The sequence below is a fragment of the Vigna unguiculata genome, chromosome 6 (genome assembly GCF_037176805.1).
Source record: "Vigna unguiculata cultivar grain cowpea cultivar isolate G323 ecotype 2 chromosome 6, ASM3717680v1, whole genome shotgun sequence".
NCBI classification, from domain to species: domain Eukaryota; kingdom Viridiplantae; phylum Streptophyta; class Magnoliopsida; order Fabales; family Fabaceae; genus Vigna; species Vigna unguiculata.
The window spans coordinates 3623523-3695611 of record NC_140797.1 but is presented as its reverse complement, the minus strand read 5'-3'; the positions used below and the strand labels follow the sequence as shown (position 1 = coordinate 3695611).

Below are 72089 nucleotides of genomic sequence, written 5' to 3'. Positions count from 1 at the left end.
ATAAGCTAGAGGTGATGTTTCTAAAGCTGCAACTCAAGAAACTATAGCAAGGAACATTTTTAAGCCAATCAAAATATTGTTTTAATCTGCTAAAAAAGTTTGAAATGGAGAATTGCAAAGATGTTGCCACTCCAATTGCTACAAAATCTATCGTGGATTCAGATTAGGCTAGGCAGCATGTTACCTCAACCAAATATAGAGGCATGATTGGGTCTTTGCTCTACCTAATAGCAAGTAGGCCAAACATTCAATTTAGTGTATGCTTATGTGCAAGATTTCAATCCAATCCAAATGAGTCACATTGTAAAGTTGCAAAGAGGATTCTCAAGTATCAAAAAGGGACAATCAATGTTGGATTATGGTATTCAGGTGATTTGGACTTTCAAATTTTGATTATGTGGAATGCAAATTGGATAGGAAAAGCACAAGTGGAACATGTCACCTACTTGGCTCAAGCTTGATATCATGTAATAGCAATAAGCAAGCTTGCATGGAACTCTCCATAACTGAGGCAGAATATATAGCAACTGGTCATGGTTGTGCTCAAATCATGGGCTAAATCATCAACTCTTAGATTATAGAGTGAAGTTGGTAAAGGTACTTTTGGATTGTGATAAAACTAGTGCAATTAATCTAACTAAGAATACAATACAACACTCTAAAACCAAACATATTGAGATAAGGGATCATGTACAAAAAGCTGATTGTGAAATTAATTTTGTTAAAACAGAAAATCAATTAGCTAATTTGTTCAAAAAACCATTAGCTCATGATACATTTAACAAACCAAGAACTGAACTAGTCATATTGGATATGAAAAATGTGATCTGATGTGTTTTTAGCATGTTAATCTTATAAATTCATGTATTGATTTCATTTAAATAAGCCAATGTTTGCATAAAATGTGAACTATCACAATTAGTCTGTTGATTTTAGAATTCTATGCATTGATTTCACTTTAACAATCATTGTATGCAGAAAACATATTCTAACACATCTTTTAATCTATTGATTTTGCAAATCTATGTGTTGATTTCACTTAAATATCATATGGATACAAGAAGTTCAATCTTACAAATCTTTTAATTTGTTAAATTTACAATTTTATGTGTTCATTTCTCTTAAATAGCATCTAGATACAAGAAGCTCAATCCTACGAATTTTTATTTTGTTGATTTTTCGAATCTATATGTTGATTTCTCTTAACCAAATTTTGTGTGCAAAAAAGTATTATCTGATGAATTTTTAGTCTGTTAATTTTTCAAATCTATGTGTTGATTTCACTTAAATAGCAAATATTTGAATAAAATAGATTCAAAAGTCAACTGGATCAAAGAAATTGTCACATCATCAGGTATAGCCTACTCTTAACAACTATTGCATCAACTATTTGCAACTTTTCTTAATGCATTGACCACAAAGCATATGTGTTACGTGATTCCAATGTGCATGCACCTCACATGATCTAAATTGATTGTTCCACTCCTGAAAACTCATTGCAAACATAATACTTTAATCTGATTTAGATAATCTAGTGCATTTACTATGCTTTGATAACATAAACATAATTCAAATCAATAAATCTTCACATTTCAACTGACTAATTAGGCATTCAATGCATTCATCTATAAATACTACATTTGTAAACATGAATCTACATCCATATTTCTTAGATACAACCACACCTATAGTCATCATGCCTCGTCGCCAATAGTGCCATGTCTAATCTAAATAAGAACAATCCACTCCTCCACTCCTAATTCTCTAAATCACGAACACCAAGGAAGGATTGAGCCTTGGTATGAAGGGAATGAGGCAACATACATGTGTTCCTCAAGAGATGACCAGGAAGCTGATCAACATTCCTAAAGTGCTATGCTACAATACTCATGGCCCAAAATCGAGGGGTTTGGGGCTTTCTACCAATAACTCAAACACTAAAAGCTAAACACGTTTCTTCAACTTTCAAGAAAGATATATCCTGACCTTGTGAAGGTATTCTTCACAAATCTTTAGTTCAAAAGTAGTGTTTGTTGTCATGTGTGAAGGATGCTCAAATGTAGATTTCTAAGAAGGCTCGGAAGGATGTGTTTGGTCTTAGGCAAAAAGGGGTCCAAGTGTAGAAAGGTGAAACTGGTCTTGTGGAACATTTCAACAAGGTGCAAATTTGCAGGCAATGTTTGAGGAATCTTGAAGGTGAGATCAAGACTTTCATGTTGGTGGTCGTAAGGTGGATGAGAGGCTACTTGCTATGATTATCACCAAAATTATAGTACCCTGTGGTAGCAATCACTCTACCTTAAATGAGGGTGATTTGATTATCATTTATTACATCCAAAAGAATGTTCAAGTGGACTGGATTTATGTGATTCGTGATCACATGATGAAGGCAAAGAGACGAACTTCAGGAGTCTATAGCGATTATGAATCAAGCTTCTTATCTCAATCTGCACAAATGGGCTTTACTAAGGTTGGAAATTTTTACACTGCATGAGGCATTGGTCGAGCTGCAACTGGTGGTTCTAATGCCCATGAAGCACCCAAGTGGGGCAAATCAAGAGGATGAAGAAGAACCCACTATTGACCAATGGAAATTTTCCACCATAAGCCTCTAGAAGATAGAGGCCCTATATATTCCCAGATTGAGAGGATGGTTCTTCATCAACTACATGAACTCAATGTGTCTAAAGATGTATACCATACCATTTGCAATGAGAGGTTCCATGACTTGGAAGATCAAATCCATGGCATTCATGATCTACTGACCTCGTTCCAAAATAGTAACAATCACCAGGATGATTGATTGGGTTGGCTTTTAGGGTCATGCATTGCATTTGTGGTGTTGTATGGCTAGTTTATGAGTTTTGTTGGAATTTTAGTCAATTGATTTTAAATTTTAGCATACTGATTGTATCAGGTTTATCTGTTTTCAGTTTTTGTCCCTTGTATCGTATGCTTTCAATTAATGAAATTATTTCCTTTTATTCTTGTTCTTTATTACTATAATTCTATTTGATGAATTCAAAGGGGGAGAAATATTGAAGGATTTGAATTAAGAACTTAGGGAATTGAATTACAAAATTGAAAAGTCAAATTATATTGGGTGGAAAATTAATGAACCAGTTTTTGTATGACTTTATGCTAGTGATAGGGGGAGCATGTGCATTTATGTGTGTTTGTTATCTTATGTGTACTGCTTTGGAAAAATTTTCATATTCATAAGCTTAACAATAAATGGAAGATGTTGCTTCAATGGAGATTCAATGAAGATTAGCTTCATCAAATCAGCAAGAGATTGTTAGCACAAATGATTTTAGGCTTGAAGAATGTGTCCCCTCTTAAAGGTTGACTTGAGGTCATTAAAAATATTCAATTGGAGGCCCATTTTTAGCACAAATGATTTGATGCTTGAAGATTTGATGAAGATATATGAAAACATTACATTGAGATGTGATGAAGCTATGATAAATTGATGAAGATGTGAAGACTTGGAGCTTTGCGTGTTGATCAAGCTTGGAAGGAGTGTTGAATCTAAGTTTCACATGAAGATCACAAAGCTTGAAGATTGGTGATCTTAGTGAAGACAATTTGGCATTGTATAGATGTTTATGGTCTAGTTGGTGTCTTTTAACCTGTTAAATAGGTTTTTAACTGGTTAAATGGTTTGTTTCTATAGTTCTATAAGTTACATATTCAATTAGTTGAATTAACTTTCAATCAGCTGATTTTTCTTAAGTTAAGTGAAATCAACAAATTGAATGGAAAAATGAAACTACTGAATATGCTAACAGATAGGCTATAAGTTCTAGTTTTTTAGAGAGAGTTGTAACACTTGTTATTTTTAGCGTGAAATCATTATAAACTTTGGAAAAATTCTCTCTATGAATCATACAAAAGTGCAACAATTCGTAAAGGATTTTTCATCTTCTTGGAGCATTTTTTTCCTTGGCTGAGGAACTTGGAGAAAGAAGTTTGGTTGGCTAGGGATAGTCTTCATTCAGTTTTGATCTTTCTCAACTTCTTGGGTGTTGCCTAGTGGTTTTCCAGGTTTGTTATGCTTGTTGAGACTCTTATGGGATTTAAGAGTCTATATTTGTATTTTTGAATATTTTGAAAGTGTAATCTTGAGGATTGTGTAAAACTTTTAATATAAGGCAAGTCAAGCTCAGGTTGCCTTGACAAACTGGATGTAGATCAATTTTGAGTGAACTAGTATAAAAATTTTGTGTGCTTGTGTTTGTGTCTCTCTCTCCTTTCTTGGTTATTATATAAAGTTTCAACAAAATTTGATTTCTATAATCTTTTAATAATTCTTGAGTGATTTAACGTAATTTGAGATTGTGTTTCTGAAAGCGAAATCAAGCTCCCCCTTCTTGGCAAATTTCCCATGACTTACACCCATTATTCTTCTCTTGGACTATAGAAGTCCACCAATACATTGCATACCTTTGAAAATAAAGGGTTCCTAGAGGTAGTTTCCTTTTTTTCACCAACTTGGTAGTAACTGTAAGTATTGAAATGGTTGAAATGTCAAGAAGGGGGTTGAATTGGCTAGTTAAAAAATATGTTGACTTTTAAAAGCCTAAAATAGTTTTCAATTGAATCAAATCAACCACGAACTATGGATGCAAAAGCTCCTAGACTGGACACGTTCAATCGATCAAAAATAGAGATAGCTAATTAATTTCACTAAACAAATACAATATTGATAAAATCAACAGATTACATCACAAAAACAGTTGATTGAAAAACTGGGAAAATTGCAAAAATGAGAATTTTTTATTTAAGTTAGGAACAACATGAAAGATCAAACAAGATTGATTCCTATGAGTTATACAAACATGAACAAAGCTTCAGATCATGCTAGAACACACAATAATATCAAAAAGATGGTTCAATTAAAATTTCTTTAAACTTTAAAGTGTAATACAAAGTGAGAAGGGTTAGAGAGAAGAGCAATACACAAGATTTTTATACTAGTTCACTCAAACCTGAGCTACATCCAGGTAGTCAAGGCAACCCGAGCTTGACTTTGCACTATTTCAAAAGATTTACAAAGTTTACAACATTACACTTTAAAAATATGCAAGAACACCACATAATAACTTTTGAATCACACAATAATCACACCACCACAGAAAGACACCTCTTGCACACCTGGAAAACCACCAAGCACAACCTAAAAGCTTGAGAAAGACCAAACCTCAGTGATGGCACAACCTTGCCAACCAAAACTACTTTCTTCAAGCATAAACACCAAGCCAAAGCTCTAAGAATGATCCAAGATCAATCTTCAACAGCTACACATTTGTATGATCATGAAAGAGAGAGAGTTTCATAGATTCCAAACAGTTTTCGCACTAAAAAATGCTTTTCTTAGCTCTCTTTAGAAAAATACAGCCTTTATAGTCAAACTGTTACGAAATTCAACCGATTGATTTTCAAATTAATCGGTTGATTTCACTTAACTTAAGTGAAATCAGTTGATTACAAAATAAATCAACTAATTGAATATGTATCAGTTATGACTACTGTAGCAAACCTTTTAATCTATTGAAAACTCATTCAACATATTAAAAGACACCACTTAACCTGTTGAAAATTTTCAATATATTAAAAGACACAACTAAGATCCTATACATCTAATTAGTGCAAAATGGTCTACAACATGAATACAATTCCTCAAGCTTGTTTTCCACATGAATAATCCAGATATACAACACGCACACAAGGCTTGATCAACTCATGAAACATCAAATCTCCACATCTTTATCAATGTAAGCATGGTTCCAACATGTTCCAAGGCAATGGCTTCATGTGTCTTCATCAAATCTTCAAGCATCAAATCATCCAGTCTATTTGTGCTAACAACAAGCAAAGAGTTTCTCCACCTTCATCTCTTAATCCAAATAAGCTTTAACATCCTCCTTGCCTTGAAAGTAAGGCAAAACAAGTAACCTTTAACTTCTTTTAGGAGTAAGATCTCTTCTTTGTCTCTTAAAGTGGGAATTTTGTTGATAATAGTCTCCTAATCTTAGCCTTTCCTCTTCCTCATAGATTGAAGCACCACTTATAGACCCCTTGCTAGAATTACTCCTACTTTTGAGCTTATTTTGGACTTTTTATTCTCTTTTCTTCAAAGCTTTGATTTTTATTCCTCCAAGAGAGAAATTTCACTTCCTTTTTCTAGTTGTTCTTTCACTTTGTAAGTTGCCTCTTATAGTCTCCATAATTCAAGTGATTTTAGTTGTTGAGAATCATGTTTTAAACTCAGTTCAATCCTCATAAACACTTGTACTATGTAGGAAGGGTTGCCTAGACATGATTACTATTTTTGGATTTTTTATTTAGAAAACCAAATTCTAACTAAGAAATTCTAAAGAAGAAGTAGATAGCAAACTTCTTGAATTCTCTTCTAGGAAAGAGAGGTGAATCACTTGGATTGCTTATATACCAAATATTTCCTAGCCAAAGGAATTCAAAGAATTTTGCACAAAACTTCTAAAGTAGAACTAAACACACACTAAACAATTAACAAAAGCAAAAAATTGAATCTAGACTATAAGGCCTAATTGTCGAGGCTTGATGTTGCAAAACACATTCACCATCTAAAAGCGTTTTACTATTTGTTTTAAAATTTTAATTAAGAGATTAGAGAGCACTTAAGGCTCTCCCAAGACACTTAATTAGTCCAAGATACAAAAACAAGAACTTGAACAAATACAATGCAAAGAAATACAATCAAATATGGTACAAAATTAAATGTTCTTCAAGTGTTTTACTCCACTATTTTATTTTGCTCACTCAAGTGTTTGTTTTGCTTTCCCTTTGTAAACTTTACTTGTAGCTTGGAGTTCCACTTTGGCTTCCACCCACTAAAATGATACTGTGAAAGTTTGGTCCACTTGCAAAGAGAGCTTTCAACCAAAATATAATATCACAACCAAAAGAAGCCAAGCAAGAAAAAATAAGAAAATCTTAAGTGAAAATTTCTAAACTCAAGAGTGAATAATGTGAAACATAGTCAAAGATTAATCAACAAAAGACAAGCTAGAAATAAGGTCAGAAACAACGTAAGCACACTGATTAAGGTCGTACTCGAATAAATAAACTATTTAAATATGTAGTACTCAAGAGTTATCCCAAGGTCCTATCCAAATAAACAATATTATCATTCAAAGGATCCAAAAATAACACAAGAGGGGGGGAAGGGGTTTGGTAGATTTATAAAAACACCGAAACGTATTTGAAACATATGGTAAATTCAATGAACAATGGTTAAAATGTATTAATTCCTTGATTCTAATGAAAATCCACCAATCACATGTCACGAAATTATTTATTCTATCCACTTTACTCTCATGAAACCTAAAATTAACCAACAAAGTGAAGATTATCAGAAGTTCATTATGCAATTAAGCACATCACACATCATTCAACTTCTCACACACAAATTAAGCAACTATAGTACAACCCACACTCATTAAGCATGAGCAAAGGGCTGTAAAACTACAGAAAATGTGAAACCATGATTAAGCATCAATGAATTTCGTGTTCATTCAAATAAGCATAAATTGAAGAGGATGAAGAGCAAATTGAAACGGAAATGCATTATAAAACAACAACCTCAATGTCTCATTTCATTTTCTTTGAGGAATCAATACAAAAAGTTTAGCAAGCCATGGAAATGAAGTTACAAAGTAGAGGAGAACAAAAATGCATCACCATAGTGAAGATAAGGGAATGAGCAAGTAAACAAAAGTACAAAAATGCAATTCCTACAAGCTCTAATGTGCAGAAAACGTGAAAAATAAAGTATTTCCTTCAACAGGTATTCCAATGGTGCTCCAAAAATGTCAAACAATAACTAAAAATGAATGGCAATGGTTCTAGTCCTAAAACCCTAGGGTCTTAGTTACAAAACTGCCACTCTAGCTGCAGCATTACAAAACTTCCACTCTAGGCTGCAGAATTATAAAATTGCATTTTTGGCCCAAATGTTAACATGGAAATAAGGCTGAAGTGGCACATATGATGTGGAAAATATATGGCACTCCTATCTTGAACTTAAGATTATTGTCCAAGCCCAAAAATGCTTCACAGAAAAACCTGAAAATAATTAAGAAATGAAAATTATACCAAGTAAATACAAATTAATTAAAACTTGAATTATTGGCCCAATGAAGCTTAATATATGAAAATGCACTAATGGTAGACAAATAAGCACTAAACATCCATCAAGATGCGTATCGAAAGGAAAGAAAATAGGGGAAAATAATGACTCATCATACACAAAAGAAATTACCTAAAGAAAGGTGCTAGAATGGATGAAGAAAACAAAAAAAAAATACTAGAAGAAAATTTGATTACTTCTTGTCTTTACGAGCTTATGAGCCCATGGTGCATTAGGCAAATCATTCAGCATCAAAGCTAAGACATATAGTCTCAAAACAACACAAAAATTACGCAAAGTAGTGGTGAAAATTGCACAAAATGAAAATTTCAATCACTAAAACATCTCAAATTGAAATTTGTGAGTAGTGATTCTAGTGCACAATTTTGCCACTTTCTTTTACTCTTTTTGCTTACTTCTTTTTGGGAACTTTTTTCTTTGTTCTTTTTGTGCTCTTCTCTTAATTTTATCTCCTTTTACAGCAACACTTTTTGGCACCAAAACATAATCACTACTACCAATACTTCATCATATAGCATGTAATTGAAACCAATAAGCAAAATAGGATGGAAACTAAAAGGAAGCAAAATTAAGAGTTGAAACTTGAAACAAAAAAAATGGAAGCCTAACTTTAAGGAACTTTCTAAGACCTAATTAACAAGTTTGAACTTAAATGCAAAAAATTAAAAGCACTCAAAGCACATAATAGCCAAAATTAGATGGAGATTTAAGTGATTAAGCAAGGAAAATTCCCACTAGACATTAAGATAACCAAGGTTATCTTGATGTGAAAGTGCATTTCCAAGGCTCCAATGAAAAAGAGAATTTTCATTTATTACAGAAAAATACTGCACCAAAATGCAAAATAATAGGCACACCTAAAGAAGAAAAATCAAATGGCTAAACAAAATAATTTAAGACATAATTGGGTAAAACATTACTCTAGACAAAACATATGGATTAGAAAATCAAAATGAATCAAAATAGATAAAATAATACTCAAAAGAAAATGTAAAAGCCACACAAATTCACCATGGTTGAGTACTTAAGCACAATGGCTAAATAGTTCCAAAGGAGTAACGATAAGAACCATGTAACCAATTAGGTGAATGGAAGAAAAACAAAATTATACAAGCAAGGAAGTAATGGAAACAACACGGAATTAAAAGAATAAGACACTAAGAAGGTGAACTTATCTCTTGAAGCAAAGCTTGATCAACCAAAACTCATGATATCATATGATGAGTCCATCTTCAAGCACAAAATCGAGAGGATGAAAGAAGTAGAAACCATTGATGCTTGGATGCATGGAAGCTATGAAGAATGGATAAGTGTTTGGAGTCATATCAACAAAGTTTCTCTACTATATTCATGAATGGTTTTTACAAGGTCCTAAGCTCCCTATTTATAGGAGAAAATGCGAGCTAGGTGGTCTAGAAAAATGGAGGGAAAAAGGTCTAGAATATGGTAATTGGAGCCAAAAAGAGAGCATGAGGAAGGTGTGATTTTCCAACTAAGCAAGTCATATAGAGCATGAATCTAGGCACTCCAAGGTGTAGGTTGGTGTCCAAGCTTGCGCTCCACAAGGCCTACAAAGGTAGGCCCAACGATCTTTTGGTCCAAAACACCTACAAGGCCCAAAAGCCCTCTAAGGCCCAATATATGGCCCAAAGAAAACCCTAATCTACTGGGCCCATAATACAAAACCAAAAATTAAATCTTAATCTAGTATTTACAAATAAAGACTCCTAGGTTAGGTCATCACATCCTCCTTGGCCCATGTGAACTTCATCTTGGGCCTTGCATGCTTAAAGGAGGCTCGTTCTTCTTGTATCCTTCTAGCCATGGCTCTAACGGTTGGTCCCTTAGTTAGAGGTCTCTCATCACAAAGTCAACTTGTTGACCAACCTTTGCACTTCTTTCAAATTATGAGGGCTATTCATGTTTAGGATAATCGCACACTTGTCAAGGTTTGCCTCAATGCCTCTTGTCATCGACATGAAACCTAAGAATTTTCATGTTCCCATACGAACAATAGTTCGTAATGTCCCAAGACTTCCAAACTCACCGACAAACGTTGAAGAGGGCAATCTTTCTAGACCCATCCGTACGAGTCACAACTCGCACACTAACACCGACAACAATCGCCAATCTGAGTCACAACTCAAGGAATGCTCGTGTTCATCCGCCATCCTGAGCCACAATTCAAGGGATGTCATTCCGAGCTAGAGATGTCAAAATGAGTTTCAACCCGTGAGCCAACCCGGCTCACCACGGGTTCGAGCCGGGTTGGGTTGAGAAAAATTCAACTTTTTCAGAAGTGGGTTGAACTCAACCCGGCTCACTTAACCCACGGGTTAAACGGGTTCGAGCCGGGTTGAAGGTGGGTTGGCCCACTTAACCCACCAACATTTTTTTACAATTTTTTTTTAATTTTTTTTTTTAAATTTTCTTTTAATTTTTTTAAAATTATTTACTACTCCAATTATATTTGTTCACAATTTCATATTTTTAAATGCTAGAATGTTGCTTAATTATATTTGAATTATTTGAATGTTTAATTAATTTGATTGTCAAGTTATATATATGTTGATACTTTAATCTTTAACTATAATCTTTATAGTAAATTACTCAAGTAACTGTCTTATAAACAATTTTTTCTAAATTAACATGAAAAAAATGTATAGTTTTTTTTATTTATATTTTGTTGAATAGCATGACAGAAAATTTGTAATATTAGTCATGCTTTCTTAGACTAATGGATACTTTCTTGGAAATAATTCTTCATATATTGGTGGTGAGCATGATCAAAACATTGGTTCTTTATTTTACTATGATTCTCATCTCATGAGTTACTTAAAAATTTTTTAAAATATTTGAATAACAAAAAAAATAAATAAATATTTTTTTTAGGTGGGTTGGTGAGCCAACCCACTTAACCCACCAACCCGTGGTGGGTTGAGCCGGGTTACAAAATTTCTGGCTCACCAGAAAGTGAGCCGGGTTGGGTTCACTCATTTTGAACCCGGCTCGTGGTGAGCCAACCCGTGTGAGCCTGGTTGGCTCACTTTGACATGTCTATTCCGAGCCATAACCCAAGGAATGCCACGTGTTTATCCCCTATCATGAGCCATAACTCAAGGGATATCATTTTGAGCCACAACTCAAGGAACACTCCAGCAAGCCTTTCTTTAAGGTATCACCCAAATCCTTGTAGACTGCGCACATCCAAGCATACAAAAGCCATGCCTCTGTATTTTTGCCTGGCGGTGCTCTATACCCGCCAGGCGAAATTCCATTCTAGACCGCTTGGCAGCCCCAGGATAAATATATAAATACAGTATATGTATATATTAATATATATATATATATATATATATATATATATGTATGTATATAATATAAAATATGTAACATCCCATTTATTAGTCTAAATCATTAAATAAAATATTTCATAGCTGATAATCACAAAGCCTGGAATACTAAAATGTAAAACCATATTACAATCATCCCAAAAGATATATTGGAATATATACCAAAGGGTAATAATCATAATTAAAACATTCCACGTAATGTGAACAGTGCTAGCATGTACACTTTGTTGTTATCAATTATTTAAACTGTGTCAATGAAAAGGATGGAATTGAACATAATTTAGCAAATTAAGGCGAAGTTGAACATATCAAGGACCAAATTGAATGCGCAAAAAAAAAAGAAACCAAATTGAACAAACTAGACCAAAATAGTATATATATATATATATATATATATATATATATATATATATATATATATATATATATATATATAGTGTCGGATCTTCAGCCAATATTTTGGGGTGCCAAAATTTTGGTCGAATTATCATTTTGGTATATTTTTTTTCCAAAAATGTCAAGTTGATCCTTTAATTTTTTTAATCTCAATTTTTTAAAATTGATATAATTTGATCTTTTTCGTTAAATTTCTTGAAATGGAACAAGGACTTTTCACCAAAATTGACACTAGGATTATGTCAATTACACCAACAAAAAGAATTCACAACTTCAATTTTGATGAAAAATCCTTAATCCAATTAAAAAAAATTTAACAAAAGAAATCAAATTGCATATATATACATATATATATATATATATATATATATAGGATTAAATATGTTTTTGGTTCCTTAACTTTTAGTGAATTTTGAAATTAGTCAATTTTGAAACTTTGGACCAATTTAGTTCTTCATCTTTCGAAATACGTGGATTTAGTCTTTTTAATCAAATTTTTGTTAGGTTTATTTGATGTTTCGTACACATTTCATGATTTTATTTGAGTTGTTTATACTGTTTGACACATTTTTTTCTTTTGTGCTACACCTAGGCGGCTTAACGAAACATACCAACACTTCCCATCCTTTGTCGCTATAGATACATCGACAAAGACTGGGGGCTGGTGTACTACACCTAGGCAGCTTAGCCTGACTATAACCGTAAAATCCACCTACATAACCCCAAGGACGCAAATGATCACCATATATGCTATGCGAATAAAGAGTAACCGACCTAAGCCGCTAACTTAAGGAAATTAAGCGAGAACTTGACGGACTTAGAGCATTACTAGCAAAGCCCCAAGGGCCCACAATAATCGAGCTAAGGGGCCTAGGCTAGGCCCAAACCCACTTGAAGCCCAAATAGAGGCCTAGCCCATGATGTGGCTAGAGATAATTAATAATCTATAAATACACATGGACCCCACCAATTAAAGGTACGCATTCATTAATTCCCTAATCACGAGATTTGACTTTCTGAGAATCCTTATCTAACTTCAGCGTCGGAGTCTCTTCCGTAAGTAACCCCTCTCGAGTCCAAATCGGTCCAAACCGAGACACCAGCATATAGCACATACATACCGGAAGAAAGCTTGCTAGGGAGATTGCGGATTGAGGTAAGGTGATATTCGTGTCTGATATCTCTTGTTTGTTCTTCCGCAGAAACATCTTTAATGTTAAATCAAATACTATTATGAAACGCATTTGAAATGTCAAATAAACTTAACAAAATTTGATTAAAAGGACTACATTTACGCATTTCGAAAGATGAAGGACTAAATTGGTCCAGAATTGTGAAATGGACTAATTCCAAAATTCAATGAAAGTTAAGGGACTAAAAACATATTCAACTCATATATATATATACATATATACATATATATATATAAATATATATGTATATATATATATATATATGTATATATGTACATATATACATATGTATATATACATATGTATATATGTATATATACATATGTATGTATATATATACATATATATATATACATACATATGTATATATACATATATACATATGTATATATACATATGTATATATGTACATATATACATATATATATACATATATACATATGTATATATACATATATATATATTGTTCCTGCAGAGAACAAATAAGATATGTTAGACACAAGTACTACTTTACTCTGATCTGCCATCTCCTCAGTAGGCTTCCTCCCGGCTGATACATGTCGCCTATGGATATCTCAGTGTAATTGGTTTGGACCCGAGGGGGTTACCTGCAGAAGAGACTTCGAAGCTCAAGTCAGCAAAATCTCTTAGAAAGTCAAATCTGGTGATTAGGAGAATAATGAATGTGTACCTTTAATTCGTGGGGTCCATGCATATTTATAGATTATTAATTATGTCGGGCCACGTCATGGGCTGAGCCCTCGTTTGGGTTATAGGTGGGTCTGGGCCCTAGCCTAGGCCCCTTAGTTCGATTATTATGGGCCTGATGAATATTACAGAAATGTTCTGATTTTGCCAAGTCCTTGCTTAGTTTCCTAGAGTTAACGGCCTAGGCCGGTTACTCTTTAGAGGCTTAGGCCAATATTGTTGCTTTAGTGTGTTCGATCGATGTTGTTCCTAAGCGGCTTAGGCCGGATACCTTGATTCACCTTAGCGTGTGTATGGTGATTGTTATTATTTACATCCTTGGTGGTTACGCGGACGGGTTTTATGGTTATTATTCGGCTAGGCCGGCTAGGTGTGGTACACTAGTCTCCCAGCCTTTGCCGATATAGTTATGACGGTAAAGGATGACAACTGGTGTCGTTTTTGGCTAGGCCGGCTATACATACATATGTATGTATACATATATGTATATATATATATATATATATATATATATATATATGGGAAAATATATTTTTAGTCCTTTAACTTGAGAAAATTAAAATTAGTCTATTTTTGAAATATTGATTTAATTTAGTCCCCAAATTTTAGAAATGTGTGAATTTAGTTCTTTTAACCAAATTTTGTTAAGTTTATTTAACGTTTCAAACACGTTTCATGATTCTATGTGTATTTTTTACACCATTTGACGCATTTCTGTTCCAATGTTAGTTGAGAAACATATTTGAAATGTCAAATAAATTTAATAAAATTCGATTAAAAGGACTTAATCCACACATTTCTAAAGTTAGGAAACTAAATTGGATAAAAGTTTCAAAGAATAACCAATTCCAATTTTCACTAAAACTTAGGAGATTAAAAACATATTTAATATATATATATATATATATATATATATATATATATATATATATATAATTTTTATTAATTTATTAAAAATATCTACGAAATCATATTGAAGTGTTTTTTGAAATAATATTTATTTCTTTCTTAGTTAAATATGTTTTTAGTCACGCGAAATTAGAATTTGTTTTTATCTTAAATTTTGATACATTTTTATTTTCAAATATTAAAAATAAATGATTATAATCTTTTTAGCTCAATGACATCAATTTTCTTTTTTATGTGTTGAACGATATTTTTGCTTACATTTTATCCAAAACTTGTTAAATTATGTAAACAACTCATAGGCTAACCTAAGATACGTTGAAAAAATCTCATATAATTTGGATAGATTAACTATATCTATTTAAAATAGATTAACTATATCTGTTTAATTTTAAAATTTAAGAAGAAACCATATTAAAATTTGAGACTAATACAGAATTATAATTTTCTATCCAAGTTAAAATAAAAACTAAAAACACGTTTATTTATTTTATAAAAGTTGTGGTTAAATATCATTCATTCCTGGGAGCCTATTATTTTGTACAATAACATGGAACAAGACAAAAGCACTACTGTGCAGTTTATACCTACTATACCTACTTTTACACATTATCATCTGACTTCAGTCTCTGCATGCCACAAGTTACATAATCAACTATCAACATGATTTTGTTATTGCACACATTAATAAGTCATCCACAATGAACTTGAAACAAGGTTTAAATATACTGTTATCGTTAACACTATTATAAGATATTATATCTTATTTTTCAATTAAATTATAAAATATTTAATCATTATATTTTATAAAAGTCACGTTATCTGCAATAAATGACACATATAATATTGTATAATAAACTAAAGTATAATAATATATATATATATATATATATATATATATATATATATATATATATATAATTTCACATTAGACTATAGTTTAATTATCTATTTAATTTGTTAAAAAATAATATTTTATATGATTTTCATAAAAATTAAGAACCGAATATTTTATAATTTAATTTAAAAGCAGAAAAACAATATTTTATAATATTTTAATAAAAAATATATTTAAGCCACCTAAAAACATACTTCCTTACATATTCCTGTTTTGTTTTATAACTTTTGCATTCCATTTATTCATCTTTAAATTTTAAAAGTAAGAAAATACTGCCATGCACACTTTTCCACATGAAACATGTGAATAAAACTGACTTTGAATGAGTTAGAGGACTTTATAAACAGGTGCGTCGTGTTGATGTCAGAGCAAACAAACCTAACCAAATCTTCTTTGATCTGTAGAACACAGTGCAAAGGTTCTTGCTGTTTCCAATGGATCACTCCTCTATCTTTTTATTGTCTCACCTTCATCTTCAAACCTTGTTGTCATCTTTGATCATTCTTGTAATAATTTTCTGCATAACCTTTCTCAAAGGCCTTGAATCTCACTTGTTGAAGAAACCCAAGAACCAAGAAGTACCCTTACCACCTGGTCCTAAACCATGGCCTATCATCGGTAACCTTCCTGAAATGCTTGCAAATAGGCCTACATTCAGGTGGATAAACAACCTAATGAAGGAAATGAAAACTGAGATTGCTTGCATTCGCCTGGGCAATGTTCATGTTATACTCGTAACTTGTCCGATCATTGCTCGTGAATTCTTGAGGAAACAAGATGCTACTTTTGCTTCTAGACCCACAAGCATCACCACTTCTCTTATAAGTCGTGGATATCTCACCACAACCCTTGTGCCCCTAGGGGAACAATGGAAGAAAATGAGAAGAATTGTTGGCAATGAGCTGTTGTCCACAACCATTCACCATCAACTTCAACACAAGAGGCTTGAAGAAGCCAACAACCTCGTGTTTTACATCTACAGTATGTGCAAAAACAATGTCAACGCTGATGTTGGTCTTGTGAATGTGAGGGATGTCACGCAACACTATTGCTGCAACGTGATCAAGAATTTGAGCTTTGGTATGAGGTATTTTGGGGAGGGTAAGAATGATGGAGGACCTGGTTGTGAGGAAGTGGAACACCTTGAAGCCATTTTTGTATTGCTAAAGTACATTTATGACTTTAGTGTTTCTGATTATGTTCCTTGCCTGAGAGGACTTGACTTGGACGGCCATGACAACAAGGTGAAGAAGGCAATACAAATTGTGAACAAGTATCACGATCCCATCATTGACCAACGTATCAAAGAATGGAATGATGGGTCCAAGATTCATACAGAAGATTTTCTTGATATTCTCATCTCACTCAGAGATGCCAACAATAACCCAGTATTGACTACGCAAGAAATCAAGGCACAAATCAACGTAAGTGACTAATATATATGTTTATCCTTTTTATGTGTATATGTTGATCACTCCATAGATAATAACTGATAAAAAAAAATGAAATTTGTGCTGCAGGAATTGATGATGGCTGCGGTGGATAACCCATCAAATGCAGTGGAGTGGGGTTTGGCAGAGATGATAAACCAGCCTGAGTTGCTTCAACATGCCACAGATGAATTGGACAGGGTAGTTGGAAAGGAGAGATTGGTCCAAGAATCAGACATTCCAAAACTAAACTACATTAAAGCATGTGCAAGAGAAGCTTTTCGCCTTCATCCCGTTGCACCTTTCAATGTTCCTCATGTTTCCGTGAAAGACACCGTAGTGGGAAAGTACGTAATTCCGAATGGGAGCCATGTGCTGTTAAGTAGACAGGAACTTGGACGAAACTCAAAAGTTTGGGGTGACGAAGCTCTCAAGTTTAAGCCAGAACGTCATCTTAAGGGCAATGTGGTCTTGACAGAGTCAGATTTGAATTTCGTATCTTTCAGCACAGGAAGACGTGGTTGTCCAGGAATCGTGCTCGGAACAACAATGACAGTGATGCTGTTTGCTAGGTTGCTTCATTCCTTCACTTGGACTGCACCGCCCAATGCCTCACCCATCAACCTTGCAGAGAGCCACCATGATTTACTCCTGGCTAACCCACTTCTGGCAGTGGCAAAGCCAAGATTAACACCACAACTTTATACTGTGTGAACTATTTGTCCTTGGAGATAATCTCATTTATTATCTTATACACAAAAACTGTTGTTGTGTGGTGCCTTATTTAAATTTGGATTTCTGTTTAATTCAATTTCATTTGAGATTATACTGCAATGAAGTATTAATTTAAAAATTTTCTTTTTATCAGCAATTAATTTTTCATTTCAGTGTTCAAGATATACTAAACATTTTCACATTTGTTCTAAATCTGTTGGCTAGCCTTCAAGGTGGAATGCAAGATCTCCGATAAATTTGAAAAAAAATACTTATTTAAAAAATTAAAATGATAAAATAATTATTTGAAAAATAATTTATTTAGAAAGTAAACTTCGAAAGTATAAAAAAAAATCCGTAGATATATCTGTATATAAAAATAAATAGATAGATATATACTAAACATTCGCTCAAATCCGCATTCATTTAAATTCGCATTCTGCTTAAATTCGCATTTGAAAAAGAAAATTTCGAATCAATAATATTATGATTTTATTTTCAGTAAAAATCACGTAAAGTAATTTTAGTTTATATTTTACTACATTTCGTTATATTATATATATATATATATATATATATATATATATATATATGCGTGTGTGTGTTTATGTGGAAACAAATAAGAGATGTTATAGACACAAATATCACCTTACCTCAATCATCAATCTCTCGAGTTGGCTCCTCCTCGGTTTGCGTATGCCATCTGTCAATGCACACAGTTTAGACCCTTGAGGGATTATCTGCGAAGAGGGCTCCGATGATCAAGTCAACGAAAAGATTCTTAGAAACACAAATCTCTTGATTATGGGATTAATGAAAGTGTACCTTTAATTGCTTGGATCCACTTGTATTTATAGAGTTATTAATTATGTTTGCCCTTCATGTGGGCTGGGCCATTGCTTGGGTCCTAGATGGGCCTGGGCCTAGCCCAAGCCCTTAGTTAATGTTTGTTGGTACCAGGGACCTTGTCTGTAATATTTTAAGTCTAGAGTGGTCAACAGATCTCGTCCTGTTTTCTGAAGTAAGCAACCTAGGCCGCCATGTGCTTTCATTTGTCCAGTTACTGACTTAGTTTCATCTGCTTGGTTATGTGTAGGCGGGCTTGGTCGTGCGGTTTTATTAGTACGCCTAGGTGCAGTACACTAGTTCTCCAGCCTTTAAGTGTGATGAACAATGTTAAGGCTGAAGTTTTAAGATGGTAATAGTAAGTGGAAGGGTGGCAGATGTCAGGGGTCTAATCAAGGGGTTTGCGCTGCCGTTTTGAGTGTTGTGACGTTTCATGTCAATTGTGACGCTTCGTGTGTCTGATACTTTTGGCAGGAGAAGTTGTAGCGATTCAAATTGTGGATTATAAATATAGTTGTTGTTGAGAGTTTGTAGTGATTCAAAGTGTCGTCGACTGTGTTTGTCATGGCCAAGAGGGAGAGGTCGAGGGTTTCTTCTACATGTACATGTGTCATTTTTCGCAGTTGCACGTGAGGCTGCCTTTTGATGATTTCACCATGGGGGTGCTACGTCTGTTAAACGTTGCCCCTACTCAGCTGCATCCAAAGAGTTGGGTGTACTTGCAAGCTTTTCGTGTTCTTTGTCGCTCGTTATATCTGCAACCATCCCCGCTGTCATTTTTGTATTTCTATGATATGAGACTCAAACATCCGACAACATGGTTATCATTGATAAGTCAACCGAGTATAAGTAGGCTGGAAGCGTTCACTCAATCATTTAAACATTTTAAAGATGGGTTCTTCAAGGTAGTAGTGAAGGAGCCAAGGAGATCGTACTTCTATAATGATGACGGGAGCACTAAGTTCCTTTTTAGTTTGACCGACAACCCTTGGCAGTATAAGGACATGAAGATGGAGAGATTGTCATTGGCGGATAAGGAGGTGGTGGAGACACTGATGAAGTTTAATGATAGGCTACCCACTAAGGGCTTAATTAGGGTTTATAATTCGATTCATTTGATTGTTAATATAGAAGGTATCTTTTTGTAATTTTAAGTGTTATGGTGTGTTTAAGTTAACTAATCGGTGTTTGATGTGGTTACTATAGGGAACATGGCACAGGTTGGGAAGAACTTGAACCTTTTTCAAGCTCTGAGGAAGGAGAAAGTAGCGAAGGCCAAGGCTGTTGGGAGCACTAAAGTTCCCAACTTACAAGAGTCCTTAGTTGAGGTGCACGTGCACGGGGGATCAAAAAGAAAGGCGGAGCTGCCCGCCAAACATGGTGGAGGGAAAGATGTTAAGAAGGTGAGGGCCGCCTTGCTGTGGTCGGGATCTTCTAGTGGTGCTAAGAAGCCGGAAGCTAGACTTATAGAGTTGTCGGAGACGCTTGTATGACAAGATATAAACATTAATTTGTCGGAGACTCTGGTTAATTCGATTGATAATATGGAAACAAACGCCATGATCAAGGCTATGCTAGAGTTTAATAGCAAAGCCTTGATCTTGGGACGCAGGGTTGGGAGTTTGTTTCAGAGAGAGTTGAAGGAGGGGAATCGGGCGAAGATAGAGGAGTTGCAAGGTGAAGTAGACAAACATGTCGAGGAGAAAGCGGCATGGGAAAAAGAAAGAGAGGAATGGCTGGAAGAGAAGAAGAGACTGGGTACCTGGAAAGTCTGGTGTCTGGAGTCGGAGAGGAAGTTGAAGGGAAGGGTTGCTGAGTTGGAAGCCGACTATGACGAGTTGAAGGAAAAGCATGAAGGCATAGAGACTGAGCTGGAGGACCTTAAGGGCTGCATAATTCAAGAGCATATTAACGGTTTCCATAAGGGTTTGCGGCAAGCGGCCTTCTTTTGTAAAGACGTTGATGTGTCGGATGCTAGGTTTGATGTGAACAAGGATGTAGTTGACGATCATCTTATAAGTGAGGTGGAGAGCAGCCTAGAGGAGGAGGTGGGGAAGGTGATGGTTGAGGAAGATATCAATGGTGAAGAGGCCGTGGCAGCTGTTGATGAAAAGGCAGACTAGGATTAGGGTTTTATATTTCCTATTCGATTTGAATCCTAAGTCTGTAATAATTTGTACATTGCTTTACTTTGCTACACATACGTTTATATGTCGTACACTGTTACATTTCCTTGTTAATATAGCTAATGTTCGCGATATATTTGTTGTCATCTTGATGTCGATAGTTTATATTGTAGGAGTGCATTTACATGAATGATGATGGTGCGGGTATGATGAAATGTAAATGTTGTGGTATTGTGATTGCTCTATTTGATAAGTGACCATGTGAAAAATAGGGTGGGTTTGCGTATGAATCGCATGAATCGTTTTAATAGTTGTAGTATGCGTTTTAGGCCACTTATTTGTGGTAAGGGTGGGGATAATGTCTATTGTAGGAGGGATCTATGCCTGCTCTTTAACTTAGTGCTTGCTAGTTTAGATAGGATGTCGGCTCTGAAATTTTCACTTCTTGGGATGTGCTGGACGCATACACGGTCAAAAGCATATTGGATGACATTACGGACCAAATGATAGTATTGCAGGAGAATGGCATCTTTGATTTGGAATTCATCGTTGAGATGACCCATAATGAGCTTGGAATCGGTCTTGCATATGAGTGTTTTGACGCTGACTTCGCGTGCGAGAGATAAGCCGACTAGGATGACTTCGTATTCGACTTGATTATTGGAAGTTTTAAAGGCAAAGTGTAGGGATTTTTCAATGAGGATATCGTTGGGGCCTTCTAAGATGATGTCGGCGCCTGCGTCCTTTGGATTCGAGGAACCGTCTACATAAAGTGTCCATTGGTCTTCCTCAAGGGTGTGTTGATGGTCGTTGACAAAGTCGAGCAGGCACTGGGCTTTGATGGGGCTGTGTGGTTCATAACGAATGTTGAATTCAGAGAGTTCCACGGCCCATGACGACATCTGGCCAACAAGGTCATGCTTTTGGAGTATTTTTTGGATGGGGTAGTCGGTCTTAACAATGATGTTATGGTTTTGGAAGTAAGAGTGTAGGCGTCTTGTTGCATGTACTAAGGACAATGCTAGCTTTTCCACCGTTTGGCATCTGGTCTCTGGATCTTGCAAAGTGCGACTAACGAAGTATACGGGATGTTGGACGCTAGTGATTTCTTGGACCAGAACAGCGCTTACAGTGTGATCTATTGCGGTGATGTAGAGGAGGAATGGTTAGTGGATATCCAGCTTGTGGAGGATAGGTGGGGATGTGAGGGTGGTTTTGAGGTTTTGGAAAACTTGTTCGCATTCGTCGTTCCAAGAGAACTTCGCGGATTTTTTGAGTAGTTGGATGATGGGTTGGGTTTGTTCGGCTAGTTTTGGTAGGAATCTCGAGATGGCGGTTAAGCGGCCTATCAGGCGCTAGACTTCTTTGATATTGTTGGGGCTTCACATTTCGATGATAGTAGTGCATTTTTCAGGGTTTGCTTCGATGTCGCGCTGTGTTAGCATGAAGCCTAAGAATTTGCCACGATCGACGCCAAAGACACATTTTTCAGGGTTGAGTTTGAGGTTGTATTGTCGTAGGGCAGAGAATACTGTGGACAGGTCTTGTGCATGCTGTTGGTGGCTTGGTGATTTGACAACCATGTCGTCGACGTACACTTCGACACACTTGCCCATTAGGTGGCTGAATACTTTGTCCATCAATCTTTGGTAAGTTGCTCCTGCGTTTTTTAGGCCGAAAGGCATGACCTTGTAAAAATAATTGGCATCGTCAGTGATGAAAGCGGTCTTGTTCATATTGGTTATGGCCATTGGAATCTGGTTGTACCCGAAGTATGCATCTAAGAAGCTGAGGACTTTGTTGCCGGCAGCACCGTCAACTAGCTAGTTAATGTTGGGTAAGGGATAGGCATCTCTAGGGTAGGCCTTATTGAGGTTCGTATAGTCAACGCATATTCTCGCCATTTTCCATTTGCTTTTTTGACCAGAACTACGTTAGTTAGCTAGGTGGTGTAGTGGGCTTCCTCGATGAAGCCAACATTAAGTAACTTTTCGGCTTCTACTTTTGTTGCCAGTTGGCGTTCTTCTCCAAGCTTACGCTTCTTTTGGGAGACGTATATGGCTTCTTTGTAGATGGAGAGCTTGTGGCATACGATTTGAGGGTCGACACTAAGTAAGTATGCGGCTGACCAGGCGAAGAGCTCGGTGTTGGCGATAAGGGTGGGTGTCAAGATATCACGTTGTTCTTATTGGAGACCGGTACCTAATTTGAGAGTACGACCATTAGGGAGCTCCAAGCTTATAGTGTTGCCAACTGGTTTGATTTGTGCGTTGCGTCCTACTCTGAGGTCTAGGTCATCGCTAGATAAACTATGCTAGATCCGAGTGGGCGTTTAATGTTGTAGGTTTGTAGGATTGGTAATTGAGGGCGTAGGCTAGCCATAGAGCACTCTCATGCGAGTCGTTTGTCTTTGTGAATGGTAAGGATGTCACCTGATGGGGAAGGGAATTTAATGGCTAGGTGGGGTGTGGAGACGACGGTGCCTAAAATGTTGAGGGATGGTCGACCAAGGAGGACATTGTATGAGGTGGGTGTGTCTACGACAAGGAAACAAATGAGGATTGTTTTGGTTTGAGTTCCTTCCCAAAAAACAAGTGTGTAGGTCTATATATCCACGGGTGGAAACCTTCTCTCCGGAGAATCCACAGATAGGTTCATAATAGGGGACCATGGCAATGGGTGAAAGTTGGAGTTTCTGGTAGGTTGTCCAGTAGAGGATGTCAACTGAACTGCCTTGGTCGATAAGCACCTTCTTGACCGCGTAGTTCTCGAGTTCGACCGTGATGACCATGGGATCGTCCTACTGGTGGTCGACGCCGTGGAAATCGTCGTTAGTAAAGGTGATGGGAGGCATACGACATCTATGGTGAGAATGAGTTATGTGATTGATAAATTGGAGATGACAGAGGTGTTTCTTCCTGGCTGATGAGGTGAAGCCGCCACCGGAAAAGCCTCCAGAGATGGTGTTGATTTTGTCGTGTAGTGGAGGATCAGCCGGGTTGATGTCAGTGAGGGCAGTTTATGGTTCTTGGCGAGTTGGTTGATTGGTGCGGTGATCGTGGCGAGTATTGCAATGGGGATGTCGGTTGTTAGATCGTGATGGATGTCGGGGTACGTTTCTGTAGACAAAGTGGCGGAAGTGGCCAGCGCAAACCAATTCTTCGATTTTGTCTTGGAGCGCCTTGCATTCGTCTGTAGTGTGGCTGTTGTTTCTATGATAGCAGCAGTACTTGGTCATGTCTAGATTGGGGGGGTTGGATGTTTTGCGAGGTGGTAGGATGAGATCGACATTGAGGGCTTCGTCGAGAAGCCGAGATCTGGGGACACTTAGCGGCCCATATCTGGTGAAACGTGGTTGTTTAGGCTTTCTGGGCCTAAAGTCAGGTCGTGGTGGTTATTTATCGCGGCTGGTGGTCGAGGGGGTGTAATCATTGTAGAACTTGGTGTGGAGGTTATGCATTTCTTCCATGCGGATGTAATCCGCGACACGGAGCTTGAGTTCGTGCATGGAGGCGAGGGGTGGAGATAGACGTTGTTAGCGAACGATCCTGGTTTAAGGGTGAGAGCCATACACTGCAGAATCATTTCTTGATTGAGGTTAGGTGTGCGGAGGGCAGTTTTGTTGAAGCGGTCAATGAAAGCACGCAACGTCTCGTCTTGTTCTTGTTTGACGTTAAGAAAGGATAGGTTTGTGGTTTGATGTGGGCGGCTTCCAGCGAAGTGGGTGGTAAACATGTGGGAGAGGGTGTCGAAATAGTCGATGGAGTATGAGGGAAGGGTAGTGAACCATTCAAGGGCAGGACCTTTGAGGGTGGTGGGAAAAGCTTTACAGAAGACGACATTGTGGGATTATAGAGGGCGACGTAGGTTATGTATATTTTGAGGTGTTCGTCAGGGTCTGTTTCTCCCGTATAGTGGTCTAGTGTGAAGGGTTCCCACTGGACGGGGAGAGGTGTGTTGGTGATGGTGTCAATGAAAGGATGAAGACATTTGGGTGGTTGGAGTGGTAACGAGTGTGGTGGAATGGGATGGTGGATGAGGGTAGGAAAGGTAGTGGTGAAGTGATGAGGTGGGATATTGGTGGTGGGGAGGGTGGTAGCAAGGGTGGGTGTTGTGGGGTGCTTGGGGATGGTGGGATGAATGTTTGTGTGGTGGGTAGAGATGACGGGTGTTTGTTGAGTGGTGGTGAAGGTGTGTCGGGTGGGGTTGTACTCGCTTTCTTCCTCACTAGGTTGGTAAGCCAGGGACCTGGGGGCTTCTGATGATTCCTTGGCCTTCCCTTTCTGGGTAGGGTCGGCCTCGATCTTTCTTCTCAACCTCGAGTTTTCTTGCCTCAACGCTCGTCAGCATTACGCTTTCTAAGGTCAGCGAGTTCTTGTTGCATCTTGGCTTGGTCTTCAAGGATGGCGGCCAAGTCCGGGGTGATGTTAGCAGGCGCAATAGGGCCCGTCTTAGGTTGCTTCATGACTCCAACTCTACAACGAGTAGAAACCATTCTCGACAGTATGCGGATCGCTTAGTAAGATATTGCTTCGTGCCCCACGGTGGGCGCTAATTGTTCCCGCGGAAACAAATAAGAGATGTTAAGGACACAAATATCACCTTACATCAATCCTTAATCTCTCGAGTTGGCTCCTCCTCAATTTGCGTATGCCATCTGTCGATGTACACAGTTTGGACCCTTGAGGGGTTACTTGTTGAGAGGGCTCGGACGATCAAGTCAGCGAAAAGATTCTCAGAAAGTCAAATCTCTTGATTAAGGGATTAATGAAAGCGTACCTTTAATTGCTGGGGTCCACGCGTATTTATAGAGTTATTAATTATGTTTGCTCTTCTTGTGGGTTGGGCCATTGCTTGGGTCCTAGATGGGCTGGGCCTAGCCCAGACCCTTAGTTAATGTTTGTTGGTAATAGGGACCTTGTTTGTAATATTTTAAGTCTAGAGTGGTCAACAAATGTTGTCCTGTTTTCTAAAGTAAGCGGCCTAGGCCGCTATGTGGTTTCGTTTGTCCGGTTACTAACTTAGTTTCATTTGCTTGGTTATGTGTAGGCAGACTTGGCCGTGCGGTTTTATTAGTCTGCCTAGGTGCAGCACAATATATATACACACTTGTAACATATATCTTATATCTCTCCTATTCTCACTATCCCAATAAATTCTCAACACTCATAATATTTCATAATCTGTAATGATATCAATTGTAACATTCCGTATTGTATTATGACTCTTAAATTTTGATAAGTCTGCATCGCAATTAAGTCTACGTTAAGATCTCAAGATCAAAATGCGGACTTAACCAAATGTTTACTATAAAGCTAAATATTATATTTAATTTAATCACAAAAACCAACACAACACAATATCTATAACAATATATAAAAAAGATATATCATCTTTTTGTGTCCACATTTCATTATTCTAGTTTTACCTTTAATTGTTATTTTAAAAATTAATTATTTTATAAATAGTTTATTTAATCAATATTCTAAAAATATCTTTTATCTTTAATATTTATTTTAAATATTTATTTTATATATTTTATTTTTTTAATTTTATATATAACAACTATTTTAAAAATTAGTTATATATTTTTTATTAATCTTCACTAAAATTTGAAATTTGTATGAAAATTAAAAAAAAAAATGTGAACACACGCTTATATTTTGACTTGTAATTTTTAATTTATTTTTCCTGTACATCTTTTTGTTGTAATTCGATCTGGTTGTAACATCAGAAAAAAAAAGGTATAAAATTCCTCACATAATTTCTACTCTCACAGACTCTTGTCTTCTTTATTGTTTAAGAAGACTATGACTCTGTTTCTGAGACTGAACTGAATATGTCGTTGAAGGCATTAGCAACCTCTCCTCTTTCGGGTATCACTGTTTTGGTCGTTGTCCTCGCTTTCCTTCTCAGGTTTTACACCAAATTCGACACTACTGAGGTTATTTCTGTTAACCTTAAAAGTTTAGGTTCTGGGTTTTTATTTTTGTGTATCGTTTGTTCAATTAGGTCATAGAAGACCCTATCTTTATTTTTTCAATTTTAATTAATTTTTATTCGTGTATGTATGGATGATGAAGTCAACGATTTTGACTCTGCGTTGTTTCGTAGAGATTGTTCAGTGGCGAAGAGCTTGCATTGTTCAATGGATCTGACGAGGGGTTGCCAATCCTCCTGGGAATTCTTGGGTATTCTCTCTCTCAATTCATTGAATGAGATAATTTGAAATTGTGATGTTTCTTAAGAATATTAGGGGCTGATATATTAATACCTTTTATTATTTTTTTTTATAGATCTGTTTTTGATGTAACCAAGGGAAAATCTTATTATGGGTCAGGAGGGGGCTACAATCATTTTGCTGGAAGGTATGTTCTTTGAATCCTTTTCTCGTCCAAAATTTTTGTTGTTGTTGTGTGTGTGAAAGATTTACTTTTCAACACTTACTGACCGCAATTTGTTCCTTCCTTTCTTTTTCTTTCCCTTTTTGGCATGAATTCAGGGATGCTTCTCGTGCATTTGTGTCTGGAAATTTCACAGGTAAATGAGTTGTGTTAGTTGTTCTGATTGATGTTTCTTAATGAAAGGGAATAATCCAGAATTAGGGACTGTCAACCACGACCAGTGAGAACTGTTTTTTCTTTATTGAGGAATGAGAGAATTTGTTAAGATGCTCAATATATATGTTTCATTTGGTTTATATTTTGAAAGCCTTGTCTGATGTTCATGTTAGTATTTTGTTAATGGGAGTCTCATGTTCATGTTAGTTGTTAGTATTTTGTTAATGGTAGGAGTTAAACCCACAACCCCTTTCATCCTCTCTTCTCTTCCAAACCCATCAAACCACCTTATATCTTCCAAATGTCAGTGGGAGGAGTTAAACCCACAACCCCTTTCATCCTCTCATCTCTTCCAAACTCATCAAACCACCTTATATCTTCCAAATGTTAGTGGGGGGAGTTGAACCCACAATCTCTCCCTTCCATCCCTTCCACTTTACCACTAAGCCACCTTATCCCTTCTCATGTTCTTATTGATTTAAATTGCAGTTGAATAGTTTGATATTAGAATAAATATACTATATATTTAATGGATAAAATATATGTGCTTGAAGAATATGGCCATTCTTGAATTTCAGAGTTCTCTTTTGTTTTTTATTTGATTGTGGACTTGCTCCTCTTCACCGTTCTTGAAATCATGCCACATGATCATCCTTTATGTATGTTTGTATCATATTTGTATTGTATTTTGCCAACCTTAGAGGTCATCTATACTATTCACCACAAAATTGATCAAATACTCCTGTTTTTGACAGTAAAGAGAATTTTTATTGATGACAAAGAGCGGTGTTAGATAATTAAGTACATGTAATGCTTTAAAATTTGACAGGAAGAAAAATAGAAGAGAAGATGTTAGCAAAAATAATATTTTTCTATAATTCTGTTTGTAGAAAGAAAAAAAAGAAGAAAGAACACTCTTTAATCATTCTAGCATGCCTCTTAACTCTTTCATATTTAATTTTTCTTTTTCTCATGTAGGAGATGGTCTCACTGACTCACTGCGTGGTCTATCTTGCATTGAGGTTGTAATCAATATGATTTGTTCAGTTCTTAATTTGTTTTCATCAAGATTTCATAAGAAGCTTGGCCTTACAAATTGATTTGCTCTTCTTGTCTGCACCTTGAATTTATAGCTTCTTCTTCTATATTTTGTGAAATTGCATACATTTGATTATCCAATATATTGATGTAACGTTTTTTTTACAAGCGTAAATTAAATTGTTCATGCAGGTGAAGAGTATTGTAGAATGGAGGGATTTCTACCATAAATCTTATAAGTAAGTCATATTTTCTGAAATATGTTATTTTGCTTTAGTTAACTTTTGGATAATGATACTTTAACCTATATTTTTTTTACTCACTTTTAACCCACCACTTCAATCATCATTAGATCATCACATCACTAAAAAGAATCAAAATAAATGATCTAATGATGATTGAAGTAGTAGGTTAAAAGTGGGTAAAAAAAGATAGGTTAAAATATCATTATCCTTAACTTTTAAGTAGATGGTTAAAGTCATGAATAATTTGGAATGCATCCATTATGCACCTATATTTTGTCAAATTGATGTTTTTCATTGGAAAATGATTGACTACTTTAGATCCTAAACTTTTGGTCATACAATGTGTTGGAAGTCCCACATCGACTAGAGATAAGGCAATTTCACAATATATAAGTGGGTGCAAACCTCACCTTACAAGCCGATTTTGTGGGGTTGAGTTAGGCTTAAAGCCCACTTCTAACATGGTATCAGAGCCAAGTTAGAGTTTATCCTAGCGAACTTTCTTGGGCATTCTGTTCCACGTGATATTGGTATAAGTGGTACAAACCTCACCTTACAAGCTGGTTTTGTGGGGTTGAGTTAGGCTTAAAGTCCACTTCTAACACAATGTGTTTTGGACTTAGAGAACATTGACATAACTTTTCATTTCGTGTAGGTTTTAATGACATTCGTAAGAATGATTTTATACAAACCACTAACCGGTAGTGTATGTTCTGAATTTGTTTTTGCATTGTTTTATCGCTATTTCTTTATGTAATTCATTGTTTAGCATCTAGAGTGTTGGGTGTGTTGTAGGTTAGTTTTTGATGATCAGTTATGCTAGCTTGTGGAACTAAAGAAGCAAAATTTTGTGACTTTGTGCTATTTATGCTTTATGTTGGTGCACATGTTGGAACTCAATGAATGAGCATCTTCTTTAGGAAGGATTAAGGGTGTGTTGGAGACAGATACAAAAATTAGATTATTTCAATAGATCAATTGATGTGTAGTTGATTTTTTGTTATAATTAACTAACATAAATTATTATCAGAATAAGCATATTTGGGCGTAAAGCTTGTGGTCTTTTTAGAAGAAGGGTTGTTATGTTTTGAGTTTTCCAAAAGGCACCAAGTTCCACGTTGCGTAGTTTCCTCTCTTTCCAAGAGTTTATATACAAAGACTCTCCATATATCTTTAAAGTGGGTAGCAAGGGTTATGGGCCTTCCATGCATGAAGTTTTAGCCCTTATATGGACTTTTTTATGCACATTTCAGTTCAAACTCTTGTCGATTTTCCCATGTGCGATAAGGATGTCTAGGTCCTTTTCACCATTTGGTTTATTTATTTTATGTCTTTGATTAATATAAATCCTTAAAACCTTATCCAATATAGATTTATGGCTATCCAGATGTTGGGCCCTTGGTTTGTGGGACCCATGCTCTCCATGTGTCATCTCCCGGATGTTAAGATGGTAACATTAGGTCATCGCTTGTTCAATATTAACGTTGTATGCATGTGAACGTTATGTAATGTTCATCCATGCATTGTGCAATCTAGTGCGACGTTTGTGACCGTGTAGGTCAAGATTCCCTTTCCTATAAATACACATCTCTCCTGTCTTCTGAAATCACACTTTCACTCACTATCTTCTCTTTTTTTTCTTGTCCCTGTTTGAGTCCCCACTGATACAAGGGTTAGGGATTGAGGGTTCTTTTCGGTAACACTTGTTATTCTTATTTGGGTCTAGCCTACTTCTATTAAATTATTAACAACTTCTTGATAAATTTGTTTGACTGTCCAAAGATTCCTCTAAATCTGTGGGATTACATATCAGGTCACTTGTCTGTCACATACTAGTTTCTTGAAGTATCCTTTGTGCTAATTTGTGTGTTCAGTTAACAGTATGCACTGAGAATGCTGCAATTTTCAGTGGAACTATTTGTTTGGGTGAAAAACAAGATACAAGAGTTAGGGATTGAGGGTCTGTTAACAGTATAACAATTCTTATGATTCTGTGTAAAGGAATTGCCAAAAGGGTGGAAAACACTTTGTAGAAATACGTAATTTATTCAGACCTTTGGTGCCTTTCGTTAGAACTTGTTGTGTATATAGAGATACTATAACTGTCTCTAATATAATTATCGTAATGCATCCCATACCATCTTTGCCCTAACCTGTGGCCGCAGTCACCACCACCTCTGGTATCCCATTAATCTCCCTAGGCTGAGCCTGGTGTATATGCTACTGCCTCTTTTAATGCTGACAAAGTCGGATGGCTCTAACTTTGACTCTTGTGGCTGAGGTTGACCATTTGAAGTGGATTAAGATTTATGCTCTGCTTTGTTAGTTTGTTGTGTTATCAAATCCACTCTTAATCCTTACCCTATACTTGTTTGGTAGGGAAGAATGATATAGAGAGAAAAGATAGATAAATATGTGAGAAATAGAGCAGAAATGGAAGTTGTTTGGCTGAAGAGAAATAATGAGAAAATGTTTTTATTGTAATAATAATTTATTTATTTATTATTATTATTATTATTATTACATAAAAAAGATTTATAAAAAAATTAGACTCCATATTGAATTATGTAGCCAACTCCCTATTTCCTCCTTTTGGTCACTTTGTCTCTCTTCTATCCAATCAAACTACGTCTGCTCCATCCTTTATTTCCTCTCTTACTAAACCTCTTGCACCTCATCCAAACCTCCAGTAAAGCAGATTTTGCATGCTCACAATACTTGTTTGTCTATCTGGGAGCAAGTCCTAGAACTCTATAAGAGTGATACTCAGCATAGTATGTGTTCAATAACCCACATTGGTGTCATTGGCTCTTAACAACTTTATTGCTGAATAGCTAACTACTGGGGCAAAGTTCATTGTGCCCTCCTGACTTAGACGAACATTTGTCTCTCGCTGACACCCTTGTCAAGGATCTTCAACAATGCATACTTTTTTCATGTTGTTGATTTGTATGAAGATTTATATCTACTCCGTGTTCTGCACAATCTTTGTTGCTTGTAATTCACACACGTTGAATTTATCACCTTTCTCTGAACGCACCTAATCAAATTGCAGGCATATTTCAGGGACTCTGCCCTCAACTTTTTTTCTGAGATAGGATTGTGTGTATGGGATCCCTCTCTTTTTTCTCTAGTGCTGTTTTCCACTTCACACAACGTGGTGTTTGGGTGGCTTCACTGTATTTTTTTCATTTACTCTGATTCTCTTACAGGGACTTACATCAGAAACATGACACAGAACTGGAAGTATGCATCTTCTGGTTTGTATCACACATCATATTCCTTTAGTGCTTAACATATTTTTTTTCCATCCTTACTTTTATAGGTATGTTGGCAAGCTAGTTGGCCGATACTATGACAGCCAAGGGAATCCTACTAAATATTTGAAAGGGGTGGAAGCCAAGGCTGCCAGAGGTGCACAACTTCTAGAAAAGCAGAAAATTGAAGAGGCTAAACAACCATCGTGCAATTCGAGATGGAGTCAAGACAATGGTGGTGAGGTATACACTATTGTCATTATTTGTAATCACTCTTTCTATATTTTTTTTCTTATAACAATTACAAAAGTCATATATGAACTTATTGCTGATGAATCATAGTTTTCTTACTATGTTTTCATTTCTTGGATTGTCCAGTTACTCTGTGTTGCTGATTTTTTACATCCTGTGACATCCCTTTTAAATAGAATAAATTTACTGAAATTAAACATCATATGAAACAGAGCATCAGACATAAAGTATGGAGGATTCATTGGTACAATTATCCAAAAACATACTGAGGAGAAAGTTTAGGCACGCCAGTTAAAAATAGGACACAAGAGTACTATTGTTTTACAAGATTGCTCATAGAGCAAGGATTTTAAAATTTAACACAAGAGTTCTTCAAAAGGGCTCAACTGCGAGTCACAACCCAGACCATGGGAACCCCTCTACCCAGCAACATCGTCACCACCCTAAGAACTTCCAGGGGTTTCCACATCTGCTCACACCAATAGTATTGGTGATCATTGCAAAAAAAAAAAACCAAGCAAAGAAACACACACCAAGAGAAAGAGTAAGCTAGAGCAAAAATTGTTTTAATAGAGCAAATCAATAGTCAGATCATATTATGCACAGACAAAGAAGTAGTCACCCAAATCATGTGAAAGCAAACAATTTCAAGACTCTATGACTCAATATCCGGATCATATTTTTGATATAGAATTCTAAAGGAAGTATGCACCTATGCTGACTTCTAAATTCTGCAGAGTCTAGATGCAAGAGGTTATCACCCAACCACACAGGGTTAATCCTCTGATGTCTTGGGCCCAATATGTCCCAAGACTAGGACCTCCTGCCACTCTCATACATAAATTATTCTACTAGTGTGAATAATTTTTAGAGTTCAGGATACATTCCTTTATCTAGACATCTCTTATATCAAGGTATACACTAACCACCATCACTAAGAGTTTCCCTTGAAACTCTCTTACCAACAAAATCCAAATGCCATATCAAGTATTCAATTCTCATGCCAAACCACCACCAATCAAACAAGTCATGTTTTCCATTTCATACTTAACATAACAAGATTTCGTTTAATCTCATACTTTATAAATGCATACCATGACATACATATATCACAAAATAGTATTCATCCCAAATAAATGAGTGTCAACATTTAAGTACCTATAATTCCATACAATCAAGCACAACACACAACCAAAATTCCTAAGTAAATTTATTATCACAAAACCAAAATCACTGCAGTAATGCGTGACACATTTCTTAAGCTACAGACATCTAATCGACGATCCAACCGGTCAAACCATAAAATAGCATGTTATGAACCAAATGTCAAAATTTGAGCTCAATCCAACGGCTAATGAGTCGGGAAAGTTAATTTTACTAAAACTATTTCAGAAAAAGACACAGTCGCCCAGCGACCAATCACTCGCCCATCGACCACTTGATGCTTCCAGAATTCAAAAAATAATGTCAAATATCACAGTTTCATGAATATTTGAACCCTTAACTTGGAAATACACCAAAAATTAACGTTTTTCCCGATCTTGACTCATATTCCACAAAACACTAATCAAACTTAGCCAAACGAACCAGGAACAAGCAAAACAACTTAAAAAAAAGTGAAACCCTAGCTTCCCTTACCTTACTCAAGCTTAGACAAACGAAACAGGACCCCAAGGAGAGCACCACAGCTCCAGAAACAGATTAAGGAGCTGAAAATATTGGCACATGAAAACACAAGAGGGTTATTAGGACAAATCCTAGGTAGAGCCACAACAAGACAACTGGAATAAGAAGGTTGGGGTCTACTTACTTGGAGATACGAGTTCAGGCACCTCCGAACCAAGAAAATTCGCTAGCTTGAGGCAAAAATTTGTGCTCTAGCAGAGCTGCTGCTCAAGGGTTTGAGGAAGGGGAGGGATCTGTTTTCTGTAAAATGAAGCAAAATGAGGAGTAAGGGGCTGTGAGGGGGTCTTGGGAGTCCCTATAATGGGCTGACTCTGGGCCCTCTAAGAGGCCAGGCCCAAACCCTCTCTTAAAACAGAATTCAAATAAAAAGGGGTTTCACACATCCAAACTACTTGAATTAGCAACTTAAAATTAAATGGCAAACAAATGAATATGACAATAAGCTTCATGGAATACAGGAAAATTTTATGCATAAATTACATGGAATTGATAAATTTGATTAGCTTTGATTATGCAAGAATAAACTCAAATGTCCTATTAATTAAAAATGTAGTATGTGAAATGTTAAATTGGTAAGAATAAGACCAAGGAAGCACTTGGCCAAAGTTTAGCTTGGTGAAATTTGTTGAATATTAAAATTCAAAAAATGTGTCCTTACTTGCTGCATGTTTCTCTACAAATTAATGTTTGTCTATGCATAGCCTAATTTGTGGAAACTCTCTTTATTAGTTTCTCCAAATTTGATTATTAACTTATGTTTAAACTTCTCAAAAAATTTATTTCTTGTTTTATTCTCTTTTCCTACCAATATCTATAGAAAAGTTTATCGAAACATGTGCAAAATGAACTGAGCTTCTCACAATACCTAAAACTAATTTGTATATTCAACATTTATGCTAACTAGATCTTTTCATTTAATTTCTTCAAAAAGTTGAGGTACATAAGTTAATATTAATTTGAGGAAAAGTTTATATACAAAGAGACCAAAACTTGTATGGATAACTGACTTTGCCATGCATTAGACAGACAAATTTGTTGCCACTTAAATAGTCTGCAATCATGTTTTGTGATTAACCCTTCATCACCAAGGTCACATTAATGCAGATTGTTTACAAGTTATTATGACACAGATTTGCTTATTTTGGTTAGGTATGGTGTGATGTTGGTTACCCTAGATTGGTACAGAGACCAATAGAGATTGCTTTGACAGGGAAGATGAGCAAGCGTTGCGCATGCTTTGAAGATTCTCAGTTGGATCAACCTGGTTTAGAGGTATATGAAGGGTGTGAACACCGAGCCACCAGGTGCAAAGTTTAATCAAGAGTTTAATGTTTTTTTTAGCTTTATTTATTTATGTATATTAAAAGCTTAATTTAGTCTAAATGGCAATTACTTTTTGTAACTTATTATTTATATTTTGAGGTTTGGTTTGTGCTATTTTTAATCTGGAATAATCACTCTTGTTTAGAAGTTAAATTCAAAATTTGTGTTATTTGCCTGCTCTAGAAATAATCAAGATTGGATTGCTCTTTCCTTTCCTGTTCTATTTTGTTTTTTTATCATTAATCTGTAACTTTTATTTCTCACTAATTTTCATAAATTATAATTGAACTAAATCAAAAATATCAAGCATTTCTATTTTTACATGTCAAAAATATGAATATTTATAACTTCTGTTACTATCAATGAAATAATCTAAGGCACAAAATTACCAATTAATGTTTAGAAATCAAGACTAAAATACAGTGTTATCAATTGAAGAAGAACATTGTCATCGAGTAACAATTTGAAGTTGAGCCCAAGCAAATAATGGAAGCATTATCAGATAAAATATAGTAAAAGTCATCAAATAATGTTAATATATTGTCTATTTTAAAAATATACAATTTTATAAAGTTATAAATAGATTTTATAAGTATGCTTAGTTTAAGTAAACATTTTTTTATTTTCATTTCAATTTCTGAAGATATGCAAAAAAGTTGTAATGAAACATCTTTATTTACGGAATTAGATTGTTCTTAATTAAATGAATTTATATTAAATGAGTGAACAAAAGTGAGGAATCATCTATTTCCAACAATTCAAATTAAGTGTAAATTTAAATGTCATTAATTAATTAATTTTTCGTGCAATTTATAATTATTTTATTGAGTTGATTAATTAATTCGTGCAAAAAGATGTACGTGTAATTAATCTAAAACTTGTGTGTATTTTAGCATTGTTACGAATATGTAATAGGTGTTCTAAATCTTTTCCATTAAAATTTTCTTACTACCTATTCATTTTATTTTAGATTTAAATACGATTATACTCCTTGCTAGACAAATAAACACGCTTCCATGAATATTGTCTGAATATGTCCTTGTTTTGACGGAAAATCTCTATATTGATTGAATATGGAGATGTACATATCCGTCCCGTCCCCATACCTGTCAAAATATTTGTCCCCGCCATATTTTTCTCCTCATCTAAATTATTAAAATATTCATAGTCAATTAAATAAACTTATATATATATATATATATATATATATATATATTAGTACACACTTTCTATTTTTTATTTCTTCTAATTGTTTGGTTTGTCATAAAATTTATTCGCATCTTTAGTGTATTTTTCATCTTATCATAACTTTTATGCAATTATGTTCAATACTCTAAAAAAGTGTTTAATAGCATAAACCTTTCATTTACTAGGTAATATAAAAAATTTATCTTCTTTACTCTATTATTAAAAATTTTTGTTTCATTTGAATAACTATCACTAAAACAATTTTCGTTTATTTCTCAACCATTGACTATGTTGATATGTGAAAAGTTTTCTTAGATCTCTAAACTATTTTTCATTTTATCATACTCTTAATTATATATTTGTTTTTCTTTGTACAATTTCATTCAATGGTCTCTCAAATTGTTTCTAAGACACACATTTGATAATTTTTTAATATTTTATTTGTTGTTTATTTTTATAATGTAAAATATTATTTTGATATATTTTATATAATTATTTTTTTTAACTCATTATCATATTGTAATTTTGTCACTATAATTGTATAAATAAATTTTACTTACTATAATATAAAATTTTAATGTAATTTCCATAAATTTGTTTTATCACCTTCTAACTTATATTGAAGTTTAAAAGATACAATATTTATATTAAAATTTTATTATTATTAGTTTAATATTTTTTTTTTTCGAGTTATTTTAATCAAGTGATGTATTATAACTTTTATTAGTGTATTAAAAAATATTCATTAGAATTTACAAAATTGAAGTAAAGAGACATTTAACATGTATTTTAATTTGAATATTTGTTTCCCTTTTATATATTTTTTTAAATTTAAATTTTATCAACTATAATTCATTAATGTTTGCAAATTTAATAGATGTTTTGGTTTTCATGAAATTTTATATGATATTCTAATTTGAAATGTATACAATTATAATATAACTTTTTTCTAAATATTTGATATCGAAGAAACAATCATCCTCTTAATATCGAATATTTGATAATATTATGTTTCATTTGTCATAATTTTTTATTATTTTATAAAAATTAATTAATTAATATTGAAATAATAAAAAAGTGGGTATGAGTATGGATATGAGTATATACCCGTTACTTAGTAGAAATAGGGATGAGACAAAAGTTTTATATCGTTAGGTTTGGGTATGAAAATGAGGATGAATTTTTTCAATGAGAATAAATATGGGATAGCAAAACCCGTCCCCGTCCCCGTCTCCGTCCCGTCCCGTTATCATCTCTACTCCTTGCAACTAAATTATCTTTCCCTCGTATTTCCTAAATCATTTCTTAGTTTTTTCTATTCTATTTTAAATTACATTGACAAATATTGCACGGGTCAAAAATTGAAATTGGCAGGATTCATGGATCCAAATATATTTAAACCTTTTTTTCTTACAATTACTTCCTGCACCTTGTCCCTATCATTTTCTTTTGTACATCATGTCACTTCTACTATCATTTTTGAAATTTATTCTCCCGAATACAATAAACAATTTCAATTTTTGTTTTCAGAAATCAATCATCCTCTTCTTTTACAAAAAAAAACAAAAAAAAAAAAAAATTCTGAAAGCTTTTGACTTAAAATTTATGAGGTGCAATATACCTCAGCCGTATTTTATTTTAGTTTAATTTTACATGACATGATATGACAGGAGAAAACCTTAATATTTTTTTTTTGAAATTAAAAATGTTTGTAAAAATAAATATGATTAAGTATGTTTTTCATCCTTACACTTTCATGCGAAAATGGAATTAGTCTCCAAAGTTCAAATAGAAAATATCCTTATGCTTTTAAAATGTTTGGAATTCATTCTCCATCTTGGACAGTGTTAAGTGATTGATGACATGTGTAACGAAAGTGCTGACATGAATATAATTAAATTTTAAAATAAGAAATAAAAATTGAAAAATGTCTTTTATCATAATATTATCGTTGACGTGATCAAATTAATACTACTAAACTATAGCAGCGTCAATATTGCTAAGATAGTAGTCAACTAAACAAAAATTGTAAAGTAACCCAAAGTCGTCTCCCCAACGAACACGGATTTTTTTTTAACTAATTAGTCTTATAAAACTATACAAAAGAGTTAGTCAAATAAAATAACAAAAATATAGGAGATAAAGATAAAAAGATAAAATAAGATAAAAATAATAGTAATGAAAAATAGGTCGATTCCACTGTTTTTTCAAAATAAGATTCATCATTGGTTCCCCCAAAGATTATTGTTCTTGATTTCTTGTTTAAGACTTCAAATTAATCAATGTAACTTCTCAATTAATTTGTTGGTGTCCTTACTTTTAACCAAAGTAACTTCTCAATAAAAAGCAAGAACTTTGTAGATTAATCATAGTAAATTTAATCAATGTAACTTCTCAATTAAATATTACTAATCCTAATCATGTCCATTATTTTACCTCTTATATCTAGTAAAAAGCTAATTAATCAAAGTAACTTCTTGATTAATTCTAATCTAAGTTTCCACCTCTCAATTATTAGCAAAAACTCATACAATCATATGAAAGTTTCTAAAATTAATCAAAGTAACTTCTCAATTAAAATTTAAAAACTCTTGGACTCATACAATTGTTATGTTATGAAGATTCAATACTTCAATGTAAAAATCATTATTTTTACTATATTAAGAACTAAAAGTCATAGATGAAAATAAATCTCAAGAAAAATAAAAAGAACAAACAAGTTAATTGATCTAACATCAGAATCCAATTAAGAAATTACATTTGAACTAACCCTTGAAGCTTAGCACTCAATGCAAAAGTAAAATAAAAAAAGAATAAGAAGAAAGATAGAGAGAGAGAGAGAGAGAGAGAAGAAATGAAATTAGGGCTCCTTAAGGGTTCCTAAACTCCGAAGTCTTAAGCCTTCTTTTTCTTCTACTCCCTTGCGTCTCTTTATATAAGCATTGATTGGACTTGAATCTTATATTTTCGGTTGCTGAAATCTTTTATCTTTTGATATAATATCACTAAAATAATTAACAGATTTTATCAATTTCTAAAGTATTTGGAAGATTTTCTCTGTTGATAATTTGAGATATATCAAAGATAATTTCTGTCCAATTTAATTCTATCCAGAATTTGCCCAAAATTCATTGTTTTGACCAAGTTTGACCCTTTGACTATGCAATCGCAGACTCACACATGGATCCCTTTCTCTCTCCCAAAATTAGGGTTTCTTCCTCTAGGATTACTTAGGTGTAGGGACGAACGAAGCAGAAATGTTGTTGTGGTGGTCGACTTTTGGCACGACAGCTATACTTGTACGTCAGCGAAGGTCCGAGAGTGGTGAAGGAGGTGTTGCCGGCACTATTCTAGCATGGCTGATGGAGTTCATGGTTGACAATGGATGTCAACACCTAATTTCGTCCAAACAGATAAAAGATATTTCAAGAATAAAAAAATAGTAAGTGGTAAATAGTAATAAAAAAGGATAAAAAATAAGTGATATAAAGAGTAAAAAAGATAAAAAATAATAATAATAAAATAAAAATTGAAAGAAAAATAAATTGGTTGAATTACTTAAAAATAGTGGAAATTTTTCCTTATATCATACTTCATTCTCTATTTTCTTACCACTCAATCTTATTTTGAGCAGCCCAATTCTTATTTCTGACCATACCCCTATTTTCTTCACTCCAGAAATTCCTTCCTATACAAGGTTGCCACATGTCTTTTTTTTCTCTCTCACACTCGAGGGACCCACACTCCACTCACATTTTTTATCTTTCTCAAATTCATGTAAAACACACACTCATGCATTTTCTTTTCCTCTCTTTATCACAAATTGACATCAGAGCTAAATGGCGAGTGTAACAAATAATCTGCCACTAGCCCGACTCACAAAGGGAAAAAACTCCGACAATTGAAGCATCCAAATTAAATCTATGCTTGGGTCTCAAGATGCTTGGGAAGTGGTCCAAGAAGGTTTCGAAGAACCACAAATTACCACGGGATATACGACTGCTGAACGCAAAGCGTTGAGAGAAAGACGATCGAAAGATAAGACAATTTTATACATGTTGTATAGAGATGTTAATGAATCGGGTTTTGAAAAAATTGCTAGTGCATCAACCTCGAAGGAAGCATGGGACACTTTACAAAAGGTGTTCAAGGGTGCTGATCAAGTCAAACAAGTATGTCTTCTAACATTATGTGGTGAGTTGGAGGCCATGAAGATGAAGGAGTCGGAGGAAGTATCTAGCTACATTACTCGTGTGCAAACGGTAGCTAATCAACTCAAAGGCAATGGACAAACCCTCACAGATGCAAGGGTCGTGGAGAAAATTCTTCGATCGTTGACCGGTGATTTTGAAAATGTTGTGTGTGCAATTGAGGAGTCAAAAAATTTGGAAGAAATGAAAATCGATGACCTAGCAAGCTCACTTGAAGTGCATGAACAACAAAAGAAGAAAAAGAAACAAGAAGTTTCGAGCTTTACAAACAAAGATGACCTTCAGGGAGGATAAGGTGATGTATGCACTACACAACCGAGAAAAAGGACGTGGATGTAGAGGTCGCAGTTTTGGTCGCAATGGAGGCCGTGGGCGTGGAAATAGCAATGAAGAGAGAGGACAAATGAACCAGCAAAATTGGCGAGGACGAGGCCGCGGACGTGGAAGAGGTGGCCGTTCTAATCGTTCAAATGTCAAATGTTACAATTGCGGAAAATATGGACACTACGCAAAGGATTGCTACGCTGAAAAGAAAGTGGAAGAAAATGCAAATTTGGTTGAGGAAGATGACACAAAAGGTGATGGCATTATCTTGATGGCCTATGAAGGCAATGCTTTGGATGGTGGCATGGTGTGGTATCTAGACACCGGTGCTAGCAATCATATGTGTGGGCACAAACATCTCTTTGTTGATATACAAGAGATAGAAGATGGACATGTGTCCTTTGGAGACTCAACAAAGATTTCGGTCAAAGGCTGAGGAAAAATATGTTTTCCCCAAAAGGATGGAAAAGAAGGTACCATGGAGGATGTATATTATGTACCAGATTTGAAAAGTAATATTTTGAGTATGGGCCAATTGAAGGACAAAAATGATCAAGTAATTGCAAACGTTGAAATGACAAAGAATCGAATATTCAAACTTGACTTGAAGAATGTACAAGAAAAGTGTTTGCAAGTCAACACAAAAGACAAAGCTTGGCTATGGCATTTACGATTCAGACACTTACATTATGGTGCACTAAACAAATTAGCAAAAAATAAAATGGTTCATGGGTTCCCAAACATGGACTACATCAAGAAATTTTGTGAAGATTGTGTACTTGGAAAGCAAGCAAGGACAACTTTTCAAAAGAAGGCAGAATATCATGCAAGGAGATATCTTAAGCTAATACACACCGACATATGTGGCCCAATCACTCCAAAGTCTTTTAGTGAAAAGAGGTATTTTATTACTTTCATCGACGACTATATAAGGAAAACTTGAGTTTATTTTTTGAAGGAAAAATTAGAAGCTTTTGAGGTGTTTAAAAAGTTCAAAGTTATGATGGAGAAGACAACCAATCTTTACATCAAGACTTTGCGGTCAGATAGAGGCGGAGAATACATGTCAGCCGCTTTCATAAACTATTGTGAGGAACAAGTTATTAAAAGATTTTTTACAGCACCATATTCACCTAAACAAAATGGTGTTGTCAAAAGAAAAAATCGAACGATTCTTGATATGGTTCGATCAATGTTGAAAAGCAAAGACATGCTGAAGGAGTTTTGGGCGGAAGCAGTGCAATATGCTGTGTATGTGCAAAACCGATATCCACATTCAAAATTGGAAAATAAACACCACAAGAAGCTTGAAGCGGCCATAAACCAACTGTATCACACCTTCAAGTGTTTGGTAGTGTGGCCTACGCACATATATGATATACCAGACCAAAGAAGAACCAAACTTGATAATAAGAGTAAGAAATATGTGTTTGTTGGGTATGATGAGAAGACAAAGGCTTTTAAGTTGTTTGATCCAATTGACAAATAGTTGATTGTGAGTCGAGATGTACAAGTGCATGAAGAAAATACGTGGGATTGGAAGAATCAAATGGAGGCAAAACAAGGAAAGTCATTGAGTGTTGCACCAATAATCACTCCAATGACTTCTGAAGTTCATGATGATGAAGAAGAAGAAAAAGAGCCACACCAACCTAAGATGCGGAGTCTGTAAGAACTATAAACTCAACCAAAGAAGTACATCTGAATTGTTTACTAGCAAACTCAGAGAACATTGCTTTTGAGGAGGCAATAAGAGACAAGGAGTGGAAAGCTACAATGGATGAAGAGATAAAAGTAATTGAAAAAAATGAAACTTGGGATTTGGTGGAGTTGCCAAAAGGACATAGACCCATAGGTGTAAAATGGGTGTACAAGAAGAAGATAAATGCCCAAGGTGAGATTGAAAGGTACAAAGCATGCCTAGTTGCAAAAGCTTACTGACAAAAGGTAAGAATCGATTATGACGACGTTTTTGCTCCGGTTTCAAGAATGGAGACAGTGCAACTTCTTTTATCACTAGATGCACAACTTGAGTGGCCTATCTATCAAATGGATGTCAAATCTTCTTTCTTGAATGGACTTATTGAAGAGGAAGTATATGTAGAGCAATCGCCTGGATACATGAAATCTGGAAAGGAGAGCAAAATGTGGAAGCTAAGGAAAGCGCTCTACGCAAGCACCCCGAGCATGGAAGACCTGAATTGATACTTACTTCAAAAGGAGTAAATTCTTACAATGTCCTTATGAGCATGCATTATATGTAAGGAAAGAATAAGGCAATTTACTTCTTATTGCTCTTTACATTAATGATCTCATTTTCATGGGGAGTAATGAGGAAATGGTTGAAGAATTTAAAGATGCTATGTTGAGGGAGTTTGAAATGACAGATTTGGGGTTGATGAAATATTTTCTTGGTTTTGAGATCAAACAAGGAGACTTTGGAATTTTTGTGTCACAAGAAGCATATAAGAAAGGATATTTTGAAGAAAAGCAAGATGAAAGATTATAATCCGGTAGCTACTCCAATGGAGCTCGGTACAAAACTCTCTAGATTTGAGGGAAGAGACCAAGTAAATGCTAGTGAATACCATAGTTTGGTAGGAGTCTACGATATCTAGCATGTAAAAGTCCAGACATTGCATATAATGTTGGTGTAGTGAGTTGATACATGGAAGATCCAAGACGTTCGCACCTAAAAGCTATTAAAAGAATTCTTCGATACATTTGAGGAATAGAGTCACTTGGGCTACTATACTCAGAGCCAGATGAATTCAAGTTGGTGGAATATTCTGATAGTGATTGGTGTGGAGATATAGATGACTGCAAAAGTACAACAGGATATGTGTTCTACATGGGAAATACAACATTTACATGGCTCTCAAAGAAGCATCCAATTTTCACTCTATCAACATGTGAGGCAGAATATGTGGCAGCATCTTACTGCGTGTGCCACACGATTTGGCTAAGAACTTTATTATGCGAGTTAAATTTGCAACAACTTAAAGCAACTGAAATATGAGTTGACAACAAATCAGCTATTGAATTGGCAAAAAATCAAGTTCATCACGAGAGGAGTAAACACATTGATGCTCGTTTTCATTTTATTAGGGAACATGTGAAGAATGGAGAAGTAAAAATGGTGCACGTTGCAAGTCATGACCAAGTAGCAGATATTATCACAGTCATTTCCAACTGCTTTGTTTGAAAACTTCAAGATGATTGGAATGGAGGATGCGAAAGAATTGAGTTTAAGGGACGAATATGTTAAGCATTAAACTCATAACCTCCAACATTTATTGGGAAGTTTTTCTTACTGCAAGAATCTGAATGCCCAAAAGTCCCTACTCTTTATTTTGCTTTTAATTCAGTTTTTAATGTGTTTTACTGCTGGCTTGTCGTTAACAAATAATGGAGTTAAAGAGTTATTATGAGACTCTATATAGTAGCTTGTATTTTATGTTTAGTGTAACACCCCATTTAATTAATAAAGCTAATTAAGGGAAATGTCACATAGTATAATATAAGAAGCAAGATCAACGGAGCATAAAGTCACTCCTACAGATATCCCAAGTACTTAAAGGTTGATAAAAGAGGCACACCACGATGCCAAATACAAGTAATAATAATTTTAGTAAATTCCAAGAGAAGACAATACATGGGCCTTAGCCCTAAATGAAAATCCACTAAGCGGGAGCCAGCCCAGGCGGACTAAGCAGTATAGTCATCATTCCCCTATTGACCGCGAGAACCTCTCGCATCTGCTCACATCAATAAATTGATGATCATCGCAAAAGGAAAAGAACCACAAACAAGACAACCAAACAAGAAAACAGGGTAAGCTAGAGTAGAAATCGTTTATCATGCAGTCACATGCTATTACACAATCCGAGCAGTATATATCAACCAATCATGTTATGACTTCTCAAACAATACACTAGACCCAGACTCGACTCATCTGGATTACATATAATCTAGTCGGATTCAGCGGACGCTTGCACTTGTGGTGGATTATCCTACTTACCCCCGAGCTGCTCACCCCCGAGCTAAGTGTTACAAGTGTTACAGTGTTTCAATCTCCCACACACAAGGTTAGCCCTTAATGAATTTCAGGCCTCCTACCACTCTCACCACAAGAGTCAGTCCGTTCTATGTGAGACTAACTGACTCCTTAGAGCGTTAGGATGCAACCTTACCTTGAATCCTAACCAAATTATATAGATGGGGCACCACCATGAACTCCCACTAACATGGGTCATGGAATTACATCCCGACCACTGAAGCACGACCTTGAAATCTCACCTAGAGATTTCAAGGAATTACGTACTGACCACATACTAAATATATTCAAACAATCAAATAATATTAATCATGCGTTTAAAACCTCATGCCAACCTCTGTAGCCCATCCTCATTCACATTCCATGTTGAATCCATACCATCTCATTCTTCCCAATTGATGAATATAGAATTTCATCTCATACCAATACCATTGCCACTTTAATACCAACCATGTCATTCATTTTACATACTAAGATCACACCAACATATCAATTTAATTCATAACTACATATATTCCATGCCTTTCTCATACTTAAAATATATAAATCAATCAACAAAACAATCCATAACAACCAAGTGAAGAAAACAGCGAGGCCTGCAATGGATCTCGCTCAAGCCAAAAGCCCTCGCTCAAGCGAGAGGAGTCCCCTCGCTCAAGCTGCAGGCCCTCGCTTAGGCGAGATCGCGACAAAGGCCCTTGGAGGTTTTACGCACTCTCGCTTAGGCGAGTCCTCCTCGCCTGAGCGAGCCTACTCCTCGCCCAAAGGTGAGGTTCCTCGCCTGGGCTGTAATTGCAGCGACACACCTCGAGCTCTCACACGTTCTCACTTAGGCGAGCATCTCTCGCCTGAGCGAGATAGTACCTCATTCAAAATGAAAGCCCTCCGCTTGAACAAGAGCTCAAGTGCGAGTTAGGGTTTGTTCCTACAAGTCTCGCCTAGGCGAGACAGGGTCACTTGGGCAAAAATATCGGGTCTCACCACTGTTCTCCCTACAACAGTCATACACTCATGCCCAAACAGTAATACCATTCATCCAAGCGTTTACAGTAGCACATCAACCACACAATCATGCAAACATTGACAAAATAAGCAAGAATCAAACTGACATGAAATCCCTAGCTTCCCTTACCTGGAAGAGCTAGCAAGAACTTTGATATGCAACAGTGAGCACCATAGTTCTACAGACAGACCCAATAACTACAAACAAACGGTGGAACAAAACAAGAACAAGGTTACCACGAAACCCTAACTGGGATTATGAAAGCGTAGTTGGAGGAAGACTAATATTAGCTAAGGAGTAACTTACGTGGCTCAGAGGACGAGACTGAACTAGCTCGAAGGCGGTGAAGGTCCAAACCCTAGCAGAGGAAGACGACAGCAGCTCTAAGGAAGTGGGTCTGTTTTACGAAAGTGAGCACAATGGTTAGGGTTAGGGCAAATTTGGTCTGAATTTCTCTTTTGGGCCAGCCCTTAGGCCCAATACACTGGGGCAGCCCTTAAAATAAAAGGACAAAGAAAAAAAATGGCCTTACATTTAGAATGAGTGAAAATAAAAATAAACACCGAAATACTTTGACAGAACAGAAAAGTGTGTTCATTTTCTTTTCCTCTCTTTATCACAAATCACCATTCATGCATCATGGACACATGCACCATGCACTTTTTTTTCCTCACAGCTAACATCACTAATCCACTATAATCCACATCCACTCATCTCACCATTCTCACACCTGCACCACTCACTACACCACTCACCTGCACCATGCATGCACTCACCCCTAACTCACTCACACATGCATGTACCCTTACAACACTCATGCATATCACCAAACGCACCACACCTGCACCATGCATGCACTCACCCCTAACTCACCTGACACACACTATATCTCCCACCTAAGCCCATTAAAACACCACTCACCTGCACACCCCACTGCACCTCACACTCACTTTCACACATACACACACACACACCACTAATGCACCTATTAATTCACACACCTAACAAACTCAAACAACTAACTGAATTACCCCCAACACTTGACGCTTCAACGCTTCTCTAGCCAACGTACACTTCACTCACTCGGGGAGACACTATAAAAGTAGAGGAAAAGAAAGAAAAAATGGGGATTCAGTTTTGGTCTTTTGGAAGCGGGAGGCAGAGAAAGAAGAATAAGAAAGGAGAAAAAGCAGAAAGGGGAGGTAATAGGGTTTGAACAGTCAGAAAGGAAAAGAAAGATTGGGATAGCAAAGAAAAGAAATATCACTGCAACGAAGGTATTCATTCTTAATCTCCCCTATGGTTTCTATTGGATTTTTATTTTGAATCCTTTGTTCGAACATTTGTCATATACTCACTGGACTTGCATTAGATTTCTGTTTTCTAAAGTTTAGTTTCAATTAAATTTCAATTCATATGCAATTAACTTCATCTTCACCGATTATGATGCTTGCTATTAAGGTTTCATTGTTCAATTCTTGATTTGTATTCATGTTTCATAGTTCTAATTGGTGTTCTTGTCTGCGTGCAGTGTTTTTGTTACACAAGCTTGGTTACATATTGCATTCATCATTCCATTGTTTGGAATAATGTTTAAATAGTTCAAGTTTGCACATGATAGAATGAAGAATCTATTTTCGATTGATTTTCTTACTATTATAATTGATGATTAAGGCTTTTTGAGAAACTCTGTGTGAATGGCTGAGTTTATTCCTTCTTTAAATTGTTTCAAATGAGTCCTACTATGATATTGCAGCTTAGAAGCATAAAGAAATTGAATCTTGATATTTGAGGGAAATGATTGGGTTTAATTTTATATTGGAAATTGATAAGCTAACTCCATATTTTGACCCCTTTTGTTGACGACGGGCGTTTGCTGTGAAAGGGAGTTCTATCGAAGCGTCTCCTCCATTGGGTTTGGGTTGTTCAACCATTGTTTTCAAAGGTTGCAAGTCTACGAACGACAGGTTTTTTTTTCTATTTGTTGTGTTAGGGTTTGTTTTAGTGTTTAACAGACCTAAAGTTTTGATTTTTGCATTTGAAGTAGATGATTGTTCATTGTTGGGTTTACTTTGGATGTGAAATTAGTCGAAGTTGAAGTAGCTTTTTAATGAACCAAGTACTTTGATAGGTGCATGAATACTAGTTTTCTGAATTAGTTGATTAAAACTGTCTTTTTTTTTGTGATGACATGTGTGCACAGAAGTGATGACCTGTGCTGCATTTTTTTGCAAGCATGTGGTATCACTTCATTTTTTGAACTCTCATACTATAGCAGTCAATACGTGTTTATGGGGTGATTCACTTTGGATAATCTGTGTTGATTTGTACTTATTTCCTTCATGTGGTTTCATCCACAAGTGGATTAAACATGTTTGATTTGTTGGTGATGACTTGTGTACACACAAGTGATAACCTCTACTGCATATTTTGCAATCATGTGGTATCACTCAATTTTTTGAACTTCCATATTATACCAGTCAATACTTGTTTATGGGGTGATTCACTTTGGATAATCTGAGTTGATTTGTAATTATCTCTTTGATGTGGTTTCATAGCCAAGTTGATTACACTTGTATGATTTATTGGTGATGATGACCTATTTGCTCACAATTGATTACATGTGTTGAATATTTTGAAAGCATGTGGTATGACTCGATTTTTTGATCTTTCATGTCATATCAGTCAATAGTTGATTATAGGGTGATTAAGTCTGGGTAATATGTGTTGATTTATAATTATTTCTTTCATTTGGTTTCATACCCAAGTGGATTAAACATGTCTGATTTGTTGGTGATGACTTGTGTGAACACAAGTGATAACCTCTGTTGCATTTTTTGAAAGCATGTGGTATCACTCATTTTTTTGAACTATCATACTATATCAGTCAATACTTGTTTATGTGGTAATTCACTTTGGATAATATTTGTTGATTTATAATCATCTCTTTGATGTGGTTTCATACCTAAGTTGATTACACTTGTATGATTTATTGGTGATGATCTATTTGCTCACAAGTGATGACCTATGTTGAAATTTTTGAAAGCATGTAGTATGACTCAATACTTGTTTATGAAATGATTAGCTTTGGGTAAACTGTGTTGATTTGTAATTATGTCTGTGATGTGGTTTCATACTCAGGTTGATTAAACTTGTTTAATTTTTTGGTGAAGACTTGTGTGCACATAAGTGATGACCTCTGTTGCATTTTTTGCAAGCATGTTATCAATCAATTTTTTTTATCTTTCTTGTTGTACCAGTCAATACTTGTTTATGAGATGATTAACTTTGGTGCATCTAATCAAGTTACAGTTATATGTGTTCCTTTGTATATATATGTTTGATGAATTTCAATGAACTTGGCATGTTATTTAGGAATTTTAAGTAAGATGTCTAGTAAACGTCAACGCAAATGTAGTCCGAAAGCATGCAATAAGGGGAAGAAGACGAAGGTGGTGAAAAATGATGATCAGGTATATTTTAAATCGTTATGTGATATAATTTTTTTATTGTTTATAATAAATAATATTTTGTTTATGGTACTATAGGTGCGAATTGTGCATAGGTGCGAAAGCAAGTACATTGTTGAAGTAAAAAAATGTACTCAAAGACACCCACTGTAAGCAGATTCAGGCAACACCATTTAGATGGTGTTTGGAGGTGGACAATGCGTTGGAAATAAATTGTCCTTTGTTGAAGGAAGTTTTGCATAGATGGGTTCCACAAGGGGAATACATTCGTGTAGGTCAACATTTGGTGGGGTTATCAGTTTATGATGTTTGTATATGCCTAGGTCTTAGTATGGTTGGTAAATGTGTTGAATTTGATGTTGATGTAAGTGGGGTAGTAGGTTCACTGTTCGAGAAGAAACCAATCACCTTGCGAGACATAATTAACAAGATTAAGAACTTAGTGGTTAGTGCAAAAGAGGAAACCACTCTTGGTTGACAAAATGGATCCTTGGGAGGCTCTTGTTGTTGATGATTTTGTTTTGAAAGAATTTTTGGAATGGTGCAACGTCAACACCACTTTCATCCCTGGCCTTGCTAGACATGCCCAAGTTGTTTTGCTTAACAAAGAGTTAAATGAAACACATAATACACAAGTTTTTGAACAACATGGTTGTTGCCAGTCATGCACGAGATTTCTATACCAAGGGATGGACATGGGCAGAAAAGTTCATCAAACACCACGGTTAGCATGTTTTTCCTTACTGTAAAACCACTACTACTGAAGTTTTTATGACAGAATTTTAATTAATTAAAATCACATAATTTCCAGGTTTAGTTGACGACGGAAACATTAAAAATATAACTCCACTATCAAAGAGAAAATCAATGAATAGATTGCCTTTTGTGGCTTGTGTTGTCAAAGAATGCAAACCAAACGACCTTGGGGACATGCTCATTACTATTAAGGTTATTTTTGATTTAGTGATTTTGGTGCAGTCCATTATTTACTTATCGCTTATGTGGAAAATGTCTATGTCAGGACCCAACTGATACAACCAAGGGAAGCCTACACAATAAAGTTCTATCGGATCGTGAGTTTGGTAGTGACATTGGTGTTGGCTCTGTATAGTTGTTGAAAGAAGTAATTAAACTATGAAATTATGTCTCTTTATTGTTTTTCCTCTTCATCTACAATTACTCATAAAACTTTATGAATTTTCATTGAATAGGTTGTCATATTCAGACCTTTTGGGTACCTCAACATCACACTTAGGAACATTGTTAAGGCAAATAACTAATCTTCAAAGAATTATATATTTTCTTTATTTCATAGCATGTTTTCAAGTCACACAATATAATAATTTATGACATGAATAGGTTTTCAAGTATGATATAAGTCATCCAACAGAAGAAGAAGTTAAAACTTCTATGCTTGTGGCGCGACTTAACTATGTTGTCAAACAAAACGTGGAAGCCAATGCCCAGACTAGTATAAATTCCCATTTGAACGCAAATGTTGTCAAACACTACTAATGTGGAGGATATACTGCAGAGGATGGTTCCTCCATCCACCAATATTCCATGTTTTGAGGTTGGAGAGAGCTCCAAAGTTGAATCTTCTGTTCTGGATAATATATCACTAACGTAACTCATGACTGTTTAATGTCTTTAATTTTTATGCTATTTATTTTTAACTTTTGTGTTTCTGTTGTTAATTTTAATTTTCATGACACTACGTGTTTGGAAGGATCTACTACATGTATGATATTAAACTTATTTTGTGCACTTTGGTATTCATGTAATTCACTCACTTCAACAACAAACGTTGATGATCTTAGTCAACACCTCCTACAGGGCATTGATTTCAACTCAAGAAATATTATATGGTAATCTATGTACTATTAACTGTTAACCACCGATAAAGATTTTACACACCCTCAAAATTTTGAATGTATGAAAAGGGTTTCAATATGGACCTCACTTACAATCAACCACATAAATTGAATAAAATATAATGTAGGATATTGTCCATGATGGACCTGTGGGAAAATTATGGTACAAGTGGAACATTACATACATGTCAACTATCACAATAATAAATGTTTACCAATCAAGTATTAAGTGCTGACCTACACTAAACATTTTGCACACCTTCAAAATTCGTGGTCTCTACTAAGCCCACTATCTTTTAATTAATAAAACTTACTAACATATATTCTACGAATAAAAACCATACCAAACTAGGTGTGTGATAATTGATAAAAGAGGAAAAACATCATAACTCTGATAATTTTAAGTATTGACCATTGCACTATTAAGTGTTGATCTACGCTTCACATTTTGTGCACACTCATAAACTAAGGTATTTGGGTAAGGGTGTCAATAAGTAGTCCCTATTTAATGAAACATAACACCTTAATTGTGTATATGAAACATATTGAACATCAACAAACTTCGTGTGGGATAATTCATCCACAACTCCAACATGATATTCTTCTTGTCTCTATTAAAATTATATGATGACTCAAGAACTATTAAGTAGTGACCTGGTCCAAAAAATTTGCACATGTAGAAAAAATCTGGTATGAGATTAGAGTAAACTATTTTGAAGAACATCAATTTTGGTATGGGTTATTTGGTTCACAAGTCCTACATCACATATTATATATTAACCCGGTGTGTTATAATTGGTAAAACATGAAAGACATGATAACTCTCAGATATTTAAATGTAGATCAATGATATATTAAGTGTTGATCTGTGAACAACATCTTAGACATAATTACTTATTTGTGATCTGTGTGGTAACCAATATTACTAAATTTATGACCACATACATATTGATTGTTTACCTACTATAAATTTTATTTGCACTCAATGAAAATTAGGATGAACAACATTCAGCTATAACTTCACATAAACCACTCAAAATTTCATAAATTAATCAGTAAGCCAAACAAAAAATCTGAGAGTAAATCACTTCCACAAAGTCTACACATAAAAAATACCAAAGTTAGCAATATAAATCCTAACTATAACAAACATAAATTATCTAAATCAACTACTTATGGCGCTTCCTCCTACTATATGTTGCAAAAGGAGTTCTTATTGCAAAACTCTTGACACGCATCTGAGGACCATCCCTTCGTCACACATACATGTTGTTCTGTTCGGATTCTTGTGCTTCCTAATTTGGAAAATGTACTTCTTCGACATGAACCCTCTCACCAGAATCGCCAAATTCAATAAAGCCCTTGAGGTGGTTGGCATTAGGTGTATGCAAATCACCAACACTTGGTTCACCAAACTCAGAAAACTTCAGTTTGCCCTCGTGCTGCTGCCGTTGGTTCTTCCTCTCAATCATCATTGCATTCAAGTCTAAAAGTTCTTTTTACAATTCCCCTTGCACACTTTCTTGATGTTCAACAACTTTAATTAAGTCAACTATTTTACTACCCTTATTTCGACGTCCATATACCTCAAAACCTTCTTTAACGAAGGAATTGGTCAACTCTTCTACAGAGACAACAACATCTGCAACAACCTGCAACAATTCACAACAACCATCAATAAGTATAGATGACACATTTCAAAAATAAATAAAACCGTATAAAAAAAACCTAACTTACAGTGTTATTTGTCAAACTCCTTTTAATTAGATTGTCTCGTGCTTTCATTTCCATCCAATGCAAGATTCTGGGAAACTTGGTCGTGCGCTGACAATCCTTTAAATTCGGAATCAAAAAATGGTCAAAAGACCATAACTGCCACAATTGTAATCAAAATCAGTCAAAACTCATAACCAAATATTTTAAAGTCATCAAACGAGTTTGAAATTAATTTAACATACACTACCTGTAACAAATAAACATATACAGCTACATGGAAGTGTTTGGTACTTTATTTCAACTTCAAGAACAATTTAGCTTCACAAATACTCCCAACCAAATACTCAATACACCACTCGACCCCAATTAAATTTCCCAATACTACCAAGGTCATCAACAATGTTGAACAAAATAGAAAAAAACGGTTCCACTACGATTGGGCAACAAAAACTCAGAAATTGCTAACAAAACATAAAGCTTACCAAAATCATCTAAACAAAGCTCTTTAATATGTTTTAAAATGTAATCATATACCATTTCGATATGAACAAGTTTGGTAGTTCCAAATAAATTCTTTGAATCACTATTTAACCCTTCCTTATTTAAATCAATGTTCTCACCAACCACCCTTAAACCTAGACCAAGACATACATCTAAATAGGTAAATCCAACAAATTTTGTACTCATGTGAAACCCCCCAACCTTTCCACCCACCTACTAATTAATGGACTCAAAAGATTCCTAGATATTTTCACAGACTCTTTCAACTCAACCAACCATCCAAATGGTGTTCCACAAATAAATGACTTTTGTTCCTCTGTTAACTTCTTATTCAAACTACCAATCAATTTTGTCCGACATGAATGCCTAAAACAAATATGGAACAATAAAAAAAATACAGTTATGTCATTTTTATCATAACAAATTTCAAAATAAATTGAATTCCAAAATATATCATACTTTGCAGTCAACACTGAAATCACTTCCCTCACTGACTGCACTCATATTTATCACATGAATACATCACTCAGGTAAGCACAATGTCAGCACTTAGACTTACTTCAACGTAATTCTTCTCACTTTGAACAACTACCACTCGTGAACAAAACACTTATCACATAATCACTTAATGCAGCAAAGGTCATCACTTGTGTGCACATAAGTCATCACCAACAAATCAGACATGTTTAATCCGCTTGGGTATGAAACTGCATGAAAGAAATAATTACAAATCAACACATATTACCCATACTTAATCACCCCATCATCAAATATTGACTGGTATGACATGAAAGATCAAAAAATTGAGTCATACCACATGCTTTCAAAATATTCAACACAGGTAATCAATTGTGAGCAAATAGGTCATCACCAATAAATCATACAAGTGTAATCAACTTGGCTATGAAACCACATCAAAGAGATAATTACAAATCAACTCAGATTATCCAAAGTGAATCACCCCATAAACAAGTATTGACTGGTATAATATGGAAGTTCAAAAAATTGAGTGATACCACATGATTGCAAAATATGCAGTAGAGATTATCACTTGTGTGTACACAAGTCATCACCAACAAATCAAACATGTTTAATCCACTTGTGGATGAAACCACATGAAGGAAATAATTACAAATCAACACAGATTATCCAAAGTGAATCACCCCATAAACAAGTATTGACTGCTATAGTATGAGAGTTCCAAAAATGAAGTGATACCACATGCTTGCAAAAAATGTAGCACAGGTCATCACTTCTGTGCACACATGTCATCACAAAAAAAACAGACAATTTTAATCAACCAATTCAGAAAACTAGTATTCATGCACCTATCAAAGTACTTGGTTCATTAAAAATCATACACACCAAGAAAGACTTCATTAAGATGAAACAAGCATTATTTGTAATAAAAAACTTGTCATTAAAATTTAACAATGAAGATTTCATACCTTGCGGCAAATCACCATACACACCAAGATAGACTCTCAGGACTATGCCACCAAAAACAAAACAAAATCACAGTTCCTTAACTTAAAAACCCAGAATGGTGAAAAAAAAAAGCACCAAAATCACAAAAACAAAAAAAATAACCCAAACCTACCAACCACCGGCTGAATTGAACAACGGAAAACACCAAAAACCCTAACTTCGCGAGGTTTGTCTTTTCCCTTTTTCTTCTTCGATTACAGTGTTATGGTAATTCACCTGCACAAGATAGATGTTAATTTTGCCTTTAAAGAATAACTTAAACGACTATGCCACCAAACACAAAACAAAATCTTAGTTCCTTAACCAAAAAACCCACAACGGCGATTTCACAAAAAAACCACAAAAGTGTTGGTGTATTACAGAAATGCAAAAAAAAAACCAGACCTACGAACCACGACGTTGAATTGAACAATGAAAAACAACAAAAACCTTAACTTCGTGAGGTTCGTCTTCTCCCTTATTCTTCTTCTTCAATTTCACTACAACACACGCCTTCTCCCTTTTTCTCCTTTCTTCGTTTTTGTTGGCTCTGCGCAAAGAAAACCTATTTCTCACCCCTTCAATTTTCACGCCCACACCCACTGTCCATAACGTCTTTCTACAAAAGAAGTTTTAATTAAAAAAATAAAAGCCACGTCTTCATCTAAAATGGTTTTATAAACTTAATTTTAATTTAAAAAATAAAAGCCACCTACGCATGCCACCTCATGGAGTCAAAAAAGGGGTCAGAATATGGAGTTAGTTTATCATTTTCCTTTTATATTGTGTGTTAAGTTAATAGTGTAATGACTAGAACAAGGAAATAGAGTTGGATCGGTTATATGCATTATGTGATTTTTTGTTCTAGGAATATGTGATTTGATAAAGGAGTTGTGAGTTAGTTTGAATGATTAATTCTTGAGAATTAATTATTGATTATTTGTTATGAAATATTTGGATGTCCATTGAGTTGCTAGTAGTTACCTATGATTGATTGCTATTGATGTTATCATTAGTAATGTAACGATTAAGTTGTATCCCTTTGGTTGTCTTTTGTATCTATAAATAGGGACTTCTTCTATTGATAAAGTACACACAGAAAATCAGTCTCTACTCTCTATTCTCTTTCTCTCATTTATTTTATAAAACGTTATCAGCACAAAGGCTATACAACTGAGTTAAAAGAGACATTTTCTCTTTAAGGACAATGCTTTGCGTACCTTAGTTCAGGCTATTTCTAATCCTTTGCTTATTGACAATTTTTCTTATATTCTTCTTTTTTGTGATAAAAATATTATTTGGCTTTATCAATTTTCATATTTGTCTTATTATTATTATTATTGTCTATATTAATTTTACAGTTTCATAAATAAAATTTGATTATCATCAATATTTTATGAGTCGGTTTTAAACAAGTCAAATCTTACAAAATTTTATTTTGTGACTTTTGATATTACAAGGAAAAATTACTCATCTTCTTGAGTATTAAAGGTTGAAATACATCTAGATGCAATGAGTCTTAATGATACTCTAAACAAAGGTGGAAATAAAGCATTTGAATGTCTTCTTATGGCCACAAAAAACAATGAGTTTTAATAAAATAAAAAATCATGAGACCAGATTGATTATGCTTCATTCCTAGAAGTGAATGCAACAACATCCATGAGACTAAATTGGTTATGATTTGTTCCCAGAAGTGAATATAGCAACATTTAATTCATATTTTCATGGTCATAAAGGAAATTTCAAAGAGGCATTTTGTCATTTGAAGTGAAACAATAATGTGAAAAAAGGAAAAGAAAAGATGAAAATAATGACAAATAATATGACAATATAATTTATCATTGCGGTGGTAAAGGCCATTTGGGTCATACTTGTCTTACATCAAAACATCCTAAAAATAGGGAGAAGAACATAGAAACACACTTTGTGTTTATAAAGATGATGATTTTGATTTTGGCCATATAGATGTCACTCATCTTGATATTATTATTTTTCTTTGCTAAAGTAAATGAAATGGAAGATGGAAACATTAATCACCTCATTGGTAGAGATGGCAAATAAACTCGTCCCCGTGGGTATTGCCCGAACCCGTCCCCATTTTGATGGGGAACCCCTGCATTGACTGGGTATGGGTATGGGTATGGGTATGGGGAATCCTCAACTTTTTCAATTGGGGATGGGGATGGGGATGGGGATGGGGATGGGGATGGAGATGTATATATCCCCGCCATAATACCCATCCCCATTTAAATTATTAAAATATTCATAATTAATTAAGTAATCATATATATATATATACTATTATTTATTTCTTCTAATTATTTGGTTTGTCATGAAACTCATTTGCATCTTCATTATATTTTTCATTTTATCATAACATTTATGTAATTATGTTAAAAAGATGTATGTCAATTAAAAAAAATGTATGTCTCACATTTGAATATTTATATTATTTTTTAATATTTTTATTTATTGTATATTTTCCTTTAATATGAGAAAGTTTAATACTCTCAATTTATGTATTTAATAGCACAAACATTTCGTTTACTAGGTAATATAAAAAAATTCTTTACTTATTATTATTAGTTTTTATTTCATTTGAAAATTTTTTTGTTTTGCTAAAACAATTTTTGTTATTTCTCAACCATTGAGTATATATGTTGACTTTTGAAAAGTTTTCTTAGATATCTAAGGTATTTTTCATCTTATCATATTCTTAATTATACATTTGTTTTTCTTTGTGTTATTTCTTTTAATAGTCTCTCAAATTGTTTCTAAACATTTGTTAATTTTTTTAATATTTTTATTTATTGTTTATTTTCATTATGTAGAATATTATTTCAATATATTTTATCTAATTATTTTTTATTTTCTAACTCATTACCAATCATACTGTAATTTTTTCACTATAATTGTATAAATAACTTTTATTTCTGCAATATAAAAATTTAATGTAATAGTCATGAATATTTTTTTTATCACCATCCAACATAATTGAAGTTCAAAAGATACAAGATCTATGTTAAAATTTTATTATTATGATTATTATTTATTCTTTGTATCATTTTGATCAAGTGATGTATTATAACTTTTAGGTTAAATTATTCCTTTGGTCCCCATTTTTGTAGCAAAATATCAATTTGGTCCCTCAATTTTTTTATCTCAATTTGGTCCCTATTTTGGGAAATTTGATGCAATCAAGTCCTTTCCGTTAGTGGTGTAGTAACGGTGTTAAATGGGTTGTCATGTCTCGGTTTCTGGATTTTTTGATTTTTTGATTTTTTTTCTTTGAATTTTTTTATTTATTTTTTTAAAATCTTTAAAAAAATTAAAAAATTTGCCACGTGTCAAGCTGACATCATACCACGTGGAAGTGATAGTGCCACGTGTCAATATTATGCTAGGTGACATTTAACTATTCTCAATTCTGTTCCAGTATTTTAATTTTTGTCTCAATTTAGTCCCAATTTTTTTAAAAAATTGTGCAATTTTGTCCCTCTCCAAATTTAAACACAATTTAATTTCTATATAAATGTGTAGAAATATTTCTATAAAAATTGATATTTCAAGTAAATATTTTTAACAAGATTAAGTTTATTTTAATTTATATTTTACATTAAACTTTATTTAAAATTGTTTTAAAGTTGTTAATAGAGAATAATGCTAATAACAAAAAAAATCATAAATTATATTGATATTTTATTACATCATACTTTAATATTGTTTTTTATTTGAATTTTATTTTAAATAATTGCATATTTTTAAAATGTGTAAAATTCAATAATTTCTATACAAATGTTTTAGTTGGTGTCAAAAGAATAATTATATAAATTTAAGATAATTAACTAGTTTATGTAACAAAAAAAACAAATAAATTTAAAATTTGAAAACAATTTTAAGTAAAATTGAATGTGAAACAAATTTAAATAAACTTTGTTTTGTTGAAAATATATAATAAAAATATCAATTTGAATAAAAAAATCAAATTTAATAAAAATATTTGTATAACATTTATATAAAAGTTAAATTTTGTTTCAATTTGGAAGGTGACGAAATTGTATAATTTTTACAAAAATTGAGACTAAATTGAGAAAAAAATTAAAATGGAGGGATCAAATTGAGAATGAGAAAATGACACCTGGCATAATTGTGACACATGGCATTGTCACGGCCACGTGGCACGATGTCAGCTTGACACGTGCCAAATTTTTAATTTTTTAAAAGGTTTTAAAAAAATAAATAAAAAAAAATTCAAAAAATTAAAAATTAAAAAAAATCTAGAAACTGACACATGGCACATCATTTAACACCGTTACTACACCACTAACGAAAAGAACTTGATTGCATCAAATTTCCTAAAATTGGGACCAAATTGAGATAAAAAAAATTGAGGGACCAAATTGATATTTTGCTACGAAAATGGGGACCAAAGGAATAATTTAACCTAACTTTTATTAGTGTATAAAAAAAAATTCATTAGAATTTAAAAGATTGAAGTAAACAAACATATAAAATATATTTTAATTTGAATATTTGTTTTCTTTTTATATTTTTAAATTTTATCAACTAGGTTTCATTAATGTTTGCAAATTTAATATATGTTTTGGTTCTCATGAAATTTTATTTGGTATTATAATCTAAAATGTAAATAATTATAATTTATTTTAAACTTTTATTATGATTATTAATTGTTATTTGTATCATTTTGATCAAATGATGTATTGTAACTTTTATTAGTGTATAAAAAAGATATTCATTAGAATGTAAAAGATTGAAGTAAACAAACATTTAAAATATATTTTAATTTGAATATTTATTTTCCTTTTATATTTTTTTTTAAATATTTTTAAATTTTATCAACTATGTTTCATTAATATTTGCATATTTAATAAATATTTTGGTTCTCATGAAAGTTTATTTGATATTATAATCTAAAATGTAAACAATTATAATTTATTTTAAAGTATTTGATATTGAAGAAACAAACAATCATCCTGCTAATATTGAATATTTGATAATATTATGTTTCCCTTACCATAACTTTTTTTTATTTTATAAAAATTAATTAAAATTAATATTGAAGTAGTAAGAAAACGGGTATGGGTATGAGATTATACCCGTTACCCGGTGGGGATGGGGATAAGACAAAAGTTTGATACCCGTTGGATTTGGGTATGAGGACGGGGATGAATTTTTTTTACGGGAATGGGCATGGAATAGCGAAACCCGTCCCCGCCCCGCCCCGTTGCCATCCCTACCATTGGTGATGGAAGTATTAAGAATTTGTTTTTTATAAAATGATAGAAGAAGTTTCTATGTGACAGTATAAAATAAATTTTTATATATTAAATTATTTTTATTATAATTTAATTAATTTAAGGTGAATTCTCTATGGTATTATTACTATATAAAATATGCATGTTTGATGTTGGTTATGTATAAGTGAGAAGAATCAAATTTTCTTTTATATTATGAAATCTATATGTGAAATAAGTGTATAATGAACATTTATTATATTATTATTATTATTATTTTATAAACTTTATCCTAATAAACTATTTAAAAATAAAAAGAATTCAATTTATAAGTAATTGAAATGTTATATTTTAATTTCTTAAAATTCCTAAAATCTCTTGCCATATTCATGTTGTTAAGTCTTTGGTTCTCTTTTTATTGCATTGGCATTGAAATTATTCTTATAATTTCTTAGTGTCTCTCATTTTAGTACACCTTCGCAAGTTGAGTGTTGCATGGTAGAAGAAGAAAGCCATTAGAGGAAAGGGCTATGGGTTACAACTTCTAATAAAGAACATGTGTTCCCCATTAGCCACATTTGGTTGTATTTTCCTTATTCCAATACTCTCTTCCTTATTCGCTGACATAGCTTTTATTCCTCCCTTTCTCTCCATTCTCCTATTTCGATATGCTAGATTAGCCTGGTTAGTTAGTCAAAATTTATTTACATTACATGTGTGTTGTCTTCATTGAATTATGTAATCAACTATGATCATTATATAATCATTTTGTCTATGTTTGAAAAAATAATTCACTTAATTGACTATGTGCATGCATCTAGTACATAATAAAAGAACTAGTGAGGAATCATTAATTGATTTCATTTTTGTGCATAAACTGTACTTGCGTTTGCCTCTTATTTTGACTACATCTGGTACATAGTTTTTGAAATCAATTTTCAATCTCTTTTATTTCACAAATTATGTTTATTTCAAGTCATGGGAAAACCCACACCAGACACCCATCGTTGAAGTGCACATTCCCTTCTCAGCCAATCCAATTTCATACTGAAAGACCTTGTCAAGTATTCACTGATTCGATTTATGTGCAAAAATTTCAATTATGTTTGCCACTTATTTAGACTACATTTTCTAAATAGTTTTTCAAATCAATTTTCAATCCTTTTATTTCACAAACCATGTTCATTTCAAGTCATGGGGAAACCCAAATCAAACACTTAGTTGAAACTAGCATACATCTAATGAGTTAGGGTTATTTAAGACCCAAATACAAATAGAACCCTAAAACTATGAAATAGGATACATTCAATGAAATAAAACACACAAAAACAGATAAAAACAAGATATACGAAAACCCTAAACTTAACGAAAAAGAACATGACTTTGAAAATAACAAAATGAAGAAAGAACGAAAACTTATTTACAATCCTTCAAAGTGGAACCCTGGAGGAACGAAAACGCCACATACACTCGTCAACAATGAATAAACAACAACAGACTAAGGCACAACCCAAAAAACACATAAAACACTGGAAGCAATGTGCGAAAGAGAAATGGACAAAGAACAATGTTTGCATTATAGGGGTGAGAAGGAGAAGCAGCACAAGATTACAAAGAGTGTTGAGGAAAATAAGAGACAAAAACTAGAAAAAAGTGTGAAACAAAGCTATAGAAGTTTCAGAAGTGAAAATGAGGTGAGAGAGAAATATGCCCTTTTGAAGCCCGGGTGAAAAAATTTAAACAAAATTAAGAAATAAAAGACAATAGAGGAACCACGTCAATTTGTCAAAAGTTTGTCAAATTTTTCTTTTCAAAATATCATTTCTCATTAGTTTTGTCTTTTTAGGTTTATACTTATTTAAGAGGCAAAACGTCTAGTCAATACTTTATTTTTCTTCTTTCCCCTTTCTTAAACAAAAGAATTCATCTTCTGTTCAACTATTTCTCATCTGCTGTTCTATCAAAAATCATACTTCAAGCGAACAATGTGTAAACCAATAAAATGAGAAAGAATAAAAAGACAATGGCTATGTTGATTCATGATCAAACCTACAAATAATATATATCGCCTTAATGGTGTTCATAATTTAAAACTCAATTGTTTTTACAAAATTCAAACAATTATACACAAAAGTCATGTTATTGTAACAGTAAGAATTTAAAAATTTAAAATATGTTGATGATTATGATGATGGTATGTTTCAGACACCTTGCGACCCATTCAATTATCAGCAACAGCAATGAACATTGATATACACGTCTATTTGATACCTTAGAAGGAGAGAGGATAATATAATGAAGTATTTGAAATAATACAATATTCATGCATGGTGTCTGCTATTAATTACTCAGACATGAAAGTTTACATACAATTCTAGTCCATGTTTTTAACTCAGTTTGGCAAAAAGCAACTCGCTGTTGTTATCAGATATGCAAAATCTCTTTCAGAGCCCTTTTCTTCAACTGATAGAAATCACTTCTAACACTTTCCATTGACTAAAAGTAACTCTATTCAACAAGATTTCTTTCTCAACTTTTACAAATTCAATTCCATCGAACCCCAAAACCAAACGGGCACTTAGCATTTGAAGGCACAGAAATCAATTTCACAGCTCTAACAAATTATAGTTGTTACCAGCTTTTCTCACATGCTCTACCAGTTCCACTGAATAAAGATGCAACCTAATCAATAAATAAAGAGCATTGTTTTCAGTTAACATCAAAGGTGAAGCATTAGAGTAGGAAAAGCAAAACATCACACCCAAAACACTTTAAGCTAATCATGCTTTCAACCTTTACTCCAAGCCGAATTATTGATACAAAATATAAACACTTTTACCATTTAAAATTACAAAACTCAACCAATGGAGAACTCTAGGTAAGCAGGTAACAAAAAACATATATCATTCCAAAGTCAGATAAAGCAAAGATATCAAGCAGGGAAAATAGAAGATTTTGTGCTAGATGTTTCTCCTTATTTTACCAAGTGATATTACAACAGTAGCCGGGTTGAGGTTTCACCCGCATACCAAAGCATTTACATCTACATAAATTTACATGTAGGCAAAGGAAAAAAAAAAATATATATATATATATATATGTAGATTTTTACCAAGTGGAAGCCATCACCCTTTCTCCCTCTATACAAGACTTAAGGCAGAGGATAATAAATCTGCTTGCTCTCAGCCTGTGGTGATGATGGCAGTGTAAATGGTGCACTTTAAAATATCGACCTCTCCCAACAATCTCGTGCATCTTTACTGTAACAAAAGTTGCAGCTGATACCCTCACACGATGGAGATTGGGTGCATTTGATTTTGCACAGCCTTGACAGAAGCTACTCTAGCTGCATTGGCTGCTCTGTTAGCAGCTGCTACTGCTCTATTCACTCTTTCATCTACCTTGGCCACATCATAGGCCTTCTCAGCTGCTCTTCTTGCTTCCTGTTTGTTCACAAACAAACACATTATTAACGATGAAAGCTCATGATGCAAACAAACTGTATGCAGTTAATTTTGCACTTTTTTCCTTCTATTTAAATGAACTAATTTGATACATATAAAAGACAATGTTTAAGTCTCTGACATTCTCTCAGCTTTTTGTCCATATGGAAAAATTGTAGACAACCAGAACTTTAGACAGAACGAGTGGCACCTCATTAATTATTGAATAAATGGGGAACTTTTACCACATTATGCTATTCAACAACGCATGAATGTAGGAGAAATCTGTGGAAATTCTGGCTAATTTTTCCTGTGTGTAACACTACATTTTTTATTGGAATTTCAGTTTAAAAGGAACTCATTCATATGCAGATAAGAAACCAAACATGGAGACAGAAATACAACGAAAGAAACCATTATAACAAATTTTTAGATTCAGTAATAAAAAATTACAAGAAGCATGAGATACAGGACAGTAACTCAAATCATAAGAACGCATCACAAAAACATTCCACATAAAAAAGATACTGTAAATTTTTTTCCTTCAAGAGACGCTTAAATTATCATCCCTCCCCTCTTATTTTAAATACATACATTCCCCACCCTTTAAAGATGAATATAGCTATACTTGAATCTATTTTAATTAAGAGAAAAAATAAACATTTTAGAGCTTTTTGTTTCGCTGTGATTTTTACATGATTGACACTATCAATTTCATGACCTTGGAAGATGAAATAAAAATGTCGATGAAATTTCAAAGCCAATAATAGCGCTATATAAAACTCCATTTAACCTTCTAAAATACTAAGTTGATGATAGACTTTCATAGTTAATTGCCGGTGATAACAGTTATGAAAAAAATACCAAAAATTTTATCGGGAGGCGCATTTGTAACTATTAAATATTGAGAAAAACTGTATAGGGTTAATCTCCCTTGTGTTTAAAATACACATAGGGTGAGTATATTTATAATAAAGAGTGATACAAGTATATATGGCAACCAAACATAAATATGGTAAATAGAAGACATTATTACAAACAATATCAACAATATCTACCAATATCAAATAATGTTTGTTTCCCTAATAAATAATAAACACTATATTTCACTAATTAACATAAAACGCAATATATCTAACAACCCCCTCAAGTTTGTGCATATATGTCATATCTACCAAGCTTGTTATAAATATAATCAATTCTTGATCCCCTTAAAGACTTAGTGAAAATATCTACTAACTTATCATTTTATGTTAACGAACTCAATCTTGATGTCTTCAAATACAATCTTTTCTTGAATGAAATGGTAGTTAACCTCAATGTGTTTGGTCCTCTTCTGAAAGACAAGATTAGAACTGATATGAAGAATAGTCTGATTGTCACATATAAGTGTCATTTGAGTAACATATCTAAATTGTAACTCTGGAAGCATTTGCTTAAGCCAAACAAGTTCACAAAAGGTTGAGGTCATATCTCTATGCTCTACTTCTGTACTAGATCTTGCCATAACGCTTTGTTTCTTGCTCTTCCAAGAAATCAAGTTACCATCGATAGGGACACAATACCCGAAAGTAGATCTTCTATCAAAAGGAGATCCTGCCCAATCAGTTTTTAAATAGTAAACAACTCTTGCATGGTTATTGGAACCATATAACAAACCTTTTTGTAGGAGATCCTTTAAGGTACTATAATATACGGATGACTACATTCCAATGATCTTGACATGGGAAATTAAGAAATTAGCTCACCACACTACCTACAAAGGAAATGTTAAAACGAGTAGCTATAAGGTAATTTAATTTTCCAACCAATCTTCTATACTGCTCAGGATCTGAAATAGGCTTCCCCTGATTTGGTAGGAGTTTGGTATTAGGATCCATAAGTATGTCAATAGGTTTTGAATTCATCAACCTAGTTTCCTCCAAAATATCCAATACATACTTTCTTTGAAATATAACAATACCATCGTTGGATGGTGCTACCTCAATACCCAAGTAATATCTAAGATTGTCGAGATCCTTGGTCAGAAAGGGGAGGCAAAGGTGTTGTTTCATCTGGGAGATGTCATAGTGGTCATTGCCTGTAAGAAATATGTCATCAACATATACTATCAAGTAGACATATCCAACACTTGAGTGATGGTAAAAGACTAAATGATCTGTCTCACTTCAAGTCATGCCAAATTGTTGAACAACACTGCTAAATTTGTCAAACCAAGCCCAAGGAGACCATTTTAGGCTATATAAGGATTTACGAAGATAAAATACCAATCCAAAAGACTCCCCCTAAGCAACAAATCCAGGAAGATGCTCCATATAAATTTCTTCTCACAAATCTCCATTAAGGAAAGCATTTTCAACATCTAGTTGATAAAGAGGTCATTGTTGAAAAGCAATCATGGATAGAAATAAATGAATAGAAACCATTTTTACCAATGGACAAAAAGTATCACCATAATCCAGTCCAAAAATTTGTGTAGCCTTTGGCTACAAATCAAGCTTTGAGGCGATGAATAGTACCATGAAAACCAACTTTCATAACAAAAATCAACCTACAACCAACAACAGATTTCTCAGATAGTAATGAGATGAGCTCCCACATTCCACTATTCTGAAGAGTACTTAGTTCATTTAGCACGGCCTGACACCAACTAGGATGGGCTAAAACTTCACTGACAGATTAAAGAATGGACACAGAAGAGATAGACGAAAGATAGGTATAAAGAGGTGAAGATAATTTATGGTAACTCAAAGTAATATAATGAGAAGAAAGATTATGAGTAGAACGTATACCTTTACAAAGGGCAATTGGTAGGTGAAACAATTCTCGGAGTCGGAGAAGACATAATAGTTGGCACTTGAAGTGAGTCACTTGGTGGTTGTTGGTGGTTGTTGGGAACAATGTCTTTGACTATAAACCTAAAGAGGTGGTGGAGGATTGGAATCTAACGGTGGATTATGCACAACAGGAAGATCACATATAACAAGAATATTAAAGAAAACTCATCAGAAGAAGGACCCTTAAAGAAAAAAGAAAACTCATTGAAAGTGACATCTGTAGACGCAAAATAACGGTTAAGAGAATGAGAAAAACACTTGTATCCTTTTTGTGATCGAGTAAATCCTAAAAAAATACATTTGCGTGATATAGGTGATAACTTACCAAAACCAAGATCTAAATTATGAACAAAACATGTAGACCCAAAATCTTTTAGAGACAAGGGATGGAGAGGTTCATAAGGAAATAAAATAGAATGAGGAATTTTGTTATCTAAAACCGAAGATGACATACAATTAATAAGATAACATGCAATAAGAATAACATCACCCTAAAAATGTTGAGAAACCTATTCATGGATTAAAAGAATGAAGAGTTGTTTCAATAAGGCGTATATTATTGCACTCAGCCACCTTATTTTGTTGAGGTGTATAAACACATGAATTTTTATAGAGAATTGCATGAGAAACCATAAATTGTTTAAAAGAATTTGAAATATATTCACGATTATTATCACTTCACAAAGTTTGAATAGGAAAACCAAACTGAGTTTTAATTTCATAAAAGGTTTGAAAGATATAAAATAACTTAGAGCGATTTTTCATTAAAAATAACCAAATACATCTAGAATAATCATCAATAAAAGTGACAAATATTGAAACCTAAAGTTTTGGTAGAAGGGCAAAGATGATAAAGACCATGAGACTCATATCCGGTGTCAATCACCTGTCACAAACTCCAGTCCTGTAAACAAACAAAAGTTTTGGTAAAAGAAATAACAAAATCAAAAGTACTAGTTAGACGACTAATGGATAATAAATTAAAAGGGGAACTCGAGACATAAAAAACATTATCAATGGATAAAAAAGGAAAAAGGTCAACAGTCCCAACACCAGGAACTAAAACCCTAAACCCATTAGCCATTGTAACAGAAGGTAAATTATCCAGAGAGAATAAAAAGGAAAACAAAGATTTGTTACTAGTAGTGTGATCAGATGAAGGAGGATCCACAATAGATGATTGTGAGGGAGGATCAATCTGAGCAACCGTAGCAGAACAAGGAGGATAACCATGTAATGCATAACACCTGTCAATTTTGTGGCCTAGCCTGGCACAATGGTCACACTTGGGACGGCCTTTGCCTGGTTTGCGAGAGCGATTGCAATCATCGCGTTGAGATGTCAAAGTCGAGGAATCATCGGCAAAAAACAGGTGGATCACTAAGGAGTTTACATGGCACATACAAAATGGTGGAACAAGTAGAAGTAAAATTGGATATAACAGGGGAACCTAAAATCTGATCATGAACATGGGAATATTTACCAACAAGTTCGTGTAAAGTCAAAACCATGAAGAACTTTGACCGTTGTTCTAATTCTTGGGCAGAACTAGAGGAAGGAGGTAATAAGTCATTCAATTCATGAAGAAGAACATGCATCTTACCCTAATAATCAGCCATAAGGTCTTGATTTCGAGGAGGAACTACATGAAAAAGGTTGTTACAAATACCATAAAGATGTTGAGTATCATTGGTATATAATAATTTAGCCTGCTCCCAGACTTCAGAACATGTGCCATAGGCACAAAACATTTGTTTTAAAGAAGATTGGTTGGTATTCTTGAAAACCATGTATATATGATATGAGCATCAATTCTCTTTTAATGCGGAAAATCACCAGGAGCAATATTAGTCACTTTTTAAGTAAGATGATCAACATATCCCTAACTCGGAAGCCAAAATTTAATGCCTGATGCCCAAGTCGCATAATTCATGCCATCTAACTTATCAATGGGCAAATGCACATTGATATAGTAATAAAGATTGACAAGTCAAACACAATGTGGTGGCAAAAGAGATTTCAGAATTGCAAGGGACAGCGGAAAACACCATGGAGGAAGACAGAGAAAAACCCTAAAATACAAAGAGGTCTAATTGGATTGAGACTAGATCCAGAAAGAGGATGACGAGGCGATGTCAGTCGCGGCTTTGAACTATTCTTGGAGCGTGGAGGTTGCCTGGCCAAGGCGATCAAAATCACGTGGTCGCCGGTCAGAACTAAGATTCTGAGACAATGACGACTAACGGCAACGACAGCGTTTGCAGTGACAAGGGGGGACAAAAAAAATGCCAAAATAACCTTAAGCTCTAGATACGATGTTAAATATCGAGAAAAACTGTATAAGGTTAATCTCCCTTGTGTCTAAAATACACATAGGGGGAATATATTCATAATAAAGAGTGATACAAGTATATATGGCAACCAAACATAAATATGGTAAATAGAAGATATTGTTACAAACAATATCAACAATATCTACCAATATCAAACAATGTCTATGTTTCCCTAATAAACAATAGACGTTGTGTTTCCCTAATAAACAATAGATGTTGTGTTTCCCTAATTAACATAAAACGCAATATATCTAACAATAACTATTCATAATTGTGTAGGTTTTGTATGTTGAAAATTAGTAAGGCGGTCAAGGGAAGGGAGTGAAGTTTAAGCATCTCTCAAAAGAGAGGATAAAGTAATATACTCAAAAGACTTATACATTCATTTTCCCTTGTCACAAAAATAGAAAAGCACCAACGACAAAATGGAATCCATCCAGACTAATCATTCTAGGCCAATGTCTTTTCTTTAATCATAAATCAGGAAAAACATTAAACAATAACTCAAGGTAAACTAAGTCACAAAGTAGAGTGTACCTGCACTGCATTTAGTACCCTAGAATGATTGACACCAACCGGAGAAACAGGATAGGTGGCACTCTGTGTGCTGGGAATGTCAAGGACTCCATTTTGCCAGTGACCAGACTGGGTTTCTCCACTTCTAAACGTATACATTCCAAGACCTTGCCTTTTGCCATCATGCCAAGATCCTTCATAACAATGACCATTTGCAAAACTATATACTCCATACCCATGCATCTTATCCGCAAAGTATTCACCAGCATATGCATCCCCATTTCTGATAATAGAAATAATATGTTACAACAAACATAAAATACTATTATCGGTGACCAACGAACAAGGAACCAATCAAACCACTACATAATTTAATTCAATGATAATACACCAATGATCCTTAGAAGAGAGGAACCCACACTCAAGGAAAAATCAGAAAAATGAAGAAGATTTCTATACAGTAAAAGCAACTACAAAAACACTAGAGAGGAGAAACAAAATGTAACACCCATAACCCTCTTTACTCCTCGTAGATACTATATAATTAATTACGATCTCACATAATCCCACATGCATGAATTCGCCATCCTTATCATAGTACTTTATCAGTTGCCCATAATCATTAACATTTCACACCTGTCCACTCTCCATAACAAAATTATTCTTATCTCTTCCCATTGCCTGACTTGCCCATTGTTATTTCCACTTGTGACAGTATCCACCAAAGCACTTTGTTCAGAGAACAAACAGTCCATTTTGTTTTTTATTGACTGGTTTCCTTAAGTGGAATAAACAGGGAGATAGAGAGAAAGAGACAAGAAGAAGAAGAAGAAGAAGAAAAGACACCACACTTGTAGCAGCTTGCAAACTTAAACTACGTGTCATCCAAATGGTTGGAATTATTGCTATGTGACCTGAAGATCACATGGACATGTTGTGGAACACCATATAGTTTTAGAATTTGAGAGGTTTAAAGCACCTTTGAAGATACCTATTTCCCTTGGCAGCAGATACCTCTTTCCCTTGTAAACTGAAAGTAGCAATAATGAAGATAAGTCCTAAGAACATGAATACATAGAAATAATTTGTACACTTTAAATTTTTCAGTTTTTCGACTTTATATTGGTTGTCTACTTTATAGACAATTATCTGAACATTCATTCAAATGAATCAAAAAGGACTATAAAATAATAAGGAAATAATGTATTCCCTCAAAATGGTTTTCTTTTACTCTCCCATGGTATTGATCTTTCTTCTATAGAAGGACATGACATTATTCACTAAGGTAATGAAAATGAACTCAAACAATATCATAAAATGCTTTTTGTCGCCTCCTTTACCTTTTATTTTCTATGGAAAATGTCCCCTGTTTTAAACAAACTCGTAGAAGATAACAAATAAAGGAATTATGCCAAACGTGATATCCAGCAGTACTATTTCATTACTGAATTGATTAGTCTACAATCTGTACCCTTCTAATCCATTTGGGTTTTACTGATCCAGGATAATAGAAAAGATTGCTACGATGGTCTTTTTAGACCATGGTCAGAGTAAGAAGCATGCTCGTTTTACCTACTTCACGGTTCATATCCACCAATACTATTTCATTACTGAATTGATTAGTCTACAATCTGTACCCTTCTAATCCATTTGGGTTTTACTGATCCAGGATAATAGAAATGATTGCTACGATGGTCTTTTTAGACCATGATCAGAGTAAGAAGCATGCTCGTTTTACCTACTTCACGGTTCATCTCCCCCACAAACTCAAACTTACTAAGTTACTACTCAGTAGATATTTACTGATTTAAAAAAAAAAATGTAGAGGATAAGAGGGAAGGATTTTCAGACTGATGTCTTGTATTAGATTGGTAGTCATACACCACAAATAAATTTGGCTTTCTATAAAATAGTGGTAGTGGATACAGGTGCTTTTGAACCAAGAGTATGAGTCTCACACCATCCATTCAGAGAAATTTGACCAACTTCATGCCTGCTGCATCTTATCTTTGATTTCAATACTTAACTCCCACTTATTTACTTCCCACTTATTTACTTCCACGCAGCTAGTCAATTGGCAGCCAAATGCCAATGCAGGTGAAATAAACTATCATTATTAGCATAGTATGTTATTGGTATTAGGTCCATTTACAACTTAGTTTCTTCCCGGAAATGGCTAAAGATACACTAAAAATTTACATTCCTAATAGATATAAGAAAAACAATGGCTTTACAATAAGTATATGATATATTATGCTCCACAATTAATACCAATAAGTACACAATAGCATCTCATAAAAACTACGCACAAAATCTTGCCAAAGTTACTCTCAAAGGCTTCACATATACAACAAATAAAACCAAAACAAACCAGCAAGCGATAAGATCACATCCACAAAAGCCGGCACAACACCATTACCATTTGTCAGGGTCCAAACACAGTCGGCTAAACAACAAAACAAAACCCATACATACACACACGGCAATCAAAACATTGTCAAGAAGTAAGAAATTCCCATAATCCACAAACCTAAGAAACCATAGACAAGTAAAAGACCAAACAAACCCCAATCACGTCAAAACACCAGTTACCGCGATTTCAATAAAACATTCACAAACTCGGTTTCACCATGAAATGTTGATTCCGGGTCCAAAATTGATCATAAGTTAAACCAACCTCATACCCAATTTTACTACCGTGTGACTTTCAGAATAAAAACACCTGATCATAAACCATAATCCATAAACCTCGTCACTTCAATCAAA

At 34.2% G+C, this 72089-nt stretch overlaps 5 protein-coding genes across 14 annotated transcripts in view; 3 read left to right on the top strand and 2 right to left on the bottom strand.

Moving 5' to 3' along the window:
• The first annotated feature begins 16036 nt into the window (after window positions 1-16036).
• LOC114188286 (isoleucine N-monooxygenase 1-like) lies at window positions 16037-17908 on the top strand. The gene is made up of 2 exons (XM_028076888.2): window positions 16037-17072; window positions 17169-17908. The coding sequence occupies exons 1-2, from the start codon at window positions 16083-16085 to the stop codon at window positions 17790-17792; spliced, it is 1614 nt and encodes a 537-aa protein (XP_027932689.1). The 5' UTR covers window positions 16037-16082; the 3' UTR covers window positions 17793-17908.
• Window positions 17909-21126: 3218 nt separating this feature from the next.
• On the bottom strand, window positions 21127-21666 carry LOC146885396 (uncharacterized). The gene has a single exon (XM_085674906.1). It carries the CDS (start codon window positions 21664-21666, stop codon window positions 21127-21129), a length of 540 nt encoding a protein of 179 aa, XP_085531032.1.
• A 4803-nt stretch (window positions 21667-26469) lies between these two features.
• On the top strand, window positions 26470-35335 carry MAPR4 (membrane-associated progesterone binding protein 4). Its single transcript, XM_028077322.2, has 8 exons — window positions 26470-26708; window positions 26879-26955; window positions 27061-27132; window positions 27267-27304; window positions 28303-28346; window positions 28555-28601; window positions 31933-32107; window positions 34952-35335. The coding sequence occupies exons 1-8, from the start codon at window positions 26604-26606 to the stop codon at window positions 35117-35119; spliced, it is 726 nt and encodes a 241-aa protein (XP_027933123.2). The 5' UTR covers window positions 26470-26603; the 3' UTR covers window positions 35120-35335.
• A 4901-nt stretch (window positions 35336-40236) lies between these two features.
• LOC146885395 (uncharacterized) lies at window positions 40237-40818 on the top strand. Its single transcript, XM_085674905.1, has one exon. The coding sequence runs from the start codon at window positions 40237-40239 to the stop codon at window positions 40816-40818; it is 582 nt and encodes a 193-aa protein (XP_085531031.1).
• Window positions 40819-62457: 21639 nt separating this feature from the next.
• The window catches only part of LOC114187212 (uncharacterized), a 10731-nt gene continuing 1099 nt past the window's right edge, over window positions 62458-72089 (bottom strand). Inside the window, exons 2-6 of one of the 10 annotated variants that reach the window (XR_003605205.2) lie at window positions 70303-70353; window positions 69345-69606; window positions 67297-67378; window positions 66430-66581; window positions 63136-63637 (exon numbers count right to left, since the gene is read on the bottom strand). Coding sequence is in view for 4 of the 10 variants with exons in the window: in XM_028075395.2 (XP_027931196.1) it covers window positions 63482-63637; window positions 69345-69606; window positions 70303-70353 (469 nt within the window). In the remaining 6 variants the exon portion in view is untranslated. Of the gene's footprint in view, window positions 62877-63135; window positions 63638-66429; window positions 66582-67296; window positions 67379-69344; window positions 69607-70302; window positions 70354-72089 lie in introns of those variants that run through there. The other 9 variants (XR_003605206.2, XR_003605204.2, XR_003605207.2 and 6 more) reach the window with 9 other exon arrangements.

Coding starts and splice junctions, on each gene's coding strand:
- LOC114188286 (XM_028076888.2), top strand. CDS start 16,083: ATGGATCACTCCTCTATCTTTTTATTGTCTCACCTTCATCTTCAAACC. Junction 17,073..17,168: donor AAATCAAGGCACAAATCAAC/GTAAGTGACTAA, acceptor TTTGTGCTGCAG/GAATTGATGATGGCTGCGGT.
- LOC146885396 (XM_085674906.1), bottom strand. CDS start 21,666: ATGTCGTCATGGGCCGTGGAACTCTCTGAATTCAACATTCGTTATGAA.
- MAPR4 (XM_028077322.2), top strand. CDS start 26,604: ATGTCGTTGAAGGCATTAGCAACCTCTCCTCTTTCGGGTATCACTGTT. Junction 26,709..26,878: donor CCAAATTCGACACTACTGAG/GTTATTTCTGTT, acceptor GTTGTTTCGTAG/AGATTGTTCAGTGGCGAAGA. Junction 28,347..28,554: donor GTGGTCTATCTTGCATTGAG/GTTGTAATCAAT, acceptor TTGTTCATGCAG/GTGAAGAGTATTGTAGAATG.
- LOC146885395 (XM_085674905.1), top strand. CDS start 40,237: ATGCTTGGGTCTCAAGATGCTTGGGAAGTGGTCCAAGAAGGTTTCGAA.